Here is a 72,089-nt window from a genome sequence, read left to right on the forward strand (position 1 = left end):
GCACAAGCTCCAGATGCGCAGGCTCAGTAGTTGTGGCTCACAGGCCTAGTTGCTCCGCGGCATATGGGATCTTCCCAGACCAGGGCTCGAACCCGTGTCCCCTGCATTGGCAGGCAGATTCTCAACCACTGCGCCACCAGGGAAGCCCCGAACTATTTTTTGCAAAAACTGTATTCCTTGTCATTTGAGGTCACTGACATCTCTTTACTTTCTCTTATGTTTAGATAGTGTTTTGACAGAAATTTCCTTGAATATCAGCAGCTAAACAAAGAAAGAAACAAATTTCTAGTAGTCCTTATTGCCAATCTAGAGGGTGAAAAATATTATCTCATTGTTTTCGTTTTATTTCCCTGGTAATTTATGAGGTTGTATCTTCGTAAGTTTCTTAAGGCACTTTGCTAGGGATTTAGATTTTCTATTTTTATTCATTTATAGAATTTCTTCAGATGGCCTTCATATGAATTCTTTGTTACATATGTTGCAATTATTTTCTCAGACCTGCCAATTTTATCTTAATATTGTTTATGATGTCTGTATTGGAAAGAATTTTATGACTTTCATAAAATTAAACTTAAGAATATTTTCTCCTAAGACCTTGCTTAATAAGGCCTTTCCTATAAAGATTTTCTATAATAAATCTAATTTCTTATGCATTAGCTTATTAAATATTCATTATTAAATAAATATTACTTAAATAAATAAAATTTCATTAAATTATTTAATAAAATAAATATTATTTATTTACATTTTTATTCCCTTATGTCATACTCTTGATTTTATTCAAAATATGACACTTTTTAATATTTTTTCATCGTTTTTTTCTGGGATTCCACTTCTGTTTATACTGCAGCCTGCTTATAGTGATCATGGGGATGTTATGGGTTAAGCTTATCTGTATGATTCACCAGTGGCTTGTATTTGGAAAGAGCATGTTCTGTGTTCTTTCAGGATGTCACCACCCATCTTGGCACTTTTTGGCCTCTCTCACACAAGTATCTACATCACTGCCCAAAAGTTTCTGTCATGAAAGTAGGAAAGATCAACTGGTATAAATTTAGTTCCACAAAAAAATCACCTTGATAGTTGTTCTCAGCATACCTTCCTGCTTCTTATATCTTTTAAATCTGACTTAGAGAACCCCTAGAAATGCTCCTGCTTTTTACAGCTGTCCTTTCCTTTGTGTTCTTTGATCTGTGGTCTTCTTTGTCAAGCTGATTCTTCCTGCATTTTACTTTCAAGGATTCTTCAACAAGTTTGATTCACTGAAGAGACTGTTTTTTACTGCTAATGTTATAATTTTGTTTTCTCTAATACAATTTTTTTATGTCTCCTCCTGGGAAGTAAATGATATAGGCATGCGTTCTCAGACTAATATCTTAATCTAATTTCCTATGTATATTTTTATTCTTACCATATATTTTTGTAATAAAATTTGAGGTTATTTGAAAGATTGCATTTAGTAGAAGATGGTTAAAAAAAATACTTAAAGGATTGGAAATAGGGGTATGAGTAAGAAAAAGAAAAATCAAGAAATCAGTTTGATATCTGTAGGAATTCAGACCTTTGGCAGGCTTGGGGAACTGAATTTTTACTTACCCAGAAGTAAGTTTTCCAGGTTTGGTTTTTCGTAGTCATTAGAACCTAGTGGGTAGAAAGATACTTAGCCAGATTTTCCAGAAGATTATAAATCTCCCTTGAGAATGGGAAAGTGATGGTTCTCACTGTGGTCAGAACTTCATTCTACAAGGATGGAATCACTGGCAACTGGGCATCTCAGAGAGGACTTTAGGAATCACTTCTACCTGGGTATGTACAGCAAGGTCTCCTCACTGGTATGTTTCCATATCCTTTGCTGGTCAATATAATACACAACCTTAAGTGTGTCTGTGGGCATCTTTTGGTATTTCCACAACTGTCCCATGATAAGACTACCTAAACCACTTGGTGTAAAACACTCTCTTCTTTACAACAGAGGATATGAAAATATGAATCTTATGTCCCTATTATTCAGAAAATTCTATTTCATAATAGAAATATAAGCTAGAAATAAACTGATAATTCAGAGTTTGACTCTTACTGGAAAAAAAAAAAAACACTTGATGTTTTAGAGACAAATCCCAATCTTACAGATATTCTTTGTAACTACTATGGTAGACACCTTGACATCTTTTCCTGTTTTAGCTCTGAATCACACTCTGACATTTATAACATGTTTATACTCTTATTAGTCTATGTTGATAGTTCTCTCACTATATTCTCTGGGTACCATTTGTCTCCACACTAGATTAGAAGTTCTGTAAGAGAAGGCCATGTGCCAAACTTTCTTTCAAGTATTCTGGACAAGATTGTACCTATGTCAGGACTGGTGAAGTGATCAATAAGTAACCCATGAATTTTCTTGCCAGTAAATGAGCAATTGATTATGTCACCTTTTGTGAGTATCAAGGTGAGGTTCTCCAGCTGCTTATCTGTATTCTAGGGCTTTTGACTTGACCTCTTGTGAAGGTAACTAAACTCTGATGAGCAGCAGCTGCAGACACTGGATGATATAGAAAGAACAAAGAAAACGGCCATGATGAACCTCAGACTTCCAGCCCTCTTAATAAGGCATGATAAAATACAACCCTCAACCAATGAGTTAAAGACCCTTTGATCAGGAATTTTCCATTCTAATTAAAGGCCTTTAGTTATCCCCTGAATAACTCCTAGAAATTCAATTATCCTTTTATTAATTCATCTATAAAAGAGAGTGAAAGGACACACTAATGTTTCCTTTAATAGGGTTAAAAAGAGTTAAGAGAAAAATTAGAGGCTAAATAAAACTTCTGAAATGGGAAGTAACCCAGATATAGTTCTTCACATACTCATGTTCATTTAACAATAGCTCACCAGTTCAAATCTCTGTCTACTTTCAGGTATGGCTCATTGCTTTCAGGACTCAGTGGCTTTATGATTTATTATTTTTCCTAGGTTCTAATCCACATCATATCCCTGAGTCACTTCTGAGCAAATGTCTTTTCTGTTCTGTGCTTCAGTAAATCCCACCACAGAATTGGGTTTACAACAGAAACTGCTTGAAAGAAGAAATGAGTTCAAAACTTGAATTAAGTTTCCTCGGGTAAAAACAAGTTTTTTTTCCTCCCTAAAGAACCTTGTTGAGCATGGGCCCACTCTTAAGGCAAGTAAGCTTGGACTTGAAAATAATTGACCAAGCTAGAAAATGAGGAACTGCCGAGAACCCAGAGGGAAATCGATCAAGGGCTATTGTGAGGTTGTGATGTGCTTACTTCTCCTGGGAGCATGGAGGGTATTTTCTGAATCATGGAGGGAGATCAGTTTTTTTTGTTCATCCCTTTCCATGCCGATCCTTAACAGAGGCATTACTTCTTCACTCTCCCTAAACAGAATTGATCTCTTCTTGGTCCACATTTAACCAGAACTTTGAACATCCCGTGTTTCAGCCTTCTTGAGATGCAAGGACATGTAGGAGGAAGACTGTGGGCCTTGGAGAGAGAGACATGTGTCTTCAAATTCTGCTTCTGCTACTAATTAACCATATAACAAAGACAAGTTATTTTCTAGGCTTCATCAGTAGATTGGGGATAATAACAATGATTTCTTACGCTTGTTGTGATTGTTAAATGTGCCAGCGAAGTGTCTGACACCTGATAAGCATACAGTCGATACCGGGATGGCATTTCTGCCAGAGGATGAATGAGAAAGACCTTGGGTCACAGTCTCCATCCATGTAGCCTAAAATATCTAACAGAAATGGATACCCCACTGCTGCTTGGGCCACAGTCAAACACAGGGAGTGACACAGCTTCACACAACAGTCTTTGAAAAGTGTAAGCCAGAGAAAGAAGAGTGCAAAAATGCCCAAGTCTTGGAGATGTTCCTAATAATGTTTCCACCCCATAAGCACTGCAAAGGGAAAAGTAGGTGAGTGGGACAAATTCTGAAAAACCTTGCCCATATGCTCTAAGTAAAAAGTAAATTAAAGTCAGGTGGTTGTCAGGAGGTCAATATAATGGCTATCATAGCTCTGAAAGTGTTAACTAGTGCAGTTATATGGCAGGAAAAGAACTATAAACGTGAGAATGGTGGACATTTAGTTATTGTTATTTGCAGATGATATGATTGTATACTATTAGAACTCATGAGAATTGTCTGGAAAACTGTTAGAAATAAAAAGAGTTCAGAAAATTCCCTGGTTGCAAAATTTATATCAAAATTATTAGTTTTCTTATATACTAACTATAAACAGAGAATTTAATGAAGGAAATATCCCCTTTACAATACCAAGAAAAGCAGATTTAAAAAACCTAGGAACAAGAAATATTCAAGGTTTATGTGAAGAAAACTTTAAAACTCTTGTGAGGATTATTAAAAAAGACTTAGAAAAATAGTCATAACTTATTCTTAGATAAATAGTCTCAATATCATAAAGATATTACCTTTGAAAAGTAATCTGTAGAGCCTATGCCAACCAAATTAGAATACCAATGAAATGTTTTTTGTAAAACTTTTCAAAATGAAGTTTTTTGAGCAATACATGTAAAAATTGCTATGCTGATTCTGAAAAAAAATAAAAAAGAAAAAAATAGTTTCAGTGGAACAAAATCAGGAATCTAGAAAATATTCATCCATATATACATGAATATGATGTATATACTAAAGATATTTTATTCAGTGGGAAAAGATGGCTTAGCTAAAAACTGGTGTTGTAAAAATGGAATTGACATTTGTGGAAAAAATAAACCTGGGTGGCTGCTTCAGTGCTAATATGAATATGAGGTGTTTTAATTGTATAAATGTAAAAATTAAAACCTTACAAATATTATGGTGGTAAAAATATAATATTAAAAAATGTTAAGAGCAGACATGGGTGGTAAAAAAAAGTCACTGAAATTATAAAGGGAATATTGATAAAAATGATTACTTAAAATTAAAAGCTAGGAGAGGATTGGTTCAAGATGGCAGAGTAGAAGGACGTGTGCTCACTCTCTCTTGCAAGAATCACTAGAATCACAACTAACTGCTGAACAATCATTGACAGGAAGACACTGGAACTCACCAAAAAAGATACCCCACATCCAAAGACAAAGGAGAAACCACAATGAGATGGTAGGAGGGGCACAATCAGAGTAAAATCAAATCCCATAACTGGTGGGTGGGTGACTCACAGACTGGTGAACACTTATACCACAGAAGTCCACCCACTGGAGTGAAGGTTCTGAGCCCCACGTCAGGCTTCCCAACCTGGGGGTCCGGCAACGGGAGGAGGACTTCATAGAGAATCAGACTTTGAAGCCTAGTGGGAATTGATTGCAGGACTTCGACAGGACTGGGGGAAGCAGAGACCCAGTTCTGGAGGGTGCACACAAAATAGCGTGTGCATCGGGACCCAGGAGAAGGAGCAGTGACCCCAGGGGAGACTGAACCAGACCTACCTGCTAGTGTTGGAGGGTCTCCTGCAGAGACAGGGGGTGGCTGTGGCTCACCGTGGGGACAAAGACACTGCCAGTAGAAGTTCAGGGAAGTACTCCTTGGCGTGAGCCCTCCCAGAGTCAGCCATTAGCCCCACCAAAGAGCATGTAGGCTCCAGTGCTTGGTCGCCTCAGGCCAAACAACCAACAGGGAGGGAACTCAGCCCCAACCATCAGCAGACAAGTGGATTAAAGTTTTACTGAGCTCTGTCCACCAGAGCACACCCAGCTCTACCCACCACCAGTCCCTTCCCATTAGGAAACTTGCACAGGCCTCTTAGATAACGTCATCCACCAGTGGGCAGACAGCAGAAGCAAGAAGAACTACAATCCTGCAGGCTGTGGAATGAAAACCACATTCACAGGAAGACTGACAAAATGAAAAGGCAGAGGGCTATGTACCAGATGAAGGAACAAGATAAAACCCCAGAAAATCAACTAAATGAAGTGGAGATAGGCAACCTTCCAGAAAAAGAATTCAGAATAATGATAGTGAACATGATCCAGGACCTCGGAAAAAGAATGGAGGCAAAGATTGAGAAGATGCAAGAAATGTTTAATAAAGACCTAGAAGAATTAAAGAACAAACACCTAGAAGAATTAAAGAACAAACAAACAGAGATGAACAATACAATACTGAAATGAAAAATACACCAGAAAGTATCAATAGCAGAATAACTGAGGCAGAAGAATGGATAAGTGACCTGGAAGACAGAATGGTGGAATTCACTGCCACAAAACAGAATAAAGAAAAAAAAATGAAGAGAAATGAAGACAGCCTAAGAGACCTCTGGGACAACATTAAATACACCAACATTCGCATTATAGGGGTCCCAAGAGGAGAAGAGAGAGAGAAAGAACCGAAGAAAATATTTGAAGAGACGATAGTCGAAAACTTCCCTAACATGGGGAAGGAAATCGCCACCCAAGTTCAGGAAGCACAGAGAGTCCCAGGCAGGATAAACCCAAGGAGAAACACGTCAAGACACATAGTAATCAAATGGACAAAAATTAAAGACAAAGAAAAATTATTAAAAGCAACAAGGGGGAAACAACAAATAACATACAAGGGAACCTCCCATAAGGTTAACAGCTGATTTCTCAGCAGAAACTCTACAAGCCAGAAGGGAGTGGCACGATATATTTAAAGTGATGAAAGGGAAGAACCTACAACCAAGGTTACTCTACCTGGCAAGGATCTCATTCAGATTTGACGGAGAAATCAAAAGCTTTACAGACAAGCCAAAGCTAAGAGAATTCAGCACCACCAAACCAGCTCTACAATAAATGCTGAAGGAACTTCTCTAAGTGGGAAACACAAGAGAAGAAAAGAACCTACAAAAACAAACCCAAAACAATTAAGAAAACGGTAATAGGAACATACATATCGATAATTACCTTAAACGTGAATGGATTAAATGCTCCAACCAAAAGACGCGGGCTTGCTGAATGGATAAAGAAAAAAAAGACCCATGTATATGCTGTCTACAAGCGACCCACTTAAGACCTAGGGACACATATAGACTGAAAGTGAGGGGATGGAAAGAGATATTCCATGCAAATGGAAATCAAAAGAAAGCTGGAGTAGCAATACAAATATCAGATAAAATAGACTTTAAAATAAAGATTGTTACAAGAGACAAGGAAGGACACGATATAATGATCAAGGGATCAATCCAAGAAGAAGATATAAGAATTATAAATATTTATGTACCCAACAGAGGAGCACCTCAATACATAAGGCAAATACTAACAACCATAAAAGGGGAAATTGACAGTAACACAATAATAGTGGGGGACTTTAACACCTCACTTACAACAATGGACATATCCAGACAGAAAATTAATAAGGAAACACAAGCTTTAAGTGACACAATAGACCAGATAGATTTCATTGATATTTATAGGACATTCCATCTGAAAACAGCAGATTACACTTTCTTCTCAAGTGCACATGGAACATTCTCCAGGATAGAACACATCTTAGGTCACAAATCAAGGCTCAGTATATTTAAGAAAACTGAAATCATATCAAGCATCTTTTCCAACCACAACCCTATGAGATTAGAAATCAATTACAGGGAAAAAAATGTTAAAAACACAAAAACATGGAGGCTAAACAATACGTTACTAAATAACCAAGTGATCCTGAAGACATCAAAGAGGAAACAAAAGAATACCTAGAGACAAATGACAATGAAAACATGAAGATCCAAAACCTGTGGGATGCAGCAAAAGCAGTTGTAAGAGGAAAGTTTATAGCAATACAATCCTACCTCAGGAAACAAGAAAAGTCTCAAATAAACAATCTAACTTTACACCTAAAGGAACTAGAGAAAGAAGAACAAACAAAACCCACAGTTAATAGAAGGAAAGATATAATGAAGATCAGAGCAGAAATAAATGAAATAGAAAAAAAGAAAACAGTAGCAAAGATCAATAAAACTAAAAGCTGGTAATCTGAGAAGATAAACAAAATTGATAAACCTTTAGCCAGACTCATCAAGCAAAAGAGGGAGAGGACTCAAATCATAAAATTAGAAATGAAAAAGGAGACATTACAATGGATACCACAGAAATACAAAGCATCACAAGAGACTACGACAAGCAACTCTATGCCAATAAAACGGACAACCTGGATGAAATGAACAAATTCTTAGAAAGGTATAACCTTCCAAGACTGAACCAGGAAGAAATAGAAAATATGAACAGACCAATCACAAGTAATGAAATTGAAACTGTGATTAAAAATCTTCCAACAAACAAAAGTCCAGGACCAGATGGCTTCACAGGTAAATTCTATCAAACATTTAGAGAAAAGTTAGCACCCATCCTTCTCAAACTCTTCCAAAAAATTGCAGAGGAAGGAACACTACCAAGCTCATTCTGCGAGGCCACCATCACCCTGATACCAAAACCAGACAAAGAGACTTAAAAAAAAGAAAATTAGAGACCAGTATCACTGATGAATATGGATGCAACAATCCTCAACAAAATACTAGCAACCAGAATCCAACAACACATTAAAAGTATCATACACCATGATCAAGTGGGATTTATCCCAGGGAGGCAAGGATTCTTCAATATATGCAAATCAATCAATGTGATACACCATATTAACAAACTGAAGAATAAAAACCATATGATCATCTCAATAGATGCAGAAAAAGCTTTTGACACAATTCAATACCAATTTATGATAAAAATTTTCCAGAAAGGGGGCATAGAGGGAACCTACCTCAACATAATAAAGGCCATACACGACAAACCCACAGCAAACATTATTCTCCATGGTGAAAAACTGAAAGAACTTCCTCTAAGATCAGGAACAAGACAAGGATGTCCGCTCTCACCACTATTATTCAACATAGTTTTGGAAGTCGAAGCCATGTCAATCAGAGAAAAAAAAGATATAAAAGGAATACAAATGGGAAAAGAAGTAGTAAAACTGTCACTGTTTGCAGATGACATGATACTATATAGAGAGAGTCCTAAAGATGTTACCAGAAAACTACTAGAGCTAATCAATGAATTTGGTAAGGTAGCAGGATACAAAATTAATGCACAGAAATCTCTTGCATTCCTATACACTAACAATGAAAAATCAGAAAGAGAAATTAAGGAAACAATCCCATTCACCATTGCAACAAAAAGAATAAAATACCTAAGAATGAACCTACCTAAGGCGACAAAAGACCTGTGCTCAAAAAATTATAAGACACTGATGAAAGAAATCAAAGATGACACAAACAGATGGAGAGATATACCATGTTCTTGGATTAGAAGAATCAATATTGTGAAAATGACTATACTACCCAAAGCAATCTACAGATTCAGTGCAATCCCTATCAAATTACCTGTGGCATTTTTTACAGAACTAGAACAAAAAATCTTAAAATTTGTATGGAGACACAAAAGACCTCAAATAGCGAAAGTAATCTTGAGGGAAAAAAACAGAGCTGGAGGAATCAGACTCCCTGACTTCAGACTATACTACAAAGCTACAGTAAACAAGACAATATGGTACTAGCACAAAAACAGAAACATAGATCAATGGAACAGGATAGAAAGCCCAGAGATAATCCCATGCACCTATGGTCAACTAATCTATGGCAAAGGAGGCAAGGATATACAATGGAGAAAAGACAGTCTCTTCAATAAGTGGTGCTGGGAAAACTGGACAGCTACATGTAAAAGAATGAAACTAGAACACTCCCTAACACCATACATAAAAATAAACTCAAAATGGATTAGAGACCTAAATGTAAGATGGGACACTATAAAACTCTTAGAGGAAAACATAGGAAGAACACTCTTTGACATAAATCACAGCAAGATCTTTTTTGACCCACCTCCTAGAGTAATGGAAATAAAAACAAAAATAGACAATTGGGACCTAATGAAACTTAAAAGCTTTTGCACAGCAAAGGAAACCAGAAACAAGACGAAAAGACAGCCCTCAGAATGGGAGAAAATATTTGCAAACAAATCAACAGACAAAGGATTATTTCCAAAATATACAAACAGCTCATGCAGCTCAATATAAAAAAAACAAACAACCCAATCAAAAAATGGGCAGAAGACCTAAATAGACATTTCTCCAAAGAAGACTTACAGGTGGCCAAGAGGCACATGAAAAGCTGCTCAACATCACTAATTATTAGAGAAATGCAAATCAAAACTGCAATGAGGTATCACCTCACACTGGTTAGAATGAGCATCATCAGAAAATCTACAAAAAACAAATGCTGGACAGGGTATGGAGAAAAGGGGACCCTCTTGCACTGTTGGTGGGAATGTAAATTGATACAGCCACTCTGGAGAACCATATGGAGGTTCCTTAAAAAACTAAAAATAGAATTACCATATGATCCAGCAATCCCACTACTAGGCATATAGCCAAAGAAAACTATAATTCAAAAAGACACTTGCACCCCAATGTTCATTACAGTAGTATTTACAATAGCCAAGTCATGAAAGCAACCTAAGTGCCCATTGGCAGATGGATGGATAAAGATGCGGTACACATATACAATGGAATATTACTCAGCCATAAAAAGGAACAAAATTGGGTCATTTGTAGAGACGTGGATGGACTTAGAGACTGTCATACAGAGTGAAGTAAGTGAGAAAGAGAAAAATAAATATCGTATATTAATGCATATATGTGGAATCTAGAAAAATATACAGATGTATATGTACCAAGAACCAGTTTGCAAGGCAGAAATGGAGACACAGATGTAGAGAACAAATGTATGGACACCAAGGGAGGAAAGGGGGAGTGGTATGAATTGGGAGATTGGGATTGACATATATACACTAATATGTATAAAATGGATAACTAATAAAAACCTGCTCTATTAAAAAAAAAAGCAGTTTTAGACATAAAAAAATAAAAATAAAAATAAAATTCATGATGTTAGTTGATAATAGACATATTAATATGATGTTTTTGTGGTAACCAAATAAAAAATAATTCACAGATAAAAAAATTAAAATCTAGATCATGGCAAAACATAGTGATATTGGAAAATCAAAATAAAGTGCATAAAATGTTTGCAATATATACAATAGTCTTGTAAAAATGATTTAAATGATTAATAATATTTAATTATTAAATATTCCTCTCATATACTAAGTAATTATTTTGCAGAAAATAAGATAAGCTACTAATAAACATAAAAGTACTCAGCCTCACTTGTTTTAAGTGAATAAAAATAAAATTAGATAGCATTTACAGTTATCTAATTGGAAAAAGTGAATATCATTGATAATACAATTGATATAGGTAAAATAATTCCAACAAAGATCTTTGGAATATGGGCTCTCTCGTTTGATTGAAGTCCAAACTATACCATTTCGGGGAGTGATTTGGCAATATCTAAAACGATTTTAAATTTACATACCCTTTCACCCAACAATTCCATTACTAGAATTTGCCCCAGGGACATTCTTTCAGAACTACACCATGATATGGAATATAATTATTAACATTTAAAAAATCAACATAAATATAATCTATGGGGTATTGGTTAAATAAAATATAATACATCCAAACAACAAAATTCTATACAGATTTCAAAAGTGTGCTACATTTGTATCTAGTATTATTAATAGATTTTCAAAATATATTAATAAATGATTAAAGCAGGGTGCAGATCAGTTGCATTGACTGATCTCATTTGTGTAGATAAACTTTGTGTGGGTGTGTGTATTTTGTACTTGCATATTTAATTGGAAGAAGACTCAAGAAAATTTTGTAATTCCTTGTTTATGTTTCAAATGTTAGTGGGGACTGGAGGAACAAGAAACTGAGTTTCAAAAAATATTTAGACTTTATTTTTTACAGCAGTTTTAGGTTAACAGCAAAACTGAATGAAAAGTATAGAGATGTCCCATTTACCCTCTTACCGCAAGTACACACGATCTCCCCCACCTTCATGATTTCACATCAGAGTGATACATTTGTTACAACTGATGAACCAACACTGACACATTATTATCAACCAAAGTCCATAGTTTACATTAGGGTTCACGCACAGCGTTGGATGTTATGTGGATTTTATACAAGTATATAATGACATGTATCCATAATTACAGTGTCATAGAGCATAGTTTCACTGCCATATAGTCCCCCGTACTCCATCTATTCATCCCTCCCTGTCCCCAAACCCCTGGTAATCACAGATCGTTTTACTGTCTCCAAAGTTTTACCTTTTCCAGCATGTCTTATGGTTAGAATCCTACAGTATGTACTCTCCTGAGGTGGTTTTCTTTCTGTTTAAATCGTTTGTTCATTTTAAAATCATGTAGTTCATTTTCTTATTTTTGAGTTTTAAGAGTTCTTTGAATATTTTGGATCACAGTCCTTTATCAGTATGTCTTTTGCAAATATTTTCTCCCAGTCTGTGGCTGGTCTTCTTATTCTTTTGACAGTATCTTTCACAGAGCTTAAGTTTTAAGTTTTAATGAAGTTCAGCTTATCAATTCTTTTTTCATAGCTCAAGCCTTTGGTGCTATATCTAAAAAGTCATCACCAAACCCAAGGTCATCTAGATTCTCTCTTACATAATCTAGGAGTTTCATAGTTTTGCACTTTACACTTAAGTTCATTTTGAGTTAATTTTTGCGAAGAGTCTAAGGTCTGTGACAAATTCCTTCCTTTTCTTTTCTTTTATTGCATATGGGTATCAAGTTGTTCCAGTACCATTTGTTGGAGAGACTATCTTTTCTCCATTTAATTGCCTTTGCTCTTTTGTCAAAGATCAATTTACTATATCCATGTTTATTGATTTTGGGGCTCTCTGTTTTGTTGCATTGACTTATTTGTCCATTCTTTCACCAATACCACACTGTCTTTATTGCTGTAACTTTAGCGTATATCTTGAAGTCAGGTAGTCAGTCCTCTGATTTGTTTTATTTTTATAATTTAAAAATTTTTTTTAGTACTTTTTAAAATTTTTATTTATTTATTTTGTTGTTGAGGTATAGTTGTTTTACAATGTTGTGTTAGTTTCTACTGTACAGTGAAGTGGAGTTCCCTGTGCTATACAGCAGGTTATTACCTATTTATTTTATACATATTAGTGTATATATGTCAATCCCAATCTCCCAATTCATCCCACCACCGCCACCACCCCCCACCGCTTTCCCCCCTTGGTGTCCATACGTTTGTTCTCTATATCTGTGTCTCCATTTCTGCCTTGCAAACTGGTTCATCTGTACCATTTTTCTAGATTCCACATATATGCGTTAATATACAATATTTGTTTTTCTCTTTCTGACTTACTTCACTCTGTATGACGGTCTCTAAGTCCATCCACGTCTCTACAAATGACTCAGTTTTGTTCCTTTTTATGGCTAATATTCCATTCTATATATGTACCACATCTTCTTTATCCATTCGCCTGTCGATGGGCATTTAGGTTGCTTCCATGTCCTGCCTATTGTAAATAGTGCTGCAGTGCAGTCCTCTGACTTTGTTTTACTTCTTCAATATTGTGTTGGCTATTATGTTACTTCACTAGGGCTGCCATGGCAAAATACCACAGACTGGGTGGCTTAGAATACAGATATTTATTATCTCATAGTTCTGGACCCTGGAAATCCAAGATCAAGGCGCCAGCAGGGTTGCTTTCCTTTGAGACCTCTTGCCTTGGCTTGCAAATGGCCGCCATTTTGCTGCGTCTTCTTGTGGTCTTTCATCTGTAAATGCACAGCCCTGGTGTCTCTCCAGATGCCATAATCTCCTCTTGTAAGGACACCAGTCAGATTGGTTTAGGGCCAACTCTAAAGACTTCATTTTCACTTAATTACCTCTTTAATGGCGCTTAGAAGAAATTTGGACCCACTGAGAGACTCCAAGGATGTGTGTGCACAGAGGAGAGACCATGTGAGGATGCAGCAAACAGGTGGCCCTATGTAAGTTAAAGAGTGCAGTCTCAGAATAAACCAATCCTGCCGGCACCTTGATCTTGGACTTCCAGCCTCCAGAACTGTAGAAAATAAATATCTGTTGTTTAAGCCACCCAGTCTGTGGTATTTCGTTATGGCAGCCAGAGCAAACTAATGTACCTTATATCCTGCAAACTTGCTATAATTGCTTATTAGTTCTGGAGGATTTTTTTTCTTTTGGTCAATTCTTTTGAATTTTCTACTTTTGTTTTGAATGTTTTATGATTTACACAAATTAAAAATATATATATATATATATATATATATATATTTTTTAAAGTAAATAATAATAGACATCATTCTTCTTCCCTGAATGGGATGTGGATCTCCTCCATAGTATGTACATGTTAAGGGTAGCATATAGTTAGGTACTAGTACAGTTCATGGAATGACACATAACATGCCCCCAATATGTGTTTAATGAATAAATTAGAGTTCAGATAGACTGTTTGCTCCCAGTGTTCTGAGAAGTTTTTTGGAAAATGACCCTTATGGAGATAAGATAGAATTGCTGAAATATGCAGAAAACAAATGGTGAGAGAATGGAAGCTATTGCATAAAGGGCTGTCTTTTGCCAGCTGATCCTGGAGAGGAAACCCTCCCATGAGCTCTGTTCCACAGATGAAGACTACATTTTACAGAGCATAAAAAATGGAGATTGCACTTTATGACCTTTTCAAGTTTACTGTTCTAACCCTCTGCTTCTCCAGTCTTCCATTGTGTTCTTGGCAAGGAGACATAAGCCGAGGAGAGCCTGTGCCTAAGAGGTTTCCTCTGCTGTTAAAGATAAAAGGAAACACATCTAGCACATAGAGAGGGAAGGTAATGGTAGAGGTTTGACTCACTGTATGCATTTTCCTTTTTCCTATTTCGGTAAATTGTTTCTTCTAGAGCTAGATTGTTTGTATCCTTGTGCTCTCAAAGGTTAATGGTTAATTGGGAAGTAGTCCAGAGTTTGACACACAGTTGGTGCTTAAAATTATGAATCGGTGTGTGAATGAATCACCTAATGCAGGAACAATGCCTATTACGTTTGGGCTATTTTTGTTTTTAAGCTTTATTCTTTTAAAGACATCTATCTAGATTTGTCACCTCTAGGGCTGATGAAGCAGACATCTCATAGTTTGTCACAGATGACTAAAATAAATGTCTGCCTTAATAAAATGAGAAATTATTTATATGACTAAAAATAATCTGGAAGCCACAAAATCATTTCCTGGTGAAGAAAGATCTTATGAATTATTGTCAATGTGAAGCATCTTTACTGTATAATCCCTTCCCTGCTTTTTGAGAGAGTAAGAGAGTGAAAAGAATATGGCAGATTTAATGGCCTTTTTAATCTACTAGAATGAAAAATGGTGTTTTCTGAAATATAATTCCCTGGATTTTGAAGTTAAAGCACATTAAAAAGGAACTGTGGTTGAAAGTTTTCTGGGGAAAGCAAATTGTACCCACAGAAAGGCAATACACACTGCAGTGCTCTGAAAATAAAACCATTCACTCACCCAGCCTCAGGCATCTAAGTATGTCTTCTGTGTAAAAACCCAGCTCCAACCAAATACTTGAAGACTTTAAGACCTTTTCTTTACAATCCATCCTCTTGTCCATCAGTGCAAAGTAAGTCTATATGTGAAATCTCTTCTCAGAAGAACTGAGTACCAATGAGGCACAAGCATCTATGCTAGATATTTTTTATGGAGATGCAGAGAAAAATCAAGATAAGATGAGGCCTCATCACTCCACGAAACTTACAATGTAGTTGGAGAGTCAATGCTTCTAACTTCTTTCTAATAGCAGGTACCAGGGGAAGAACCCTCCTCCCCAGGGGTCTGTGAGATTCTCTGGTAGAACGCAGTGAGAAAATATTACATTTCTATTGGTATTTGTTTTTATGTAATTTTTAACATTTCTATTTTTGTGTTTATTTAAAAATTCATGTGTTATATTAATACACTAGCAAATGTTGGTAATTTGTAATAGGCATGAATTGGGGGTATGGACTTATTTTGTGGGGCTTTTGTCTTACTGATAGAGACACATGTTAAGGTCATTCTGGAGACCACTGGACATAACTGGCACTGTGCCTTATGAACTAGTCTTCTAAAAAGTCATCAGTCTATAGCAAAGGGCCTGGGACAGTGTAGCATTCTAGAAGGTGTATAGATAGAGGGCCCATATTTAGGGAAAGAGGTTGTCCAAGTTTGTTTCCAGGTGTCAGATAAACCGTGACAAAATGTGGTGCTAATAGAGTACTTGAAATCAAAATTCCATCTGGTAACAGCAGAATTACATGCAAAGCAAAACAGAGACATTATCTTTCTTGTTATATAACCTGGCAACCAGAAGTTTCTTTTCCCCTCTTATTTATTCAGTTGTTTTTTTTTTTTCAAAATTATAGAAAGCTACTGGTGGGTAAATGGTATTTTGCTTTGGACTTTTGTGACCTTTATGCCAATTATATGATTCTGAATGCAAAAGTTAATGAGATATATGCTTGCAAAAGAGAGTGGGAATTTTAGATACCAACATAAGTGCTCCACTGCTCATCCATGAAATATTGTCAAAGAAATAGCTTTAGCAGCAGCTTTTTTGCTGGGAATACCATACAACATTTACAAAACTGTTATCAGCAATGCAAAGGGAATAAAAAAGCAAAAATCACCTTGATCTAATTTAAAATAATTTATGAAAGTGTATTTTTCTACTTCTCCATGTGGCTTAATTCCTGCACCTCTTATTTATTCTCTCTGGGTGTTAGTGTCCTCTTCTGTAAAACAAAATTTGGTTGAGCCGAACTCTAAGTTCCTTTGCTCTGAAGTGCTATGGTTTTATGACAACATGTTTAGATATTTGTTTCAGATATGTAGGGAATATTCTTGGCAGTATTTCAACTTATATCTACTAAAATTTTCATTAAACGTGTCTCTTTACCAAGTTTTTAATATCTCCAAATATTTGTAGGGTTGCACCATCATCCTCCAGCTCCTGGCACCATTTGGCTAACAACATTTTTACTTCCTTTCATATTTTTCATAAGTCATTTATGCCTCAATAAATCTTTTTATTCATTCAACCAAAGCTTAATCAATTTATATCTCAATAAATGTATGTTGACAACCAACCTTGAGGCTGATCCATGCCTTCTGCAACATACACACAGAGAAGGCTCAATCATTCCCTTCTTCAGGCTCTCTTACTATTTTCTTCATATAACTTATATAGCAAATGCTTATCACTTAATTTTATTGTTAAATGTATGGGTGTTTCTCTCCTTAAAAGGGAAGGTCTGCTTCATTTATCTTGTAGCAGTGGCTAGCATAGTGTCATAGCAGGTACTAGATGGATATTTGTTAAATTGAATCTTCGTCTTCCATAACCACACAACAATGATGACATAACTCTTATTGACTCATAACATTGCTGTTAATTATCAGAGATCAATGCAATTATCTTCAGAATACAAACCTGACAAATGCAGGGAAATGAGATAAGTTTATGATTACTTTCAGTGGTAAATATTAGACATACTCTCTAATCCCCCCAAGTTATTGCTATTTTTCAAGGGTTAAATTTAAATTAATAAAGACAACCACAAATAATCTACCTCTGATGATTATAGTTCAGTAAGTTTTATTATTTAGAAAGGTTACCACTTGGAAATGGATCATTTGACATTTCTCAGGGACTAAGTCAGCTGCTGACTATGTCTTAGAAGGAGTCCCTTAAATAGAGTAACAAAAACTGAAGTGGGGAAAAACCAAATATATGTTAATGAATCAACTCTGTCAATTCTTACTGAGGATCTCCAACTTTAACCCTACATGAGGTAAAGAAAGTTGAGAAGAAAAAGAAAGGTGGGGGACTTCCTTGGTGGTCCAGTGGGTAGGACTCTGCGCTCCCAATGCGGTGGGCCCAGGTTCGATCTCTGGTCGGGGAACTAGATCCCACAAGCATGCTGCGACGAAGATCCCACATGCTGCAATGAATACCCAGCACAGCCAAACAAACAAACAAATAAATAAATAAATAAATATTTTTTTAAAAAAAGAAAAAGAAGAAAAGTGACGATAGGGAAGGAAAAGTGGTGGTAGGAAGAAGCCAGGACTGTGAAAGGTCATAAAGTTATAAAGAAGAGAACTTGGGGAACATCTGGTCTACCCCCACAATTTATACATATTAAAGATGGCCAGTCCTGTTTCAGTTCCCCTTCTCCCAATCCCAAGCTCGGGGTCCATCAATGTGTACTGTCCATCTGCAGAGTTCAGAACTCAAGTCTCCATCCAGAACAGCCAAGAGAACTGGCAAAAGGCCGTTCTGAAATTTGGAATGAATGAGGCTCCCTCTCAGAGAGTGGCCCAGATGACCAGCCAAAGGGGTGGTGGAACACAGATAACAGATTGGCCAAGGCAGGCTGCACCTGGATGATGCTGGCTGCATCTTCTATTCCAGGAGCTGGAATAAAGCACAGCACCCATTCTGGCAGCAGACATTTTTTTCCCCCAGGCTGGTTCCATCTAACCTAGAGACAGGGTGGTGATGGGTTCTAGCATTATTCCTTTCTAGAAGCAAAATCAAGCCTGGCTTCCTTTCTTCCAAGTTCCCCCTTTAAGGTCCTGTCACCTCTACTTTTAAGTCCTTTGACCTGGTAATGGTCAAAACCATTTTCTTTCTCAGAAAAGAAAGAAAAATGCAAACAAAATTACCTTTTAAAGGACTCAATATTCATGACACAAAAAGTCTGGAGGAGGAAGATTGTTTGGAAGCTCACTTCGCATCTTCTTATTTTCTCAGCTTAACATAAAAGGCAAATTATTCCCCATTCTCTCTCCCATGGAACTCAGCTGCTTTAAAGGAGTTTTGGACTAATGAAATACCAAAGATATTTTTAAAATATTTAAGATAGAGCATATATAGAAAAAAATGCATAACCTGTAAACAAACAGATTAATGATTTATTATGTCTCAAACACCCATGTATCATGACTCAGGTCAAGATGTGGGACATATCTGTAGCCCAGAAGCCCTCTCAATGCCCTTTATAATCACAAATTTATTCTCTAAATTGCCTCTTTCAAAATTGGCAAATGCCCCCAGAAGAAAGGCAGACTCCACAATTGAAACTGTAATTCCCCACTATCATATGAAAGTATTTTTAAGTTGATGTTTTTGGTCCAGGTCTTAAGTTGTCTGCAATGGGAAAGTCATTCCAAATGATCTATCTAACGTTCCATTATTGAAATGGAACCTGCACAAGTCTCTCCTTTTGGTATTTATTCTTTTGGTGTCTCACAGTGATTCTTCCTCTCAAAGATAATCAAGGTGTGTCTCTGACAGCTTTTCTGCTCAATCAGTATCAATAATGCACATTTTTATTTATGATAGGGCTTTCTATTACCTGGAGAAAAGAAAATGAATGTCCAAAGAGATGTGGTAAAATGTCTATTTTTAGAGGAACTCGTATTTCGTGATTACTATGGACCTCCTGACACTGTAAAATTCAGTCAGAATTTGAAAAATGAGATTAAAGTTACTGAGATAATTTAATGGTTATTTTCCTTCTAGCCCCAACTCCAGTTCTGTGGAAAAGTCTGAAAGTACAGTTAGTTAGGCATATCCAGATTTTTTTGTATTCCAATTCCTATTTGAGATAGAAATTCACAGAGGGGTTAGGGCAGAATGAAAGATAAAAGGATTTAGGTTATGTGGGGTTCTCCTGAATAAGGCTCTTATGAGTGACTCTCTGTTTATTTCATGAAAGATATAAAAATGAATGCTTCTTATTGGAATTGCCTCCATTATTAAACTCAGGCGGTTTGCAAAACTGGAAATTTTTTCTGAGAAGGCTGCTGAAGCTCTGTGGAGCCTCTATAGGAAAAGCTTCCCTAAAAATTTAATAATGAGCCTCAGATAATTGTTGACACCCCTCTAGCTTCTTCCTGAAATCTTCCTGAAAGGAGAAGAGAAAATGAGTTCCAATCCTACTAAGGAATTTTCCTTTGCAATTTTGAGGAGAAGAGACATGGACAAGAGAAGGTATTAAAAAGTGCCTTTACAATTTCAGTACACACAGTATTTGTCCATTTTGGCATCGGGCATCTTTTTTTGTGTGTGAGGTGGGGCATTTCCACCTGACCTAGAGGCAGGGTGGTGATGGACTCCAGCATCACCCCTTTGTAGATGCAAAATCAAGCCTCACTTTCTTTCTTCCAAATTTCTCCCTTAGCGTCCCACCACCTCTGCTTTTAGGTCTTTGACCCTAAAAGAGAATGTCACCTTCTTTCTCAGAATAAAAATGTGAGCAAAATTACCTTTTAATGGTAATATACACAATATAAGAAGTCTGGAGAAAGAGGGGTGGTAGAGGGGACGACAACATGGAGATTCAGTGACTGGTTCACTCCCAACGGCCCAAGACACTGTGGTGACGGGGGACAACCAGAGATTGCGTTGAGGAAGGGCATGGAAGAGGGTCTGGGGATGGACATGGCCACCAGTCCAGAAAACCATGTGCCCACAAACCAGCTGAATCATATGCACAACTTAAAGCTAAAAGACCCTGGGACTTCCCTGGTGGTCCAGTGGTTAAGACTCTGAGCTTTCACTGCAGGGGGCCCGGGTTCGATCCCTCGTCAGGGAACTAAGATCCTACATGCCGTGCAGCAACAGTCCATGAGAGTCCATTACTATTTTCTTCACCAACAGTGTCTACATTTAAACATTTACCTTTTACCAACCTAACCTTGATGAAAGTCATAAAGATTTGAAAAGCATCTTTAGGATGGGACGGGATATAATCAGGGACGTGTAAATAAATCACTACCTGATTACAGGGCAGAACTGTTTAATGGCCACTCTCTTCATGCTTATGATATTTTGTTCACTACAACCTAAAAATTGAATTAGAAGAGAGGGCTATTGGACTGATCCAAGATGAGGGCCCTTTGAGTATATGTAAGAAAAGAAAAAGAGAGGGAGAGGTTGAGAGAGAAAGAACTAGTGAGGGAGAACAGGGATGTCAATAATAATACCATAGATTAAAAGATTTATTCTGAAGTACATGCTGCAGAGGAAACAAAACTGCTCCGACCCCAGTTTAACTTACTGTCTCCCCGGGGAAAGATGATGTGACTGCAATATAAAATGGGATGTGATAAGTGTTGCAAGAGGTACATATGTGGTATTTTGAGAACATGATCGAGGGAGAATTAATGTTGTGCTTATGAGGTAACAAGAGAGGGGCAGGCAATAGTGGATAGAATTTAAAGTGATCTTTGGGGTTTTGATGGTAGTCCCAGGACCACTCTCAAGTTGAAGTCAGCCACAAATGTGTTCACTTAATCATTCCTTCTCCAAATACTTACTGAGCATCTACTGAGCCAGATGCTATTCTCTGGGCAGATTATAATAGACAAAAAAGCCCATTTCCATGGAGCTTACATTATAGTAGGGAAAAACAGACAATAAACAAGGCAAAAAAATTAAAATATATTGGTGGTGTGAAGTGCTAAGGAGAAAAAAGGATAAAGCCAGGAAAGAGGATTGGGTGTTGGTGGTGGGTGGTGTGGGTACGTCACTGAATAGATCATGTGGGTCCTTACGTGTCAGGTGAACAGAGCCTGCACCTCAGAAACGTTGGTTCTCAGACCAGAGCAGTTGCCTGGTCTTGATCACAGCACCGACCTGAAGGAGAGTCGTTTAATCATAGAGAATGCCACCAGGTGCTCTATGAGTTAACAGACACTATTTTGAAAGGTTGTCAAATATTCTCTGAATCTCTAACCAATTGAAATGGGGGACCCCTAAGTGCAGCCGTGAGATTCTTTTAACAGAGCTATAGACTATTAAAGATGAAAGAAGTGCTACCCATGAACTGACGCAACCTTCTCATTTCAGAGTAGTGTGTGGGGTTAAGTGGCTTGCTCAAGGGCACACAGAGCCTTGGTGGCAGGCCTGATGCTCGAGTCTAGATCGGCTGCTCCTGGTCCCCTTCTGCTTCCATTTAACCAACTTTTCACTTCGCTTCAGGCAGACCACAGGCCTCAGAGAGAGGGAGCATGACCTTGAAGAAATAGGACTGGATGGAAAATCAGAGGAAGAACATTTAGTAAGGGGCCACTTTGTGTTAGGCGCAATTCCAGGATTTCCACTTTTATTGTCTTACTTACAACCACTTAAGCAAGGTTTTATGACTCTATGCCTTCTGATTTTTTTGTAAGAATGAAATATGACATATATTAATTGCAGACTCCTGGGTGCCCATCCTTAATTCCATATCCCTCTTATTTTTCTGGAAAAATCCACCATCTTGTACCTGATATTTCTTTAGCCCTTGCATGACTTCATATTATTACACTTCATAAGTATACTTTAAAGCAATAATGTTATTTCTCAATTTTCAAAAATTTTAAATAATTTTACTCTAAATGTAGGATTCTGCAATATATTTTGCACTCGCAAAACATTTTGGACATTTATCCAAATCAATACATGAATTCTATTTCATTTATTTTTCCCTTTTAAATAGACCTTTATTATTTAAAGCCCTCTCAGGTTCACAGAAAAATTGAGCAGAAAGTACAGAGGGTTCCTCTACACCCCCTGCCCCCACACGTGCACAGCCTCCCAGAATATCAATTCCAGTACCAGGGTGGTACATTTCTTACAACTGATGAACCAATATAAGTATATTATTGTTATATGAAGTCTATAGTGTACTTTAGATTCGCCCTTTGGGTTGTTGGTTCTGTGGGTTTTGACAAATGCATAATGTCATGTATCTACCATGACAATATCATACAGATAGTTTCACTGCTATAAAAATCCTATTCATCCCTCCTTCTCTCCCCACCAAACTCCTAGCAACCACTGATCTTTTCACTATCTCCATAGTTTTGCCTTTTCCAGAATGTCATCTAGTTGGAATCAAACAGTATATAGCTTTTTCAGATTGGCTTCTTTCACTTAGTAATATGAATTTAAGGTGTCTCTGTGTCTTTTCATGGCTTGACAGCTCATTTCTTTTTAGCACTGAATAATATTCCATTGTCTGGATGTACTACAGTTTATTTATCCATTCACTTACTGAAGGACATCTTGGTTGTTTACAAGTTTTGGCAATTATGAATAAAGCTGCGATAAACATCCATGTGCAGATTTTTGTGTAGACATAAGTTTTCAACATCTTTGGGTAAATACCAAGGAGCATGATTGCTGGATTGTATTGTAAGAGTATGTTTAGTTTCGTAAGAAACTGCCAAATTGTCTTCCAAAGTGGCTGCACTATATTTCATTTATTTTAATCATGGTTTGAAATTCTATTATTTGAATATTTCAAAATCTATTTCTATATCTATATATCTATCTATAGATATATCTATCTATATAGATATCTATCTATATCTATTTCCCATTGATAGACAATTAGGTGGTCTCTAGTCTAATTTTGTGTTCTTGTGTATATTTTCTTTAGCACATTGTGAAATTTTCTACGTTATGAACCTAGATGTGGGGTTTCTGGGTTACGAATAATATACATCTCCAACTACTTAACTGTGTATTTTCAAAGTCATTTCCAAAGATATTTTGTCAATTTACGTGTCCTCTATCAATATATATCTCTATCATAATATACTGGGCCAGCACTTGGTATTGTCAGACCTAAAAAGTTTTTCATTCAACCTGAGAGCTATGAACTAGAAATTCAGTGTTCTTTCAACTTGTATTTGTCTGATTATGGAGGCTTGAGGATATTCTTATGTATATTGGCCATTTGATTTTTGTCTTCCGTGAATTGCATATTCATATGCTTTGACCATGTTAAGGCTGAGATTCTTTATATTTTTCTTACTCATCTGTAGGAATTCTTTATATATTCTGGATAATAACAATAATGACTAACCTCTATTGAGCTTTGTTTCTGGTGTTTCTGAGTATTTTGGATATATTAATACAGTAATTGTCTCAATAACCTTATGAGGTAGGTAGTATCTGCATTTTGCAGATGAGGAAATTCAGGTATTGAAGAATTAAGTTACTTGCTTAAGATCACACAGCTCGCAGTTATAAATCTGTAATTTTTAACCAGTTTGGCTGGCTCCAGAAAAGCTTATACTAGAATACACCTTTGTCTTTTATGTGAATAGCCAGAGTGGATGACTTTCCATTTCACTTGCTTACTGGTGTTTTATATAATTAAAATATTTTAATTTAATTGAGATTAATTGCAATACCCTATAAAATTTATGATTATTTTCTATGTTTTGTTAAATGAATCTTACAGGATGTCAAGATCATAAAGATATTGTCCTATATTGCCTTCTAAAATAGGTTTTACATTTCAAATTATGGAATTTGGTGTCCCTGGAATTTGCTTCTGTGTACCATGTGAAGTAGCTATTTTATTTTACTTTTTTTTCCCATGTGGATATGGAAATATGTTAGCAAAGTATACCAAGGAGTTTATTCTTTCTTCACATTTTTTAAAGTCAACTCTCGTTTATCTAGTCACCTCGGGTCTGCTTCTGGACTTCCTTTTTTATATATAAATTTATTTATTTTATTTATTTTTATTTTTGGCTGTGTTGGATCTTCATTGCTGTGCATGGGCTTTCTCTAGTTGCAGTGAGCGGGGGCTACTCTTCATTGCAGTGCGTGGGCTCCTCATTGCGGGGCTCTAGGCGCGTGGGCTTCAATAGATGTGGCACGCAGGCTCAGTAGTTGTGGCGCACGGGCTTAGTTGCTCCGTGGCATCTTCCGGACCAGGGCTCAAACCCGTGTCCCGTGCATTGGCAGGTGGATTCTTAACCACTGTGCCACCAGGGAAGCCCTTCTGAACTTTCTATCCTATTTACTGATCAGTTCATTTATTCTTTTGCCTTTCTCTTTCTCGCTGAGATAATAAATTGTCTCCCCTCCCCCGTTTTCCTTCTTCTAAAATATCTTTGTTATTCTTGGTCCTTTTTTCTGTATGAACTTTAGGTTGAGCTTATTAAATTTCATGAAGACCCCTGTGTGATTCTGAATGGAATTATACTGGGATTATATCAATATATTAAGGTTTGAAAATTTTATGTTTTCAGCCTATTATGTCTTTCCATCCATGAGAATAGTACATTTACTCTTTTATTCAGGTTTGCTCTTACGATATGTAATTATCTCTGAATTTCTATGTGTTCACACAAAGAAATATATTCAACCTTTGATTTTATGCATCTTCTCTAATTTCTAAAAAATTTTTCGGAAAGATCTGCTCTTTATTATTATTCTTGTTCCTCTATTCTATAGAAGTACCTCATTTCTTTTTAAAGCTTTTGAATTAAAATATTAACTCATTTGTTTTCACTGTCTTTTGCTTTTGAGTAAACACATTAAAAGCTAAATACCTACCCCAGTATAAGCAACCCTATTATACATCCTACAGATTTTGTTATGTAATAACTTCAGTGCTATTTAGTTCTAAATATTTTGTAGTTTTTATTATTATTTCCTGTTTAACCCAGGGCTTACTTAGATGGGTTATTTTAAAATTTCCAACATATTATTTCCTAATTTTTGTCAGCTATTTTTGGTTATTTTTTCTATTTTAGCTTTATTATGATTAGAAAATGTGGCCAGCATGCTGTCAGTTTTTCACAAGTTTTTGACACTCCTTTTGTGGCTTAGTACATGGTTAATATTTATAATTGTTGCTTATATACTTGAAAACTATGTGTGTGTTACTTCCTGGGGGGAGAGGGAAGGCTGATGTTGAACAATGTTACTTTTGTTTGAATTCCCTATATTTTTCCTAATATTTTGTTTGTTTAAGCTATCAGTTTCTCAGAGATGTATGTTAAAATATCCTAATACGATTGTTGAATAGTGCATTGATCATTATAAACCTCTCAGTTTATGCTTTCTATACTTTTTGAAGCATGAAGCGATTAGGAATCCATGACTCTTTTTCTCCGTGGGTTGTTTCTGTATTACGTAGTGTCTTTCTTCTTGTACGCTAGCCTTTGTGCTTAATACTGATATTTCAGAAGGTTTACTTAGTATTAGTATGATGTATCTTCTCTATTATTGTACTTGAACTCTTGTCTGTGGATTTCTTATAAATGTTTCTCCAGAACCTAGTGTATCCCTTGCTTTAGTACTCCCCCGTCTATTGGTTTATTGTTTCTAAAGTTTATTTGGCTTTATTTATTTTGCAATTTGAGAATCTCTGATTTATTAGATGATTGTGATTCATCTATATTGATTATAATCACAGATATATTGGGGCTTATATTTTTATACCAGACATTTGCTTCTTTAATTCTCTAGCTCCAGATTCTTTTGTATTAATTTTTTTTGTTTGTTTAAATTTTTCTCCACCAATGTGGAATATATATGTGTGTGTGTATGTGTGTGCATTTTTAGTTGTTAACTTTAACTTAAAAATTTTAAATACATAACTTCATTTTTTCTAACAAGTATTAGTTCTTTTTTTGAACCTCGGAGGACTTTTAACATGCTTCAATTATCTATTATAACACCACCCTCATGTTTTTAAAGCTATAGAATTTTTTCTTTTTTTAATTGTAGTATAGTTGATTTACAAAGTTGTGTTAATTTCTGCTATCCAGCAAAGTTATACATATATATTCTTTTTCATATTCTTTTCCATACAGTTTATCACAGGATATTGAATATAGTTCCCTGTTAAAGCTATAGGATTTTTAATTTACACTCTCTTAAGCACAAAACCTTATTAATTTTAAGCAGTCAATATTTAGTGACTATACCTATTTTATCAGTTTTGGGGATGATATTTTTAATAACATATTTATTGATATATAATTCACAAAACATATATTTACTCAAAGTGCACACACAGCTCGATGGTTTTCATACATTCACAGAGTTGTGCAATCATCATCACAATCAACTTTAGAATACTTTCATCAATTATCCCAAATAAATTTTGCACCAGTTAGCAGTCACTCCTCATTTATCTTGTCCTTCGGCCACCAGTAATCTATGTGTGTTGTATTTCTATAGATTTGCCTTTTCTGACATTTCCTATAAATGGAATCATACAATATTTGGTCCTTTGTGACTGGCTTCTTTCACTTAGCATAATGTTTTCAGGGATCATTCATGCTGTCATGGTATCAGTACTTTATTCCTTTCTATTGCCAAATAATATTCCATTGTATGGGTATACCATATTTAATTTATAGGTTTATCAGCTGATGGACATTTGGGTTGTTTCCACTTTTAGGCCATTATAAACAATGCTGCTATGAATGTTCATCTAGAAGTTTTTGTGTGAACATGTTTTATTTCTCTTAAGTATATACTTAGGAGTGGAATTGACGGATCATATAGTGGCTGTGTTTAACATTTTGAGGAATTGCCACTGTTTCCGAAAGCACCTGCAACATGTTACATTCACACAAGCAATGTATCAGTGTTCCAATTTCTCCACATCCTTGCCAGCATTCATTATTATCTGTATGCTTGTCAGGTGAAGTGGTATTTTATAGCAGTCATGATTTGCATTTCCTGATGGTTATTGATGTTGATCATCTTTTCATGTGCCTATTGGCCATTTTTATATCTTCCTTGTAGAAATGTCTGTTTAGCTCCTTTCTCATTTTTTAATTTGTCTTTTTATTTTGCGGTTGTAATTTTTCTTTATATATTCTAGTTACAAATCTTGTATCACATGTAATTTGAAAATATTTTCCCCCATTCTATAGTCTTTTCACTTTTTTGATGGTATCCTTTGAAACAAAAATATTTTTAACTTTGATGAAATCCAGTTTATCCATTTTTTCCTTTTTTGCTTGAGTTTTTGGTTTCATATATCATATGCTTTTGCATTGTTGCCTTCCAACAATGACCCCAATTGTTTACTTCATATATCCATGCCATTTGCAATAAGACTTGCTGTTCCTACCTTCAAGAGGTAAAGCTTCTTTTGTCATGTCACGAATCTGGTCTTGCACTATAACTTGCATTGAACAGAAGAATGGAGTAGAAGCGATGATGTGCCATTCCCAGCCTAGGCTTGACTCTCTTGGGGCCCTTGCAATCACCATATGAGTAATCCTAGGCTATCTTGCTGGAGGATGACAGACTGGTGACCTGTCACCCGACCAATAGCCAGCCACTCACCAGGCATGTGAGCGAGGCCACTCTAGACCAACTGCCCCCTGATAAACACGGACACATGAGTGAGCCCAGCCGAGATCAACTCAATTTGGCCCAGACCAAAAGAACCACCCAGCTTACCCAGAGATTCATGAGCTAAAAATGTCCCTATTGTTTTAAATCACTAAGCTTGGAGTGGTTTATTACGCAGAAACAGCTAAATGACACAGAATTTAAACTACTGTGTTATGAACAAGGATAGTTAAAACACTTGCTCTGAGTAGTAGCCCATGTAAGTCACATTTTCAAAGAAAAATACAGCATTGTTGTTATGCAATTCAAGGTAAATGTGCTGGCCTGAATTTTCATTCCCTTTTGCTCAAGAGGAACTGCAGTCTGCTTTTCAAGGTCATCCTGGTCAAATTATCAAAGCCAAGAATGCCTTAATGATATTTGCAAGTACTAATATAGTTTTATTTAATTCTGTGAATTCATATCAGGAACAATGAAACACTTGCAAATGTCACCATTCTTAAGCTAATTATTTGCACTTTAAAATAAGTAACTTCCTGGTTTTAAAAATATTCCTTGTATTAAAAAAGAAGATGCAAAAAAAAAGTGTAAAGAAGAAACTTTAACAAAAGAGCCTATAATCCCATCAATCCAGAAAGAACTGTATGACATTTAAGCTAACTTAGAGTTTCCCTAAATGGTTTTCCAAATTCAGACAGGGTCCAACTGGCCTCCTGCAGATAGAAATATACTCTATATGTAAATGAGAAAACTTCTGAATATGGTCTGAAAATATAGATATGTGTTACACACACACACAATTAGCTTATCACAGGGGTTTCTTGCAGACTATTTTTTTCTTTTTGAGGGAGAGGGGTGTTTGTATAGGAAATCAGAATGGAAAGCATCGGCAGTAAAAATAAGAGTTATATTGTCTTCTGATTGTCTGTGATTTGAGTGCCAAGTATAATTTTCTAAGTTATTCTTAGAGTAATCAAAATGTTTGGAATTTTTGTCAAAAGCAGATCCACACATTCTAGAATCAAATAACACCAAAAACAATGTTATTTTTTGAGTGCTTAGTATATGTTAGTTCTCTACATTTGTTATTTCCTTTTTCCTTCCAAATAACACTCTTGAGATGGCTATTATTATTACCTTTGTCTTAAAGGAAATAGAGCTTTGGGAGGTTGAAACACCTGTCAAAGTCCTATCATTGGTTAATATTGGAGTTGGGATTTGATCCATCACTAGCCTTATTCTGGCAGGTGCTCTGCTACAGAGAGCATCCAAGGTTCTAAGATCCTGCAGGGGTGTCATTGTTGAACTTTGTGTGACACTTTTATAACAAAGAATATGGGGCTGATGCATAATATTCCTTATCAATATTAGTATGGAAGGACTTCTGCTTCTGTGCCTAATACATCAATTAAATACATTTAATCATAACCATAGACCTAAAATTTGGTATTCCTGTAAAATATGTTTTGATGCCTCTTTTTAATAATAGTAGGAGAATCATATTTCTATAGCCTAAGACACAGGCTGTGGTAGTGAAAATGATACTGAATATGCCGTTTCCCAAACCTAGTTTTAACTAATTCCTAGCAGTGCAATGAGATATGGGCACACATGTTTATCAACTTTCATGGAGGTTAGATCAAACGTATAGATGTACCTCTTAGAAACCCAAAAGTCGATTTTCAGGCGTGGTGTCGTCTGAACCAGAAGTCAAACCAGTTGACCAAAACTTGCAAAATCACTTGGTTTAGCATTTAACATGGAACCATTTGGTGTTAAACCAAAAAAAAAAGGAAGGAAGGATGAAAGAAAGAAATAAAAGAACAGAAATTAATTGAGTTACTTGAACACACTTGAAAATCCAGGCGATTTCATTTAAATATCTGTATGTTCAGGTTCTCTTGGAAAGCAGAATATCAAGCAACATAGAAACCCACAATCCACTTGGCAGAAATAGGCTTGGAAAGAGGCCAGCCCCCTAGACTGGGCATATGATCTCTATTTTGCCACATCTTCTCTATCATTTCCTTTTATCTCCCAGGCCCTAAGACTAAGTGTGGAATGTCATGTATTGCTATGTGTGTGTGTTTGTGTGTGTGTGTGTGTGTGTGTGCGTGCATGTGTAACACCTCTCTTTTCATTGCACACCTCATGATTTGAGGCCTAAATCCTCAAGTAAATTCATAATGAAGAAGGAAGGAGCTATTTCACTGTCTCAGAGTTCCTACTTTCTCCTTTCCTTGGAATTATTAATTCCCATTATTATTCAGAGAGGTGATTAGTCTTTTTTTCTGCCCACCACCAACGCAGACCTGCTAGAATAAGAATTACAAATGTTGCTTTCAGGACTACTTCTAGGCTTCATAAGAGAAGCACTGTCCTTTCTAATAAAAATCCTCATTCAAAATACAATTTTTTTTCCTAATTGATCTGATCTGTGTTACAAACCCACATCCCACTGGAGCATAGGGAGTACTCTATTTTTAATCTAATCCAGTGAGTTTAATCTGATGCAATGGTTTAAATATGTGAATGTTCGTACTTTCAGAATTAAAATTCTTTCCACCTCTCTCCTCTAAGGGGTGGCCTTTGGGCAGGTAAGTGAGGGATATGGACGGAAAAGATCTGCACTTTTTATTCTAGCTCTTCTGATCTCGTCATCAGTTTTCCTTGTCTTCCTGCTCCTCTAGGTTTTGGTCCCACTAAGTACCTTCCCAGTTTAGGTTTCCAGATGGTGTTGTGCTTGAACCAGCTTGTACCAGCTTATGAGAGCCGATTGTGTACATCTCTTCCCAACTCCATGTTTTGTCATTTTGGTTTATCACTTTGGTAGCTTTCATGGGCCATAGTAGGAGTATTTATACCCTGGAAATTGGAAAATGTTACAAGTCAGAGCTGTTTCTCTCAGAGAGCTGGTTGTTAAATACTTACCAACATACCACTATCTCCAGATGAGTCCCCCTTCCATCTTGTATGGTCCCTTCCCACCTTGATTGGGTTGTGTAACTTGGTTACACGGACTGGTTGTATAACTTAGTTCATGCAATTTGACAATAGCAAGTGTGATGCTAGCAAATTCTTAATAAGCCCTGCACCATGGGGCTAGTCCTCTTGATATACTTCTTTTTAGAATCTTGTGAGCACCATGAAGTGAAAAAGTCAAAATTGTATGGAGAAGCCACTTGGAAGAGAACTGAGGAACACGCTGGGCTAGAATGAGCCTCAGACACATATGACCCCATTCAGTAATCCCAGCCAGCCCCCATCTATTTAGGCCATTTCTGCAGAGGTCCTAGACACCATACATTAGAGATGAGATGTCCCCAGGGCACACTTCCTGAATTCCTAACCCACAGAAATTGTGAGCAAATAAGCCATTAAGTTTTGGTGTGGTTTCTTATATAGCAATACAGCCCTTGAAATAGTTATTTTCTTCTAGTTTCTCAGCTTGTTGTCTTGTATCTCTTCCTAGCTGATTCAATCTCGACACCTATTTTACTCATACTATCATACATAATGTCTCTGGGAGTCTTCCATGACTTTCATTCGGTAGCCTTTGTAGGCAGTTTACCCCATTTCTCCTTATCTGGCTTACTGACACTCAGTTTTGGGGTCAACCCATGTTCAACAGAACCAAGAGCATCTCAGAGAAGCCAACCTCTGAGATTTTGAGATCTGATCACTCTTACCTCCAGGCTTCCTTGGTTGCCTACATCCAGGTTGATGTGGGACAGACTATCAGGTAACCTCATTCTAAGATCCCCAAAGTGATTTGGGTCAAAGTTTCCTGTCTGTACTTCCCTTAACTTTCCCAAGGCACTATTTAATTTCTGGGCTGAGGTTTGAAGAATACCATTTAATGACAAAATGTGTGGGAAAAGATTAGGAAAGCTATTCTTTTCCAAATTAAAATGTTATCACAGTACCTTCCCCCCTTTTTAAGAATCTAACTGAGGCTGATCACCTAAATTGTCAGGCTAGTTATACTAAGGGGTGTGTTCTACAGTATCTTGCGTTTGACATGTAGCTGATCTTCTGCTGACTTGTTGAATAACTTAGTAACCAGACATTTGGATCCATTAACTCACTTTGATGTTAAGAAGAAGATTTTAACTAATTCCATGGATAAAAATCAGTTTAGACATGGATTTTATGGTGCTATATTAAATGTAACATTATGAATTTAAAATATTAGACATAATTCCTTTGTTGTGAATATTCAAATATAACCAATCTTTTCCCATTCTTTGGGTTCATAATTTATAAGTATACTAAGAAGAGAAAAGTTTGAAAAGAAATACAAGGAAGTCAATTTTTAACAAAACTTGAGAGTCTTAGAAACCTTTGAAACAATTATTTTTTTAAATTTTAGCCCTTTAGGTGGAGTTTTAGTGATATCTCACTGTGGTTTTCATAATAAAGTGCGTATTTTCATATGTTTACTGGCAATTTAGATATCCTTCTTTGTGAAGTTTCTATTTACGTCTTTGGCTCATTTTTTTCTACTTAACTGCCTTTTTGAACTGATTTATAAAATTCTTTATACATTTTAGATGAGTCTTTTGTGAGACAGATGCACTCAAATATTTTCTCTCCATCTGCAGCCTACCTTTTTCCTTCCTTAATGGTACCTGGTGATGAAATTGAAGTACATTAATCTTAATAAAATCTGATGTATCAATTTTTATAATTTGCAGATCTTTGCTCTCTTCAAAAAATCTTTGCCTATTCCAAAGACACAAAGATATTCTCCTTTGGTTTCTTCTAAAATTATTTTATTTCTTGACCTTTCATTTAAATCTGCAATCCATCTGGAGTAGCCTTTGTTTGTGGAATGAAGTAAGGATGAAAACACATTTTTTTTTTCAACGAGAATATCCAGGTCATGCAATACCATATATTGGAAAAGACCATACTTATCCCACTTCATCTCAGTGTCCCCTTTGTCATAAATCAGTTGATGGTAGAAGTAAGGTTTTCTGGATTCTGTTCTTTTCCAGAGCCCATTTATATACCCTTAAGCTGATACCACATTGTCATAATTACTATAACTATATAATGGGTCTTGATAGTGTGCTTCATTATTTTTGAAATTTATGTATTTTTTAACTAACAGAGCTGAACAGTATTTCAGATATGGGCAATTGACTCTTTCCTTAATGAATTGCTTATTTATTTATTTTAAAAATTTTCTATTATGGTATTTATATTTCTTACTATTTTGTAAAAGCTTTTGATTTAATAACCATATTATTCTTTTGGTTACCAAATATGTTACAAATTATGCACAGTTTGTGGTTTTTCTTTTATTGTGGCTTATTGTATTTTTGACATATGATGGTCTCCAATTTTTTAAAAAATTTTTATTTATTTATTTATTTATTTTTGGCTGTGTTGGGTCTTCACTTCTGTGCGAGGGCTTTCTTTAGTTGCGGCAAACAGGGGCCACTCTTCATCGCAGTGCGCGGGCCTCTCACTATCGCGGCCTCTCTTGTTGAGGAGCACAGGCTCCAGACGCGCAGGCTCAGTAGTCGTGGCTCACGGGCCTAGTTGCTCCGCGGCATGTGGGATCTTCCCAAACCAGGGCTCGAACCCGTGTCCCCTGCATTGGCAGGCAGATTCTCAACCACTGCGCCACCAAGGAAGCCCCAATTTTTTTTTAAATTAATTTATTTATTTTTGGCTGTGTTGGGTCTTCATTTCTGTGCAAGGGCTTTCTCCAGCTGCGGCGAGCAGGGGCCACTCTTCATCGCGGTGCGCAGGCCTCTCACTGTCGCGGCGTCTCCCGTTGCAGAGCACAGGCTCCAGACGCGCAGGCTCAGTAGTTGTGGCTCACGGGCCTAGCCGCTCCGCAGCATGTGGGATCTTCCTGGACCGGGGCACGAACCCGTGTCCCCTGCATTGGCAGGCGGATTCCTAACCACTGCGCCACCAGGGAAGCCCTCCAATTTTTATGTTGTAAGATCAATATATATTTTCCTTTTGCTTGTGTGTAGAAATATATTTTATATTTGGAAAAGCCTTTTCTCCTATGAAATAAGGTAACACATCTTGTCTAGTTTTTATGGCTTTTTTGATCACATTTAACTTTTAATCTATCTGGAAATTGTTTTATATACCATGTAAGGTGGAGAGAGAAATTCAGTATCTTTTTTCAAATAAGGAAATATTTAATCTCATAGTTATTAATAAATAATAATTTCCTTCACTTATCATTTGACCAAACTTAGATGCCAAATTCAGAAATATACATCTGTGTGTTTTAAGTTTTAAATAAGAATTTTAATATACTTTTTAAGAGAAGAAGGAAAATGTCTCATTAAAGAGTAAAGGTGGAAAAGACCTTCAAGATGGCAGAGGAGTAAGACGCGGAGATCACCTTCTTCCCCACAAATACATCAGAAATACATCTACATGTAGAAGAACACCTACAGAACACCTACTGGACGCTGACAGAAGACCTCAGACTTCCCAAAAGGCAAGAAACTCCCCACGTACCTGGGCAGGGCAAAAGTTAAAAGGAAAAACAGAGACAAAAGAATAGGGATGGGACCTGCACCTCTGGGAGGAAGCTGTGAAGGAGGAAAGGTTTCCACACACTAGGAAGGCCCTTCGTGGGCGGAGACTGCGAGTGGCAGAGGGGGGGAAGCTTCGGAGCCACGGAGGAGAGCGCAGCAACAGGGGTGCAGAGGGCAAAGTGGAGAGATTCCCGCACAGAGGATAGGTGCCGACCAGCACTCACTAGCCCGAGAGGCTTGTCTGCTCACCCGCCGGGACGGATGGGGGCTGGGAGCTGACGCTCGGGCTTCGGAAGTCCAATCCCAGGGAAAGGACTGGGGTTGGCTGTGTGAACACAGCCTAAAGGGGGCTAGTGCACCACAGCTAGCTGTGAGGGAGTCTGGGAAAAAGTCTGGAACTACCTAAGAGGCAAGAGACCATTGTTTCGGGGTGTGTGAGGAGAGGGGATTCAGAGCACCATGTAAATGAGCTCCAGAGACAGGTGCGAGCCGCTGCTATCAGCGCAGACGCCAGGGAGGGGCATGAAACTCTAAGTCTGCTGCTGCCGCCACCAAGAAGCCTGTGTGCAAGCACAGGTCACCATCCACACCTCCCCTCCTGGGAGCCTGTGCAGCCCACCACTGCCAAGGTCCCATGATCCAGGGACAACTTCCCTGGGAGAACACATGGCACACCTCAGGCTGGTGCAATGTCACGCCGGCCTCTGCCACCACGGGGTCGCCCCCCATTCCATACCTCTCCCTCCCCCCGGCCTGAGTGAGCCAGAGCCCCCGAATCAGCTGCTCCTTCAACCCTGTCCTGTCTGGGCGGGAACAGATGCCCTCAGGTGACCTACATGCAGAGGTGGGGCCAAAGCCAAAGCTGAACCCCAGGAGATGTGCGAACAAAGAACAGAAAGGGAAATATCTCCCAGCAGCCTCAGGAGCAGCGGATTAAATCTCCACAATCAACTTGATGTACCCTGCATCTGTGGAATACCTGAATAGACAACGAATCATCCCAAAATTAAGGTGGTGGACTTTGGGAGCAACTGTAGACTTGGGGTTTGCTTTCTGCATCTAATTTGTTTCTGGTTTTATGTTTATCTTAGTTCAGTATTTAGAGTTTATTATCATTAGTGGATTTGTTTATTGATTTGGTTGCTCTTTTCCTTCTTTTATTTTATATACACACATATTTTTTTTTTCCTTTTTCTCTTTTTGTGAGTGTGTATGTGTATGCTTCCTTGTGTGATTCTGTCTGTATAGCTTTGCTTTTACCATTTGTCCTAGGGTTCTGTCTGTCCATTTTTTTTTGGTTTTTGTTTATTTATTTTTTTTAGTATAGTTTTTAGCACTTGTTATCATTGGTGGATCTGTTTATTTGTTTGGTTGCTCTCATCTTTCTTTTTTTTTTTAATGACTTTTAAATTTTTTATTTTTAATAATTTTTTTTTTATTTTACTAACTTTCATTATTTTTTTCTTTATTTATTTTATTTTTCCTAACTTTTCTTCTGAGCCGTGTGGCGGACAGGGTCTTGGTGCTCCCACCGGGTGTCAGGCCTGTGCCTCCGAGGTGGGAGAGCTGAGTTCAGGGCACTGGTCCAACAGAGATCTCCCGTCTCCATGTAATATCAAATGGTAAGAGCTCTCCCAGAGATCTCCATCTCAATGCTAAGACACAGCTCCACTCAACGACCAGCAAGCTACTGTGTTGGACACCCTATGCCAAACAACTAGCAAGACAGGAACACAACCCCACCCACTAGCAGAGAGTCTGCCTAAAATCATAATAAGTTCACAGACACCCCAAAACACACCACTGGACGCAGTCCTGCCCACCAGAAAGACAAGATCCAGCCTCATCCACCTTAACACAGGCAACAGTCCCCACCACCAGGAAGCCTACACAACCCACTGAACCAACCTTACCTACTGAGAGCAGACACCAAAAACAACGGGAACTACGAACCTGCAGCCTGCGAAAAGGAGACCCCAAGCACAGTAAGTGAACCAAAATAAGAAGGCAGAGAAACACACAGCAGATGAAGGAGCAAGGTAGAAACCCACCAGACCAAACAAATGAAGAGGAAATAGGCAGTCTACCTGAAAAAGAATTAAGAGTAATGATAATAAAGATGATGCAAAATCTTGGAAATAAAATGGAGAAAATACAGAAACGTTTAACAAGGACCAAGAAGAACTAAAGAGCAAACAAACAGTGACGAACAACACAATAAATGAAATTAAAAATTCTCTAGAAGGAATCCATAGCAGAATAACTGAGGCAGAAGAACAGATAAGTGACTTGGAAGATAAATTAGTGGAAATAACTACCGCAGAGCAGAATAAAGAAAAAAGAATGAAAACAATTGAGGACAGTCTCACAGACCTCTGGGACAACATTAAACACACCAACATTCAAATTTTAGGAGTCGCAAAAGAAGAAGAGAAAAGGAAAGGAACTGAGAAAATATTTGAAGAGATTATAGTTGAAAACTTCCCTAATATGGAAAAGGAAATAGTCAATCAAGTCCAGGAAGCACAGAGAGTCCCATACAGGAAATATCCAATGAGAAACACACCAAGACACATATTAATCAAACTATCAAAAATTAAATAAAAGAAAAAATATTAAAAGCAGCAAGGGAAAAACAACAAATAACATACAAGGGGATCCCCATAAGGTTAACAGCTGATCTTTCAGCAGAAACTCTGCAAGCCAGAAGGGAGTGACAGGACATATTTAAAGGGATGAAAGGGAAAAACCTACAACCAAGATTACTCTACCCAGCAGTGATCTCATTCAGATTTGACGGAGAAATTGAAACCTTAACAGACAAGCAAAAGCTAAGAGAATTCAGCAACACCAAACCAGCTCTACAACAAATGCTAAAGGAACTTCTCTAGGTAGGAAACACAAGAGAAGGAAAAGACCTACAATAACAAACCCAAAACAATTAAGAGAATGGTAATAGGAACATACATATTGATAACTACCTTAAATGTAATGGATTAAATGCTCCAACCAAAAGACATAGACTGGCTGAATGTATACAAAAACAAGACCCATATATATGCTGTCTACAAGAGACCGACTTCAGACCTAGGGATACATACAGACTGAAAGTGAGGGGATGGAGAAAGATATTCAATGCAAATGGAAATCAAAAGAAAGCTGGCGTAGCAATTCTAATATCAGACAAAATAGACTTTCAAATAAAGACTATTACAAGAGACAAAGAAGGACACTACATAATGATCAAGGGGTCAATCCAAGAAGAAGATATAACAACTGTAAATCTTTATGCACCCTCATAGGAGCACCTCAGTACATAAGGCAAATGCTAACAGCCATAAAAGTGGAAATCGACAGTAACACAATCATAGTAGGGGGCTTTAACACCCCACTTTCACCAGTGGACAGATCATCCAAAATGAAAATAAATAAGGAAACACAAGTTTTAAATGATACATTAAACAAGATGGACTTAATTGATATTTATAGGACATTCCATCCAAAAACAACAACATACACTTTCTTCTCAAGTTCTCATGGAACATTGTCCAGGATAGATCATATCTTGGGTCACAATTCAAGCATTGGTAAATTTAAGAAAATTGAAATCATATAAAGTATCTTTTCCGACCACAATGCTTTGAGACTAGATATCAATTACAGGAAAAATCTGTAAAAAATGCAAACACATGGAGGTTAAACAATACACTACTAAATAACCGAGAGATCACTGAAGAAATCAAAGAGGAAATATAAAAATACCTAGACAAAAATGACAATGAAAACACGACGACCCAAAACCCATGGGATGCAGGAAAAGCAGTTCTAAGAGGGAACTTTATAGCAATACAATCCTACCTCAAGAAAGAAGAAACATCTCAAATAACCTAACCTTACACCTAAAGCAATTCGAGAAAGAAGAACAAAAAAACCCCAAAGTTAACTGGAGGAAAGATATCATAAAGATCAGATCAGAAATAAAACGAAATGAAGGAAACAATAGATCAATGAAACTAAAAGCTGGTTTGTTGAGAAGATAAACAAAATTCATAAACAATTAGCGAGATAATCAAGAAAAAAAGGGAGAAGCCTCAAATCAACTGAATTAGAAATGAAAAAGGAGAAGTAACAACTGACACTGCAGAAATACAAAGATCCATGAGAAATTACTACAAGCAACTATATGCCAATAAAATGGACAACCTGGAAGAAATGGACAAATTCTTAGAAAAGCACAACCTTCCGAGACTGAACCAGGAAGAAATAGAAAATATAAACAGACCAATCACAAGCACTGAAATTGAGACTGTGACTAAAAACCTTCCAACAAACAAAAGCCCAGGACCAGATGGCTTCACAGGCGAATTCTATCAAACATTCAGAGAGGAGCTAACACCTATCATTCTCAAACTCTTCCAAAATACAGCAGAGGGAGGAACACTCCCTAACTCATTCTACAAGGCCACAATCAACCTGATACCAAAACCAGACAAAGATGTCACAAAAAAAGAAAACTACAGGCCAATATCACTGATGAACATAGATACAAAAATCCTCAACAAAATACTAGCAAACGAATCCAACAGCACATTAACAGGATGATACACCATGATCAAGTGGGATTTTTCCCGGAATGCAAGGATTCTTCAGTATACGCAAATCAGTCAATGTGATAAACCATATTAACAAATTGAAGGAGAAAAACCATATGATCATCTCAATAGATGCAGAAAAAGCTTTCAACAAAATTCAACACCCATTTATGGTAATAACCCTCCAGAAAGTAGGCATAGAGGGAACTTACCTCAAAATAATAAAGGTTGTATATGACAAACCCACAGCGAACATCATTCTCAATGGTGAAAAACTGAAACCATTTCCTCTACAATCAGGAACAAGATAAGGTTGTCCACTCTCACCACTGTTATTCAACATAGTTTTGGAAGTTTTAGCCACAGCAATCAGAGAAAAAAAGAGAAATAAAAGGAATACAAATCAGAAAAGGAAAAGTAAAGCTGTCACTGTTTGTAGATGAAATGATACTATACATAGAGAATCCTAAAGACTCTACCAGAAAACTACTAGAGCTAATCAATGAATTTGGTAAAGTAGCTGGATACAAAATTAATGCACAGAAATCTCTTGCATTCCTATACACTAATGATCAAAAATCTGAAAGTGAAATTAATGAAACACTCCCATTTACCTTTGCAACAAAAAGAATAAAATACCTAGAAATAAACGTACCTAAGGAGACAAAAGACCTGTATGCAGAAAACCATAAGACACTGATGTAACAGATGGAGAGATATACCATGTTCTTTGATTGGAAGAATCAACATTGTGAAAATGACTATACTACCCTAAGCAATCTACAGATTTAATGCAATCCCTATCAAATGGCATTTTTCACAGAACTAGGACCAAAAATTTCACACTTTGTATGGGAACAAAAAGACCCTGAATAGCCAAAGCAATCTTGAGAATTAAAAACAGAGCTGGAGTAATCAGGCTCCTGGACTTCAGACTATACTACAAAGCTACAGTAATCAAGACAGTATGGTACTGGCACAAAAACAGAAATATAGATCAATGGAACAGGATAGAAAGCCCAGAGATAAACCCACACACATATGGTCACCTTATCTTTGATAAAGGAGGCAAGCATATACAGTGGAGAAAAGACAGCCTCTTCAACAAGTGGTGCTGGGAAAACTGGACAGCTACATGTAAAAGAATGAAATTAGAACACTCCCTAACACCATACACAAAAATAAACTCAAAATGAATTAAAGACCTAAATGTAAGGCCAGACACTATAAAACTCTTAGAGGAAAACATAGGGGGAACACTTTATGACATAAATCGCAGCAAGATCCTTTTTGACTCACCTCCTAGAGAAATGGAAATAAAAACAAAAATAAACAAATGGGACCTAATGAATCTTACAAGCTTTTGCACAGTAAAGGAAACCATAAACAAGACAAAAAGACAACCCTCAGAATGGGAGAAAATATTTGCAAACGAAGCAACTGACAAAGGATTACTCTCCAAAATATACAAGCAGCTCATGCAGCTCAATATTCAAAAAACAAACAACCCAATCCAAAAATGGGCAGAAGACCTAAATAGACATTTCTCCAAAGAAGATATACAGATTTCCAAGAAACACGTGGAAGGATGCTCAACATCACTAATCATTAGAGAAATGCAAATCCAAACTACAGTGAGGTATCACTTCACACCAATCAGAATGGCCATCATCAAAAATTCTGTAAACAATAAATGTTGGAGGGGGTGTGGAGAAAAGGGAACTCTCTTGCACTGTTGGTGGGAATGTAAATTGATACAGTCACTGTGGAGAACAGTATGGAGATTCCTTAAAAAACTAAAAATAGAACTACCATACGACCCAGCAATCCCTCTACTGGGCATATATCCTGAGAAGACCATAATTCAAAAAGAGTCCTGTACCACAATGTTCATTGCAGCACTATTTACAATAGCCAGGACATGGAAGCAACCTAAATATCCATCGACAGATGAATGGATACTGAAGATGTGGGACAGATATACAATGGAATATTACTCAGCCATAAAAAGAAACGAAATTGAGTTATTTTTAGCAAGGTGAGTGGACCTACTGTGTGTCATGCAGAGTGAAGTAAGTCAGAAAGAGAAAAACAAGTACCATATGCTAACACATATGTATGGAATGTGAAAAAAGAAAAATTGTTCTGCAGAACCTAGGGGCAGGACACGAATAAAGACGCAGAGGTTGAGAATGGACTTGAGGACACAGGGATGGGGAATGGTAAGCGGGAGTGAAGTGAGAGAGTGACATGTATATATATACACTACCAAATGTAAAATAGATAGCTAGTAGGAAGCAGCCGCATAGCACAGAGATCAGCTTGATGCTTTGTGACCACCTAGAGGGGTGAGATAAGGAGTGTGGGAGGGAGATTCAAGAGGGAGGAGATATGGGAATATATGTGTATGTATAGCTGATTCACTTTTTTATAAAGCAGAAACTAACACATCATTGTAAAGCAATTATACTCCAATAAAGATGTTAAAAATAATAAGAGTATAGGTGAAAAAAAAAGTAGTTTTGGGAGAGTAGACAAAAGACCGTGTGTCCAAGGTCATGAATACTGTAATAGCAGAGAGCAGAAGCAGCTTCTTAAAAGCCTGGATAGGAACCAAACAACTAGAGAAGTGCTTCTTAAACCTTCAAGTGCATATGCATCTTTTGGGAGCATGGTTAAATGTAGATTCTGATTCAGTAGCTGTTTAGAGGGGCCGACGTTTCTGCATCTCAAACATGTCCCAGGTGAGAAGGAATCTGTAGACTGACTTTGTTTTTTTTAACATCTTTATTGGAGTATAATTGCTTTACAATGGTGTGTTAGTTTCTGCTGTATAACAAAGTGAATCAGCTATACGTATACATATATCCCCATATCCCCTCCCTCATGTGTCTCTCTCCCACCCTCCCTATCCCACCCCTCTAGGTGGACACAAAGCACCCAGCTGATCTCCCTGTGCTATGCGGCTGCTTCCCACTAGCTATTTATTTTACATTTGGTAGTGTATATATGTCAATGTCACTCTCTCCCTTCGTCCCAGTTTACCCTTCCCTCTCCCCGTGTCCTCAAGTCCATTCTCTACATCTGCGTCTCTATTTCTGTGTAGACTGACTTTTGAGTTGTATGAGAGACTACATATCTGGGTCTTCCTGCTTTCTCCCACTTCCTTCTGTTCTTTGGTGAGATCTGTTTCTGGAACCTGGCTTATGCTCATGAATTCAATTCATTACATCCTCCTGGTAGACTTTCCCTGTTTACTTGTAATTATTCTGCATTTGCCTTCATCTTATTTGCTTTGCCCATAAACGATAGACACTTGTGTCTTTCCTGACCCAAGTGGAACTATTTTGTCCTCCTGAGCAGGTTTTGTACCGTACCCTGGCCCTTTCACCTGCTCCATTCCATGTTGCCAGTACTTTTCAATGAAGCCAGACATCACTTTCTTACTGTTTCCAATAACATTGCGTTGCACTTAGTGGAAAGCCTGACATCTAATTCTGCATTTTTTAAAAGTTACAGTTTTCTTCCCTTTCAGTGAAAACCTGTATATTATGTTGAATTAGAGAATGCCAAGTTTCTTGGAAAATTTTTTAAAAGTTAGATACTCTCGTAGAAATAAACAACATCCTGTTTCTTTAGAAACTAGCTTCCTAGCCTTTATAATATAGTTAAGGTTGTTACTGTACAAGCTTTTCCTAACAGTTTAGTAATCTGTCAGTAAAACTTGCTTAAAAAAATTCAGTGTGCTAATATGCTGTTTAGCAAAGAAATATGGATTTCATTGCATTTAAATAAGAATGTCTTTTGAAATTAATAGAGGTATTGATATGCATCCTCAACTCTTTTGACATTTGTGTTTTGTTCTTTATTGAAGAACAAAATGAAAATAATAACTGTCTGATATTTTAACTCATTAGTAATTATTGTTTTTATTTTTTGCATGAAACAGAGAACTAGTTTTGGCACAAAATTGCTTTCTCAGAGAGAATATTTGACTGTTAAATAATTCAGGCTAGATACCCAGCCATTTAGCCAAAAATAAAATATCTGGTTCAATCTGGTAACCTTCGTTTCAACTTGGGCAAGGATGGATTTTGTTTAGGAGACCCAGTGAGGGAGTGGCTGAATAGAATAAACCAGGTATTTTTTTCCTGATTCCGATCACTACCTCTGATTGGAATTGGAGTTGAGACCTGAAGAGTGAAATGCCACCAGCCTACTGATATGAGTTGGAAGATGCAGGGTAATCACTGTTAGGACCAGTTAAAAAGTAACTAACGAAAGGACATGGCAATTGTCCCAGTTAGTCTCTTCTGAATCATTTCATGAACATGATGAATTACATAGATATTGAATACATAAGCAAGGTTGAATGAATGGGCATTTTTTTTTCTGACTATGAAGTCCTCCCTGAGCTAGAGTCAGAAGTCCAGCTGAATGCATCCTTTGGGTAGTGTTGGAGCTGCTGATAATGGTTTCATATTAAATGCAAGTCTGCCACTGCTGTCGTCCAGCCCACTTCCTCAGCAGAAGTTCTGCTGGGTAGTCAATTCCTCCTTCATGAGTAAGCCAGCTACATAACTTTGTGGGGCCAGTGCAAAATGAAATCACAGGGCTCCTCCTTTAAAAACCATTAAGAATCACAAGACAGTGATAGCAGAGCATTAAACCATTAAACCACTAATTATTAGAGAAATGCAAATCAAAACTACAATGAGGTTCCACCTCACACTGGTCAGAATGGCCATGATTAACATGTATACAATTAACAAATGCTGGAGAGGGTGTGGAGAAAAGGGAACCCTCCTACACTGTTGGTGGGAATGTAAGTTGGTACAAGCGTTATGGAGAACAGTATGGAGGTTCCTCAGAAAACTAAAAATAGAATTACCATATGATTCAGCAATCCCACTTCTGGGAATATGCCCGGACAAAACTATAATTCAAAAAGATACATGCACCCCTATGTTCATAGCTGCACTGTTCACAATAGCCAAAACATGGAAACAACCTAAATGTCCATCGACAGATGAATGGATAAAGAAGATGTGGTACATATATATATAATGGAATACTACTCAGCCATAAAAAAGAATGAAATAATGCTATTTGCAGCAACATGGAGGCAACTAGAAATTATCATAGTAAGTGGAGTGTCACAAAGAGAAAGACAAATACCATATGATATCACTTATACGTGGAATCTAAAATATGGCACAAATGAACCCATTTACAAAACCAAAACTGACTCAACCACATAGACTTGTGGTTGCCGAGGGGGAGGGGGGAGGGAGAGGGTTGGACTGGGAGTTTGGGGTTGGTAGATGCAAACTATTACATTTAGAATGGATAAACAACAAGGTTCTAATGTATAGCACAGGGAACTATATTCAATGTCTTATGATAAACCATAGTGGAAAAGAATATAAAAATATATATATACATGTGTATAACTGAGTCACTTTGCGGTACAGCAGAGGTGGGCACAACATTGTAAATCAACTATACTTCAATAAAAAATTTTTTTTGCCTAAAAAAACCAAAACAAAATAAAACAAGACAGTGATAACAGAGCATTAAACCATGTGTGGGGCTCTTCTGACCAGGGCACGGGTTGCAAGTCCATGAAGCCATCAGTCCTATTATGGATCCTGTTTTTAGTATAAACTATATGAAACTGATTTAAATTTTCTAATAATCAGCAAAGGAGCCTCAAGATGGATGGCTTAGTTTATACAGCTTTTTTTTTTTTTTTTTGGTTGAGATTTGATAATTCCTGGTTTCTCTAATGGGACTGGAGATGACTTTTCTCAAGACTGTACTTGAATCTCTAATTAGGTACTTCTCTTGAAGCAAACACTTTCCAAAAGATTGCAAAACTTCAAGCCTTTTTGGTTCTATCTGTGAGGATATTTTGGCCTTTTCATAACACTTTTTACATAAATTTTTGCATTTTTCTGGGTCCTGAGATACCGTGGGGGCTCTGAGATAGCTTGACCTTGGGAATCTCATAAATACACACTGATTAGAAAAGATTTCCAGTAATTCTTCTCTTCCTACTTTCAAAAAGAATTCCTCCTCTTTGACATAGAGACTAAAGTTTCTCCAGTCTTTTTCTGAAATACACACATTGAGCTCAGTGCGATATTTGCTTCTAACTGGTACCATTCAGTGTTACATGGCAGTACCCCTCCAATTATTACTGTACATTAATTTTGATTAGACAGGAGGTTGCTCTGTGAGTCTTGACTTTCTGCCAGTGCAATCAAATGTGAGCTGTGAGAATGGTAAACAAATGTTACTTTCAAAACCCTAGTGAGGAATGTATTACTTATACCTTATTTTAAAAGTGAGTTGTTTCAGTTAAGTGATTACAAATGTCTTTAGTGGATATAGGTTCTGTAATGGGCATCTAGTTAAGATTCTGCTCCTTCCTGGTCCATGAACAATGCAATTTCAAAATTTCATCTTTCGACAGCTCCATTGTTATGAACTGAATTATGTTCCCCTCAAAATTCCTATGTTGAAGCCTAACCCTCAGTGTGACTGTATTTGGAGACAGGGCCTTTAAGGAGGTAATTAAGGTAAATGAGGTCATGAGGCTGAGACCCTAATTCAGTAGCCCACAGGACCAGTGTCCTTATAAGAAGAGGAAAATAGACCAGAGATCGCTGTCTCTCCTCAGGCACACCCAGAGGAAAAGGCAAGTGAGTACACAGTGAGAAGGCAACTGTCCTCAAGCCAGGAGGAGAGCCCTCACCAGAAACCAACCCTGAGGGCACCTTGATCTTGGACTTCTCCCCTCTAGAACTGTGAAAAAATTAATTTATATTGTTTAAGTCACCTAGTCTGTGGAATTTCGTTGTGGCAGTCCTAGCAGATGAGTACTCATTTTCCACATTTTATTAATTTTACAATGATTCTTCTTTTTAGAATCAACTGTTATAAAAACTTAGGTGCAAGAGCAAATGCAAATGGAAAAAAAAAAGACTGAGCGTATTGGTTTGTTCTAAGATTCGGCTTGCACTAATGTACAGCATGCTGGATTGAGGATTGCCGCCCCACCATGTATACTGAGTTAGCTGTGATTTATAGTCAGGATGTATATAGTATAGTCAGGCTGAATTCCCCTAATATTTACTAACACCATTCTTTAACTGATTTTCAAACTGGAATAATAGTTTTTTTTACTTATTTGTTCATATAACCAGCTGTCCTCTCAAGAGGAAACATACCTGAATACACTTAAAGCCCTTTTAAAACCAGAAGTATATTCTGTTTGTTTTAGTATCTGCAATACTTTGTCTAACACCTGGCATACAGGAGCTTTCTAATATATATTTGAATAATGAAGTGAGTAAATGAATAAATGATTCTCCAATTAAATCTTCTGGAGACATTTCAATGTTACCTCTTTGAAACAGATTGCAACAGTGCAATGAGGTATGTTGAGTTTCAATAATTTGGTGAAACCACTGTGACATACATTATAGCTCTTGCTATGGATCCTACTATACTCAATGCCTATGCTGAAACAGCCATGACTATAAAAGCCCTGAAAATTAGCTTTCCAAAAACTGGGTAATTTATATATTTCATTCATGTTCAAATAATACATTTTTGTTATTTGATTAATACCGACCTCATGTCAAACTATTCACTTTACCAAACAAAGTCCCCCTCAGTCAAGTTCCCCTGCTCCCCCCAAAAGATTTATAGGATTCTAGTGGTTCCTGACATAAATATCAGTTCTAAGGTCTTCTCTCTCTTTCTCTCTGTCTCTGTCTTTCTGTCTCTCCCTTCATTTTACACAGAAAACTCTCAAGATGTTGTCAAAGGGAACAGTTAAGTTTCATGCAGCCAGAGCAGTATTGCTATTTACCTGCAAATTATTTTAGTACTATGGCATCAACATGAATCAGACTCCCTTTTCTTTTTATTATGTTATTGTAATGTACAGTTAAACTTTTCATTTTTTCTTTGCTCCAGTGGAATAAATGCTTAGGCTTCTGTAGGGCTTCCCTCCATACTATTAAGATGTACTCTTTTTAGTTTTATTTCAAAATGAGAGATACGGTCTTCAATCCTTGACAAGGGAGAAGTTGACTGTAGGATTGGAGGGTGTTAAATGTTTTTGTCTATCTGGAATCTCTTTCTCTGAATACTGAACGTTGCAGATGTAGAATACTTCCATCATCATTGAAAGTTTCATTGGGCAGCTCTGTTTTAGAGCTTTGATTTTCTAGAGAAGATATCCTTGAATGAATGTTATTGTAGATAATATTAATTTTCATGGTATTCCTTGCCCCTCCATTGTATGTCTCTTGATGGAGTACCCTGCATATAGTGATACTCCTTACAAGAGGATTATATATACCTTTGCTCCATAGCCAGCAAGTTTGGCCATATGACTTGCTTTGCCCAATGAACTATGAACATAAGCAATGTGTGTAACGTCTAACAGGAAACTTTAATAGCCAGTGTGTACTTCACCATGAGGTCTTTTCCTTCAGTCATTAGCCAAGCAGTGTTTGAAAATGGGGCTGCTTCTGGGTCCTTGAGTGAAGGTTACATAGAGCAGAGCTGAACACATTCATAATCAATATATAATATGGAGGGAAAATAACCTTTTAATGTCTCAACTCACTATTTTTAGTATCATTTATTATTATACCCAGTTGACTTAAGCTGACTGATAGGAATATGGACTCTTCTTTCAATACTTTAAAGATGAAACCAGGGATACCAAGTGATTTTCATCAGTGATATTCTGTGTAGGACAGGGCTGGAAGCCATTGTAACAGGAACAGACCATACAGACGATGCAGTTGACAACAGGTTCACATATTATACAAAGAACAAAAGTTTTGTGCCTGGGTGAATTGGTTAAGACATGTGACAGGACAAGAGCTGATATTTTTGGAGTTTATTCTATTATCAAGTGCCCAAAACCTAAGTGATTTTTATCCCTAGGGTGTGAATAGCCCTCAGATGAAGAGCCCTCTGTGTCAAAAGACGTGCTTTCTGCAGTCAAGTGACTCTTTTCATTTATTGTAATAGCCTCTCTGGTGTCTGCATGGGGGAGGTTTTCCTTTTATTCTAGAGTATTTTTTTCCATTTCAATACTATCTTTACACTTTGCAGTTAGATCAGTGGAGTAATAATAAATATGAGTCACAGTTAGGAGTTGAGGAGTTGGAGGTAAAATAGGCAATAAGTTAACAACTTGCCCAGCCTAAGGAAGAGATGTAGGAGGAAAAGGAAGCTCAGGTTCTCAACTTGATAATTTATTTTACTATTTTACTTTTATCCTTGGATTCTTTTTTTTTTTTTTAGCCTTCTGTAAATTTTATTTTTTTTAATTTTTAAATTAATTTTTATTGGACTTAGTTGATTTAAAATGTTGTGTTACTTTCAGGTGTACAGCAAAGTGAATCAGTTATACATATACATATATCCACTCTTTTTTACATTCTATTCCCATATAGGTCATTACAGAGTATTGAGTAGAGTTCCCTGTGCTATACAGTAGGTTCTTATTAGTTATTGATTTTATGTATAGTAGTGTGAATATGTCAGTCCCAATCTCACAATTTATTCCTCCCCCCCTTTCCCCCTTGGTAACCATAAATTTGTTTTCTACATCTGTGACTCTATTTCTCTTTTGTAATTAAGTTCATTTGTACCATTTTTTTAGATTCCACATATAAGTGATATATGATATTTGCCTTTCTCTGTCTGACTTACTTCACTCAGTATGACAATCTCTAGATCCATCCATGTCGCTGCAAACACCATTATTTTGTTCTTTTTTATGGCTGAGAAATATTTCATTGTATATATGTAACACATCTTCTTTATCCATTCATCTGTTGATGGACATTTAGGTTGCTTCCATGTCCTGGCTATTGTAAGTAGTGTTGCAATGAACATTGGGGTGCATGTATCTTTTCAAATTATGGTTTTCTCCAGATATATGCCCAGGAGTGGGATTGCTGGGTCACATGGTAGCTCTATTTTTAGTTTTCTAAGGAACCTCAATACTGTTCTCCATATATGCACCTAAAAACGGAGCCCCAAGTACATGAAGCAAACCCTGAGAGAACTGAAGAAAGAAAAAGTGAATTCAACAATAGTAGTTGGAGATTTCAACACTCCACTTTCAATAATAGAACATCTAGGCAGAAGACCAACAGGGAAATAGAAGACTTGAACAACACTATAAACAAACTAGACCTAACAGACATCTGTACAACACTCCACACAGCAACAGTAGAATACACATGCTTCTGTGTAAGAGAAGATGAAGTCAGTGGCTCATTCATTCTAATGCATATGAAACTTTATGCAGGCTAGTCCATATCCTAGGCCATAAAAGAAAAAGAAGCCTAAAGAAATTTAAAACATTGTTAAATAAAAGAATTATATAAAGTATTGTCTCTGACCACAATGAAATTAAATTAGAAATCAATAATAGGCACATTTGAGATTTGAACCCAGATGACCTAGTGAGAAAAACACTGCATATGTTATTTTCATGGTCAACAGGCCTAATTCATGTCTAGTATTGTGCTCTGGGGCCGAACAATATTGATGGAAGAGAAATACCCACTGACATTTGAATACCTCTTCAAGTGTATATATACATATATTACAGTTTTTGATTGGCTTGACTGATCAGCTCAGATCGTCATAAGGTGTGCATTTAAGACATGGAGAAGAATTTCCTCAGTTTTGGGTTTTCACTAGTTTTAAATGGCTTCTGGCTACTTCTACTTAATGTAGATCATTAGCTGTAAGAGCTGGATGCCAGATACTCTTCTAATAGAGGCAGAAGGTACAAAACTCATTCAAGACAGCTGGTTAGAGTTAGCAAAGTTGTAAGCTAAGGGAAAGAGAGAGAGAGAGGAGAGAGAAAGAGAAATAAAGCTCTTATCATGATTAAAACAGTATTAGAGTAATCATGACTAAAGTAAATTATTTTGGATTAGGGTCATAAATATAATGGAGTTAAACACCTTTGGAGGTGGAGATTTCCTTTTTTCCCAAAGGAAAGTAATGAGACTCAGTGACTGTCATATTGTGCAGCAGATTTGTTTTATCTACATGAGTGATAACTGAACTGGATTAATCAGTTTACAGCACTTTTCAGTACACTTTTCTCATTACCATTAATGAGAGAGCACACAGAGTTTGAGGGAAGATTTGTTCGTCAGCTTGTACTTCTGGTCTTATCCTCTTGATCCTCTTAATATTACCTTGTACAGTTAAAAGAATTCAAATTAGAGGTAAAGGAAATTGAATTTCTTGAGTGACCTTTTAAATAATGAAGTGTCCCTAAGTTTTGTGGCTCAATCTTTTTAGTCTAAGAAAAATCCCATATCCTCTCTTAGCGTTCATTCATCTGTGATGTTTCCCCAGAATATCATTAGAGTAGATTTTCACTGGTTTCTCCAAACTAAAGAATCCAATTCCACCTTGTCATATTTCTTGGCACACTGAAGCCAAGTAATTAAGTAATGTCTTTCAAGTTTGTGAAGTAAACATTTCTCCTTCCTCTCCTACATTCTTGATGCTATTAAAAATTATATAAAATAAAATTTCACGTTAAGATAGAAATGGGAAATATAGCTAGTAAAGAATAATAGATCTTGAGGCAGTTTATTCATATATTTTTATTGTTTTATTTATAGCACATGGAATCTGATCCAGCTAACTTTGTCTCTTCATCATTCCCTAGATTTCCCCCCTTTTTTTCATTCCCACTCCGTAAATAATTATGATAGTTAATACTAACTGAATGGCAGTCATGTGTCTGACATTTTTTTACATATTATTTCGAATCATTTCTAGATCCTGCCATTTGTGTAGTATGGTGTCCACCCAACAGATGAAAGAGCAGTGTTTCAGAAATGTCAGCTGTATGTTGGTTCAGGAAGCAAGAACATTCTTCAGTTGCTCAAGAGTCACCTCCATGTTGGGAAATATTGGTATATATGGATAGCAAAGATAGGGTCAAATTTTGTGTGCCTTCAAGCGTCTAGTCTAGAGGAGAGGAGTTTTTTCTTCCAGGCAATAGGTCTTTCAGGTAAACAGTAATGATATCTGATTGGGGTAGGATGATAGTGATAAGATTCAAGTGATGCCTTGGAGAGTTTTGCGCTGCAGCAATATGCATATTGGACTCATTTAGGACAAAAAAGAAAGCAGGGAGGCCAGTTAACAGAATAAAGCCAGGAAATAGGTAATGAGAACTTAGATAAGCATGGTGGCAAAGAAAACTTAAAGATACATACAGGGAGGATATTTAGAGAGAAGATTTGGTTATAGAGGAATCAGAAAGAACTTTGAATCAAAAGATACTAAGCTAACACTAGAAAGATTATTTTATCTATTTTATCACTCAGTGATTTAATTTAATTATTTAAAAAGTTCACTGGTTCTTTGTGTTCTCTTCTTATAGATAATCTAGATCCTGCATTTGGTAATTTGTCTGTTTTCTGGTTATTGGATTTTAGCGGGGGCAGAGAAGAGTTGAATCAATATCTATTGAGATAGAATGGTCAAAGGTTCAACTGTTCTTCTTTCTTAATGATTAATTCATTCATCCAACTCTTATGTAGTGTTTCTTTTACACTCTGTATTCTAGATCAGGAACAAATAAACAATTATGAACAACTATAAATGCATGGGATAGCATAATTTATACAGAAGCATGAATTTGTGTAGAAAGAGTGGCATCTGGGGAAGTCTAACCCAGGAGTTGATGGGGAGAAATCAGGGATGCCTTCCTTCAGAAAGTGACTTTGGACACAGAATGGATGAATAGTGACTAAACATTTCAAGAGATGGGGAAAGATTAAGATGTTCAAAGTCACAGAGTTAAGGTCTTACAGGAATTTTGAACTGGCTTGAGTACTTTTGTGCAGCACGTTATGAGATATATGATGAGATACATAAAGATAGTTTTACCCCAGACTGAGGAGTTGGAGCTTTATTGTGAGACTCAGGATTCCAACCAGGATAATGATAGGATCAATTCAAACTTTGAAAGATCAGCATTGTACCAGTGAAGAGCAAAGCGTGGGCAACTGCAGAATCATGGTAAGAATTTTGAGGATCTTAACTAAAGAATTGGCAATGTAGAATAGAAAATAGCAGTATCTCTAAGGTGTTACAGAGGAATAATGCACAGGACCACATAAATGATTAGATATGAGGTGAAGAAAGAGGGGGAGAGCAAGACAGTGTGGTAGACACTGGTTAGATGCTCGCCAAGCCTGTTCCTCTTCCTTTCCACAGAGTTAATTGATGTTTTTAATTATCTTGCAGCAGGATGGAGCCTCATGAAAAATTCTTGCCAGTGGACTATAAACCAAAGTGATGTGTGGGTAAGGGAGTTAAAGAGGGCATGCTTTTTCCATGCTGTCTTTGATTTCCCAGTTAGTGGGCTGGATGATGTCAGGATGACCTTGGAGCCACATTTAGAAAACAGTAGACCCAACAGATCAAAGTAGCCTGCATTCCCAAATGAATGAATGGAGCAGAGACCCCACTGCTCTATATTGACTCTAATATCAATGAGAAATGGCATAGGAGGGTGCATGTGTGTGTTTGTGTGTGTGTGTGTTGAACCTTAGAATTTTGACTTGTATTATTTTTATAGCAGCATAATGTAATTACCCTGACTAATACAGCTGTCATTCAGATTTATGGGTTGAGAATATAAGTGGTTCAATAATATCTTTCACCAAACTCTGGAACACAGTAGGATGAGTTTTTTGGGGTGGGAGATGACTTAAGATTTTTTAAAACTTTTATTGAAGTATAGTTGATTTGCAGTGTTGTGTTAATTTCTGCTGTACAGCAAAGTGATTCAGTTATACATATATATATATTCTTTTTCATATTCTTTTCCATTATGGTTTATCACAGGATATTGAATATAGTTCCCTGTACTATACAGTAGGACCTTGTTGTTTGTCCATCCTGTATATACTAGTTTGCATCTGCTAATCCCAAACTCCCCATCCTTCCCTCACCACCCCCCTTCCCCTTGACAACCACAAGTCTGTTCTCTATGGAGATGACTTTAGATTTAATCAACTAATTTTGATATGACTGTGGTTCATTAAAAAGTAGATGCCAATTGGGAATGTGGGTATGATTCTGGAACTCAAAGAAAAAGATAAACCTGGAAACAGTTATAGGAGTTATTGGCATACATTAAAATTGAAGCTATGAGAGTGAATGATAATACCCAAGAGTTCGTGTGCTAAGAGCTCGAGAAATTGTCCAGCACCAATACCTTAGGGACATGAACACTGAAGAAATGGAAAGAAGAAAAAGAACCTGTAACGACACTGGGGGGAGGCAACAAAATAGTTGGGGGAAAATCCAGGAAAATGGATTGTCTCATACGGTAAAGGAGGATAGAGCTGCATACAGCCAATAAAATCAGTATTTGCAGAAAGGTCAAGGACTAATCAGTCTATCAGATTTTACTGCCAGGAGGTCATGTGTGTGTGTTGTGACCTTATGCCCTATTTGTTCAGGGCAGTCCAAGTTGATGATTAATTTTTAATAATTTCCTTTTTTATTCTCATCCTGGGTTGAATGATAAGATATAGTCACATTAGTCATAAACACAGTTGATAAGAATAGTTTCAGTGGTGATCAAATCTTTGCTGTAGGTCGAGAAGTTCATGGGTCAGAGAGTGAAGAGGAAGGGTTTCTTTTCATAAGTTTAACTGTGAAGGGAAAGACAGAACTGAGGTAGTTGGGTGAGGAATCAGTAGAGGGATTTTTGTTGTTTTGTTTTCAAGTTAGGAGAAGCCTGAGCATCTTTTGTGCTGAGGGGAAAGAAAACTGTAAATAGGGAGAAATTTTAGCTTTCTTGGTAATAAAGGAGAGTTCCTAGAATAGGTTCTAAATGAGGCAAGATGGACTAAAATGTCAGTTCTTCATCTGCTTTATTAGCCTTCGGTTCTTTCTTTTGTGACTCAGCATCACCACTTGCCTATTTCAGGCCTGCATTGTGAGTGACATCTCCTGAAAAATGGGGCCGGTATTTTAGCAAAGGCAGCTGCATTTGTGGTCCTGCAAGTAAGTCACATCTTCTTTAGCTTCAACATGTGTTCAGATGCTTTGTCAGTGTTTTTACCTGATAATCGCTATAATCAAATCATGGACTATAAAGCTAACACATTTTATTTAATATCTGAGGTATAAACAGGAGCCTGCTTATTAACCAATACATCTTTTCTCTTCTCCCTTGGGAATCATCATCACTATTCAGTCTTTCACTATATATTAATGCCCATTAGAAGTCCACCATCCACAATATAGAAGTAAATATTCATTTATCTGTATTATGCTACTAAATAATCAGTATTAACTATACACATATGAGGAAGATGTAAGATTTAAAACTGGTAAGATAAAGTCAGACTAACCATTATTAGGCTTCTTATCCACTTAGGAGAATGAGGAGATGCAGCCTTCAGTATCATTGAATCATGCATTTCCAATAGGATATGTTGTTTAGCAGAGAACTTCATTGCAACAAGAACCATCTTTTTAATAACAGAAATCCTTCTGTTATGGAAAAAAAATGAAACTACTTTAAAACAAATTAGATTTTTTTTTTAAGTTTAAAAAAGTAATGCTGCTTGCATTGATGACAGGCTTAAAGGCCAGCAGGCACTAACTCAATGGTTCATGTATAATAGCGAGCCAGTAGACTTGGCTGGAATGTGGAAGTTGGGATCTCATTATAAGAAGGAACTTACTGCTGTTGAAGATCTGTTCCACTAGAGTTAATATTTGGCCCAAGAGAAGCCATTTTTCAGAGGGATGTCAGTCGTAATTGTGATTTTTCCCAAAGTATTAACATTGTATATAAATGATCATGTCTCATTCCCACTGTGAAACTACTGTATTAAAAATATTTTCATTTAAGAACAGTGTGACTCATCTACTTCAACAGTCAAACAATACTTGCATTAGACATTGCTGACACTTTTTTCCCCAGGTCTCTGGAAATTTAGACCTGTTGGAGAGTATTTATGTATTTCCTCATGAAGATGACTGAAACCTGGAGAAAGGAGAGATAGCCTTAGCAAAACTAACGTTACATAGTGTCGATGAAAAAATTAATCAGTCAATCTAAGAAAGAATTGGAAAGTTTTATTCAAGCCAAATTTGAGGATTATAACCTGGAAAGAGCATCTCAGAAAGCTCTGAGAACTCTTCTGCCGGTTAGAAATCAAGGCACAGTTATGAAAGGTTTCTGAGACACAGGGCTATACATCAAATGATGTATTATTGACAGTTGACATAATCCAGATCTAAGCATCATCCTGGTGGGTCATGTGACCCCTTACAAGCTCTAGAAGGAATGTTATCTCTTAAGGAGTTGTCTTGTTGATGCTGGGAGAATGTTGTTCTTTATGGTTGAGCAGGTATTCCTGTTGATGGGGGAGGTTTGGTCCATGCGTAATGCAGATACACAATGCACGGTTGGGGGAGAGGGGAGGCCAAAGGGGAGAGAAGAATTTTTATGTTTAAATTTGTCCTGTCTTGCCATAAAACATGAATTTTATTTCATAGTAGTATTGAATGGGGAGGAAAAGATTAACTTAAGTGGACAGAAATATGCAAGTTAACATATGGGAGGCGGGCAGTCTTGACTGCGCTGAAATGAGGGAAGTCTAGAGAAAGAAGACGAGAAGCATGCAGGTCAGCCTACACAGGAGGAGCTGCGGACGGGTCCCCAGGATGTGGGTGTGGAGCGCCATATGCAAGGAGAGGAGAGTGGGTCACTGTGTTTAGTATCAGGCTTTATTGTCGGTGGATTGGTGGGTAACAACCTTATGAATCCTTTGTTTCTATAATCTGCACTTAAGCTAGATTTGATATGTTTCTGGTCCTAAGAGCCAGATTACTATTCACATTAAATTTGTCTTCTTCCAGTCTTGTCCATCTCATTGAATGAATCTACCGAATTCCAAGAAATCTGGAAATCATTCCTAATTTCTCTCTTCCATTTTCTTTTATAGCCAGTCAATACCCAAGTCAGGTAAATCCCATTTCCTAGAGGTATTTAAATCCATAAACTTCTTTTTTTGTTTTTTTTAAAGATATTTTCTTTTTTAAAAAATAATTATTTATTATTTGTTTGTTTTTGGCTGCATTGGATCCTCGTTGCTGCGCGCAGGTTTTCTCTAGTTGTGGCGAGCTGGGGCTACTCTTCGTTGCAGTGCAGGGCTTCTCATTGTGGTGGCGTCTCTTGTTGCGGAGCACGGTCTCTAGGCATGCGGGCTTCAGTAGTTGTGGCTCGTAGGCTCTAGAGCGCAGGCTCAGTAGTTGTGGCGCACGGGCTTAGTTGTTCCGTGGCATGTGAGATCTCCCTGGACCAGGGCTCGAACCCATGTCCCCTGCATTGGCAGGCAGATTCTTAACCACTGCACCACCAGGGAAGTCCCAATCCATAAACTTCTTACCTTCTCCATTGCTACCGCTCTAATCTATACCCTGGTATCTCTAAATTGGACTTCTGTAACTACCTCTTCATGTTTATTTTTTCTTCTACAAAACACTCTGTAGATAGCATTTACTCTCCACACAGCAGCCAGAGAATATTTGAACAATGCATATCTAATCAAGTCAGCTCCCTTCTTATAGTCCTTTAATTGTTTCCCATTTTCTTTACAATGTTTTCTAACACTCTTAACTACATGACCTTTTCCTTTCTGTCTGATGTCTCTCTTTGGAACATTTCCCCCTTTTCTATGCAATCCTTTCAGCCAGCCAATTTATAATCCCCCTTTTGGCCTCAGCTTAAATGCCTCTCTCACAAGGGAAGTTTTCCCTGATGTCACTCAACTAGGTAAGAACCTGATCTTTTATATTCTTACAACACCCCCTCCATAGCATGCATCACAGTATAGTTAACTATGTTTGTTACTTGTGTAAAATTGTGTTACTATTTCTCTTCCAGTTGGACTGTAAAATCCACAAGGGCAGGGTCTGTACAATGTTGAATTCCCCAGTACCTACAACTGTGCCTGGCTCTTGGTAGACTTTTGTTATTGAATGAGTAAATCAATGAATGTTTGGCTAAAGAAATTAATACCAACAAATCTTTTTGTGATCTTGAAATTATTTTATTTGACAAGAGTCACTTTGACAAGGATTCAAGATTAATCTGATTTATATTTTAAAAATTCCATTCTGTCATTCTCTTATGCTGGATTTTTTTAACTTCTTAGGATGAAATCCTGTATGTTTTCATATCCTAAACAGCATTTTTTTAAAATTAATTAATTAATTAATTTTTGGCTGCCTTGGGTCTTTGTTGCTGTGCACGGGCTTTCTCTAGTTGCGGCGAGTGGGAGCTACTCTTCGTTGTGGTGAGCAGGCTTCTCATTGTGGTGGGTTCTCTTGTTGCAGAACACGGGCTCTAGGGTGCGCGGGCTTCAGTAGTTGTGGTGCATGGGCTTAGTTGCTCCACGGCATGTGAGATCTTCCCGGACCAGGGTTCGAACCCACGTCCCATGCGTTGGCAGGCAGATTCTTAACCACTGCGCCACCAGGGAAGCCCCTAAATAGCATTTTGATTCTTGGTAAAACTGAGGGTTTATGTGTTAGTATGTGTGTGTGAATGTTAAGAATGGTTTTGCTGACAGAAATATAGATCAATGGAACAGGATAGAAAGCCCAGAGATAATCCCATGCACCTATGGTCAACTAATCTATGACAGAGGAGGCAAGGATACACAATGGAGAAAAGACAGTCTCTTCAATAAGTGGTGCTGGGAAAACTGGACAGCTACATGTAAAAGAATGATAGTAGAACACTTCCTAACACCATACACAAAAATAAACTCAAAATGGATTAAAGACCTAAATGTAAGACTGTATACTATAAAACTCTTAGAGGAAAAAATAAGCAGAACACTCTATGACATAAGTCACAGCAAGATCTTTTATGATCCACCTAGAGAAATGGAAATAAAAACAAAAATAAACAAACAGGACCTAATGAAACTTAAAGCTTTTGCATAGCAAAGGAAGCCATAAACAAGACAAAAAGACATCCTTCAGAATGGGAGAAAATATTTGCAAATGAATCAATGGACAAAGGATTAATCTCCAAAATATACAAACAGCTCATGCAGCTCAATATCAAAAAGACAAACAACCCAATCAAAAAATGCATGAAGACCTAAATAGACATTTTTCCAAAGAAGACATACAGATGGCCAAGGGGCACATGAAAAGATGCTCAACATCACTAATTATTAGAGAAATACAAATCAAAACTACAATGAGGTATCATCTCACACTGGTCAGAATGGCCATCATCAAAAAATCTACAAACAATAAATGCTGGAGACGGTGTGGAGAAAAGGGAACCCTCTTGCACTGTTGGTGGGAATGTAAATTGATACAGCCACTATGGAGAACAGTATGGAGGTTCCTTAAAAAGCTAAAAACAGAATTACCATATGACCCAGCAATCCCACTACTGGGCATATACCCAAAGAAAACCATAATTCAAAAAGGCACTTACACCCCAATGTTCATTGCAACACTATTTACAATAGCCAGGTCACGGAAGCAACCTAAGTGCCCATTGGCAGACGAATGGATAAAGATGATGTGGTACATATACACAATGGAATATTACTCAGCCATAAAAAGGAACGAAATTGGGTCATTTGTAGAGATGTGGATCGACCTAGAGACTGTCATACAGAGTAAGTCAGAAAGAGAAAAACAAATATCATATACTGACATATATATATATATATATATATGAAATCTAGAAAAATGGTACCGATGAACTGGTATGTGTGGCAGAAATAGAGTCACATTTGGACTTCTGACCTCCAGAAATGTATGATAATAAATTTGTGTTGTTTGAAGTCACAAAAAAAAAAAAAAAAGAGAAAAGAAATAGAGTCACAGACGTAGAGAACAAATGTATGGACACCAAGGGAGGAAAGGGGGAGTGGGATGAATTGGGAGATTGGGATTGACACATATACACTAATATGCATAAAATAGATAACTAATGAGAACCTGCTGTAGAGCACAGGGAACTCCACTTTGCTATACAGTAGAAACTAACACAACATTGTAAAACAACCATACCTCAATTAAAAAGAAAAAAAGACACATTTCCTATAAGTATCAATTCCATTAATAAATCCAGAAATAAAACATGGAAAAAAAAAAGAATGGTTTTTCTGGATTTTCCCAGGGTTTTTTCTCTGGATATAAAGATATTTTACAAGAGAAAGTTGCTTTAAAGGCAGCAACTTTCCAGATGTTAGAGGACTTTCTCAATGCCATAAAAGATGGTTGGTTATAGGCAGGGCTTCCTACTCCTAGCTCAGTGATTTTTTTCCTATGGCAGCATCCTGACTCTGTTGGTTCTGTCGTATAAAATACAGCCACACAAAGACATTGTAGATAAATGGGATACTAATTCTCTAAGCCAAACGGGTGACGGTTTTAAGAACCATGATACAGTGTAAAGTATTTTAGCAAATTGGCCTATTAAAATGGAAAAGATCATGGGCTTGAAGTCTAGGACAAATTGGGCTCACATCTTGCATTGGCCGTGATCCTTCCTGTTATATTTCTCTGTTTTGGGAACTGGGGTACAAGGGGTGTTTCTCATTCTTCTTAGTTCATAGCACATAATTATTACTTGCCTAGTCAAGTTTACTCTCTTATTTTATTTTATTTACTTTTTTTCCCTTCATTCCTGATCCCCAGTCTGACTATGAGCATCAACTCTTATGTGTCTGACACGTGTCTGTTAATATGCATTCATGTCTTGAGTAAGAAGAGTATTATTTTGTGTTTGTTTCAAAAGTATGTATTGGTCTTTCTCTTTCTGACTTACTTCACTCTGTTTGACAGACTCTAGGTCCATCCACCTCACTACAAATAACTCAATTTCGTTTCTTTTTATGGCTGGGTAATATTCCATTGTATATATGTGCCACATCTTCTTTATCCATTCATCTGTCGATGGACACTTAGGTTGCTTCCATGTCCTGGCTATTGTAAATAGAGCTGCAGCACAGGGAGATCAGCTCGGTGCTGTGTGACCACCTAGAGGGGTGTGATAGGGAGGGTGGGAGGGAGATGCAAGAGGGAGGAGATATAGAGATACATGTATATGTATAGCTGATTCACTTTGCTATAAAGCAGAAACTAACACACCATTGTAAAGCAATTTTACTCCAATAAAGATGTTTAAAAAAAAGTATGTATTGGTATTATGCTATAAATCACCTCTGTTTCTTTGTAAAAACTTCAACTATATTTAAGATCTATTCATCTTACTGTTTGTCTAGTCTTTATTTCCAACTACTGGTTTTCTGTAACATAAAATTACCACATTTTATTTTTCCATTCCTTAACTGACGGCAACTAGGGGGCTTCCAGTGTTCTGCTATGAAAAATTAAGACTGTTATATTAAACATCCATCTAAATGCATTCTTACAAAATTGAGTTATTTGTAGTGAGGCGGATGGACCTAGAGACTGTCATATAGAATGAAGTAAGTCAGAAAGAGAAAGACAAATACCATATGCTAACACATATATTTGGAATCTAAAAAACAATTGGTTCTGAAGAACCTAGGGGCAGGACAGGAATAAAGACGCAGAAGTAGAGAATGGACTTGAGGACACGGAGAGGGGAAAGGGTAAGCTGGGACAAAGTGAGAGAGTGGCATGGACATATACACACTACCAAATGTAAAATAGATAGCTAGTGGGAAGCAGCCCCATAGCACAGGGAGATCAGAGCTCGATGCTGTGTCCATCTAGAGGGGTGGGGTATGGAGGGTGGGAGGGAGACGCAAGAGGGAGGAGATATGGGGATATATGTATACATATAACTGATTCAATTTGTTATACAGCAGTAACTAACACAACATTGTAAAGCAATTATACTCCAGTAAAGATGTTAAAACAAATAAATAAATGCATTCTTATAGATCTCTGAGAGTATTTATTTAGAATATATGTCCAGGTGAGAAATATCTGGGTTAGTACATATGCACACTTAAAGTCATTTGATTCTTCCAGAATTATTTTCAGAACAGCTATGCTACTTCACATTACTGCCAATAAATAGTACACAAGAGTTCTTGTTTACATGTTTGCTATGTCTGAATATTAGCTACCTTTTTCATCTTTCATAAACTCACAGGTTTAATATCATATCTGGGTTTTTTTTCTCATTTTTTATCGAGGTGTAATTTGCCGACAATGTGAAGTGCAGATTTCAAATGTGCATTCAAAGAGTTTGACAAATGAATTAACCTGTGTAACCACCAACCCAATCAAGACATCCAGCATTTCCATCACTGCAGTTTTCTTGATTCTCTCTTATTTGTGTTTTTATGTGAATTCTCATTGTTTTTAATGAATTTCTGTATCTTTTCACACATTATTATAATATTTCTTGATGGTTACAGTTTCTATGTTAAATAATATTGTATTTTCTATCTTGTTTTCCGGTTGAGTTTTGTTGGAGTAGAGAATATTTATTCTATGCTGATTACATCTGGCAGTAGTAATGAATTCTTCTATTAGATACTGTGTTTATTCTATTGAGATTTTTATGTAGGAGATCAAATTATCTGCTAATAATGAGAGTTTTATCCCTTCCTTTCCAAATTTGACACTTCTGCCATGTTTTCAGATTTGTAGCACTGACTCAGACATCTAATATTATGTTAAACAACAGCAGTGTGTAAGGTCGCTTTTGTTTTGTTATCTTAAATGGGAACGTATGCAGAATTTCTCTACTAAGTATTTTGCTTGAGGTAGGGTGGGCTTTTTAATCACTATTAAGTTAAAGATGTTCATTTATACTACTAGCTCTCTGATAGTTCGTTTATACGTGTTTAGATTGTTAGGTCCTGTAATTATCTCATTTGTTCTGGGTCTCGATTTAGGATACGAATGGGTGAACAAGGAATCGGTGTTATGAAAACTCACTGAATCATTGAAAGTGTGTGGAATATGGGAAAGATGGGAATAGGGTAGCCCATTTGGGGTAAGGTTAAAGGAGTGGCATCAGTTTCGGACAAAGAAGCCTCCAGTGGTACGTTCTGAAGAAGAGGCATGTGATTCTGGTCAGGAGCACATGTGGGTTCAGGATTGGCTTGGATAAGGTGGATAGAGTTTGGTAGTCTGTACACAGAGTGCGTTATTTTCTCTATCAGAACAACGGATTGAATTGATAACAGAGGGCCCTTACTGTGTTATATAAGATGATAGAAAATCCCTTACATTTTAAGGATGTTATATATAGTTGTTGGGTGTGCAAATAATAACATAAAGAACATGACTGAATGACATAAATCACATTTGAAACAGAAAATGGAAGAAGAGGTGATTTTTATTTACCTAGTATAGAGTATGATCATGCACCAAATTTAGTAGAAGACATGAACTGATTGATTTCTCAAGTTTTGGGAGTCAACATCAGAGTGATATTCATGAAGTTAGGAGGACTTGCATCCCGTATGTCATTGGTCCCAGGTAGTTGCACGGGAGCAGGGGGAGGATGTAAGAATCAATTTAATAAAATATACTCACTTTTTATGATAACCTGCTAATATGTTCCCCTCCCCATAACAGCCTCAGTTTTGGCTGATCACGGGAAAAAGAACACATAACAATGGAGCGTTAGGGACTTGCTCCAAATTCCATGATGAGCACAAAATTCCTCCATCCCCTTAGCCTACACATAGTAGAGGAGACTTGTTGGTAAAGATCAAGGCCACAGGTGAAGTCGATCCATGCTTCATGGGTGTGTGACCCGTGAACACTTGGTTTAATGCTCTGCTGTCACCATCTTGACATTCTTAATGATTTTTGAACAAGGGGCTTTGCACTGTCACTTTGCACTGGGTGCTGAAAATTGTGTAGCTGGTCCTGGCCATAGCATAACAGATGCACATCCCTTTGTGTCTAGGGGTGTTAGAAGCTCTGGGGACTTCTTTGATCATTCTTTTTTGCATACTTTTCATTGAAGATCAGGCTTTTGGGTTCTTCCTATTCTCATGATTTCGGGTGATAATATTAGAGGCCAGGGACCCTCCCCCATGACAGAGGAATTTGATAGGAAGGGAAGAGAAGCTCAGGAAGAGGGATAGGGCAACCTAGGCTTACAATTTATCAGGAAATGAGAACCTATTGGAAATAATAAGGTGAGACCATATGGCCCAGCCAAGATAGTCTCTGAGCATTCATAAGAAAACAAGGAAACTCATCTAAATGTTTAATATTACTAAGTCTTTAGACCCAAACTCCAGTATAGATCTCCAGTGATCTGGAAGAGCACAAGTGGAAGCTCTTTTCAACCACTCCCCTCGCTAAATTCAGACACTTTGCAGAACCTACACATTTCTCAGCAACAAGAGAAAATTTGCAATATAGTTTTTTTTTTTTTGAATTTGATCATTATATTTTATTTTCTTATACAAGGTGTTTAATTGTGTCTTGGTAACATTTTATATCATGGATTAAAATTCAAGCACATTACATTTATTGTGCACTTTATTTCTATTATTATTACAGATGCAGCTTAATTGTCACTTGCCACTCACTGATAGGTTAGTTTTTTTTTTTTAACATCTTTATTGTAGTATAATTACTTTACAATGGTGTGTTAGTTTCTGCTTTATAACAAAGTGAATCAGTTATACATATACATATATTCCCATATCTCTTCCCTCTTGCATCTCCCTCCCTCCCACCCTCCCCATCCCACACCTCTCGGTGATCACAAAGCACAGAGCTGATCTCCCTGTGCTATGCAGTTGCTTCCCACTAGCTATTTTACATTTGGTAGTGTATATATGTCCATGACACTCTCTCACCCTGTCACATCTCACCCCTCCCCCTCCCCATATCCTCAAGTCCATTCTCTAGTAGGTCTGTGTCTTTATTCCCGTCTTGCCACTAGGTTCTTCATGACCTTTTTTTTTTTTTTCCTTAGATTCCATATATATGTGTTAGCATACTGTATTTGTTTTTCTCTTTCTGACTTACTTCACTCTGTATGACAGACTCTAACTCCATCCACCTCACTACAAATAACTCCATTTCGTTTCTTTTTATGGCCGAGTAATATTCCATTGTATATATGTGCCACATATAGTTTTATTTATAACTCATTCAAGAAGGTAGCCCAATCAGTGTTTTGCAGTCTGAACAAAGAGAGGAACACTCCGGGAGGTAACTTAATTAGGCATCTTGAGGGAAGAAAGAAAGCATGTTCTAGAATCTTTCCTCCAGAGGCAGAAATATCCTATTCAAATATACATAATTTTTAAAAGCTTCAGTTGTCATCAATAATACAAATTTGATAGGTGACTGCATTTCTTGCCTCTCCCCAGTCTAATAGCTATAGTCCAAAAATTGGAGCAAGTTTCCCCAAGGGCTAAAACTGTTAGGATCACCAAACAAGAATGTCCGCTGTGAAATGCAGTGAACTCAGGCAGTTTACAGCTTTCATTTTCCCTTTCCAGAAACGGCACTTCATTGCTCCTCCATAGGCTGGGGGGAAATGGGTTTATTGCATTCATTTCAAGAAATATTCCTACACCTCTTTTGTGGGCCTCCCTACAAGTTCAGTTATATTTCATCTTCTAAGAAGTTTGCTAAATGCAGCTTCAAGCAGCTCACTCCGGTAGGTGTGCTTGAACCATTATCATCCATTTTTCAATAAAGCTGTGGGTGAAAGTGTCATTGATTCTTTTTCATCAGGAGAGAATATTAACTTTTTATCCTCATCATATTATCTCTCTGCTTGACTGATAAAACTGCCATGCTGAAGGAAAGGTCAGGAATTATCGAGTGGGTGTTCATTTCATTCATCTCTCACCCCCCTCTTTCAACAAATGTATTGGGAATGTAACAGAAAATTTGTGTTTATGAAATGAGACTAGAGGAGAGAGATAAATGGGTGAAGTCCTCATGGATTAATGACTTCATTTTGTTGCCTAGAAATATGTGAGCTTTAAAGGGTCTTCATTTATAACTTATACTCACCCCTTATTTCATTTTCTTATTTTGATAGAAAGAATTCTCAAATGACATTTTGCTGAGCAGTAAGGCTTCTTTGATGGGTTAACCATTCCTGGACGTGGGGGTGGGGGGACAGGAGAGGACAGATGGTTCTCGTGGCAGGAAAAAGATGACAGCACTCTCATTATTCAATGTAGCCAAAGAAGTTATAATTAGTGTGAGTTACTTCTAATTATATTTCATTTTCCATGTCGCTGTGATGAGAGTCAAAGGATGAAGAGAATCAAAACAGAAAAGATTTGTGAGGCCACTGGTGGGTAATTCCAAGGAAACCAAACTGTAAACATAGGTAGTAAAATGAATGGGCCAGCTCGGGGGGCCTCTTCCCTTCCCTTCCCTTAGGTTTTTTTCCTTCACTCTGTTGCTACTCGCTAACTCTAGAACAGCAGTCTCACTGAACCCCTAGGGGAAAGCGTGATTTTAGTCAGTGAGATCTAGCTTGGGTTTTTTTGTTTTGTTTTTTTGGTTTTTTTGCCCGCACCGCATGGCATGCAGATCTTCCCCGACCAGGAATTGAACCCTCACCCCCTGCACTGGAAGCACGGAGTCTTAACCACTGGACCGCCAGGGAAGTCCAGTGAGATCTAGTTTGAATCCCAAATTGGCCATTTAATAATGGCACGACATCAGGCAAACAATCCTCTTCATCTTGTTGTTCTTGAAAAGAAAAAAGGAGTGGGGGTGAGAGGTGATTATACTATGAAGTTTCACTTTGTCTCTGTTTTCTATCCCTCCCACCCAATTGGTCAGTAAGACTTTTCCAGTTATATCCAGTCAATATCTTCTGAGTCTACGATCTGCTCATTTTTTCATGCCATTACTTTACACCAGACCCTCACCATATCTTACTTGGACTATTGAAATGGCCTTTGAGTTGGTTTCCCCTCCTCTAATCTCACACTCCTTTCCCACTTATTTTTCACCTGTTCAAGACTATATTCTTCCCAGTTGCATATTTGATTCAATTCCTAGCCCCTCAATATGCTATCAAAGTTATAGTAAAGTCTACGTGGCTTTTCATGACATGTAAACTTTTTCACAATCTGGCTATTGCCTACAACTCTAACTTTTCCTCCCTGTCTCTCCATTTAATGAACCTTATTGAGCTAACTATTTAATTTCTTTGTCCATGCATATCCCGAGGCCTAAAAAGTCTCTCCACATGCCATCTCCTTACTCCTCGTGGGGACTTGCTATTTATCTTTGAAACTCAGCTTAAATATATTCTTCCTCTCCCTCATTCCTTTGAGTAATCTTTATACTTTAAACATATTTCTATTGTTATTTATGCCTATTATACTAAGTCAAATTGGTTTTATATGTGCTAGGTTGTTAGGACATGAATTAATGTGTTAATGAAGTCACAAGCATTTATAATTATTTAAACTTTCAGGGTCACAGTTCACGTTAGATGCCCAATAAATGTTAGCCTCCCTTTTTCTTTCCCCTTTTCTTCTTTCTTAATGTCAGTGTTTTACTTACACACACACACACACACACACACACACACACACACACACGATGTTGTGGAAAAGCCTAAAAGACATCCTTGAGAAATGCTGGCTTTAGGGAAACCAAGTGAATAATAATTTCCCTAGGAAATAGCAGCACACTAGGTGCAAGAAAGCCCCCAAAGGTGCAGTGAATGATATGGAGCAATTCATTTAGATTACCTTCTCATTGGTATGAATCTTGGGAGGAAAAAAAATCTGTCTCCTATTTTCCAGCCCTGAGTTTTACTAAGCTCCTGGAGGTTCACTGAAAGTGCCTTTCTGTAAGCTACTGTCTCTCTCTGGGATAGTTTCTCCCTTTCTTCAGCCAACTGTCTCCAATTTGAACCATAAATTAAGGCTCCCTTCCTCTGGGAAGCAGCCCTAACTTGCTGAGGCTGGTTTCATTACCTCTTCTCCGTTTTGTCCTATCCCCTGAGCTTTCTACCTTCCACTCTGTCTTATAATCATCTGTTTATACATTATTCTTCCCCATCTGGTTGTGAGCTTCCTGAAGACAGGGTTGGTGGTTCATTGGTCCCTATGTTCCCGTGACCTGTACAATGCAGACATTCAATAAATATTTGAATGAATTATTGAGTCACAGAAGGAGGTCTTTGCCTGTCATTGTTTTTTCTATGTTCCCCTTTCCAGAGTGTATCCCTCTAGGTGGCAGTGACTGTTCTTTGTATTCTGTGTATGCAACAGCACTTTGCATGTTATTCAGACTGAGTGGAGGCAAAAACCCTAAAAGCCAGGAGTACCTACCCTACCTCTTCCCATCCAAGAGAAGTGGGGGTTGTAAAAAAATCAATTTGGAAAGACTCAGAGATACAAGCCTACACTTTTTTTAAAAAATTTTTTAAATTTATTTATTTATGGCTGCATTGGGCCTTCATTGCTGTGCACAGGCTTTCTCTAGTTGCGGCGAGCAGGGGCTACTCACGGGCTTCTCATTGCGGTGGCTTCTCTTGTTGCGGAGCACAGGCTCTAGGAGCGCAGGCTCAGTAGTTGTGGCGCACGGGCTTAGTTGCTCTACGGCATGTGGGATCTTCCTGGACCAGGACTCGAACCCGTGTCCCCTGCATTGGCAGGCGGATTCTTAACCACTGTGCCACCAGGGAAGCCCCAAGCCTACACTTGATCTTGACATCCACTTGCAAACATTTGCAATGTCTTTCTCTTTTTGGCCTCTCATTAAACCTGCAGAAATTATGGGAAAGTTAAACAGCTCTTGGCTGGCACTTAACTTTTTCCTCTTTGAAATCTGCAAGTTCTCGTTATTTCTTGCCCTCAGGTGGGTCAGAGTTCCCTTCTCTGCTGGAAACAGCCTGCCCACTGATGCCCCAGCCCACCCCCACTCCTGCCTTTCTGCTTGCATTTTTAGAATGCTCTAACACTTAGGGAAACTTCTTCTGATTAAAAAGGTTTAAAATGAGTCAAGATGGCAGGTTAAAAATAACGGAAATGCTCCTGCTGTCCCAGTTATTAAACGATGTCCTGGCAGTTAAAACCTCCAGGCAGTGCCTCCAGCATACTGAGTCCAGCACCTCATCATTTTCCTCCAGAAATCCTTGGGTCGATTGAATCTGCAGCCATTAGCTAGAATGGAAAGGTTTTGACCTGTCATTTAAACAAGAAAAGTCAACCAAGCCAAGTTCTTAATTACAGGGAAGATTTTTAGCGTTATAAGACTAAATGGCCTCTCTAATTTGTAAAGGAATAATAGGGGAGCATCTTACAGCTTCCCTGACTATCCACCTTTCATTTGCATCACTGACAGTCTGGATTAGGTGTCCTTCCCATGCATTCTGAAAACACTTCCATGATCTGTGTATCACAGCTCTCACTGATGTGACATGTACCTCAGAGTGGTAGCTGGGAAGGCAGCGTCTGGAGTTGAATTGCTCAAGAGTGGATGTCAGCCCTGCCACTTATTAGCTGTGCCATCTTGGGCAAGTTACTTTACCACTCTGTGCTGCAGTTCAGTTGGAACAGGGGGATGTTTAGCTATTTTTGTGGTTGTAGAGTAACCTTGACTCTGCCTTGTTTTAGACATGGTCCCAGCATGGCCTTGTCTTATTACTGTTTATATGGCATGACCACAGTTTATGCCTGGTTGGGGAATTATGGCCCAGGGTTCTTTTGAACTGCTGATTCCATAGGAAGTTAAAAGTCCCCTCTCTCTACTTCTCCAGTGATTTCATTCACATGGTCACCTCAGGGAGCCTCCAGTACTCTCATTCCTATCCACCCCAACCAACCAATAGCAATTCATGTGCCCCACCTCCTCATTCTGACCACTATTGTGTCAGTTTAGAAATTTAACACTTCTTTTCTCTGTTATGAAAATATATTTTAAACAGTTTCTATATCTTCCTGTTTGTCACTACAACATCCTTAATTTATCTGAACATTGAGAACATAATAAAACTTCTAAATATAAATCTGATTATGACACCAGCTTGTTTAACAATGTTCCCTCCAGCACTGAGGAAATTCAACTATTCTTGGATTGGCTTATGAGACCTTCCTGATAGGGTCCTTGCCAGTCTGCATTGGAAATACAGCTCAACCCATGCCCTCAGGCAGCTACCGTTTGTAGGACACGGAGATCGATCCTCTCCCCATGTGTGAGCTTCTTCAAGTTATATCCATTAGACCAGAAACATCTCATTGGCTGAAAGTGAAACTAAGCAGGACCCTGCAGGGCCTTCACAGGGACAGAAGTCCCCCCGGTCCAAGTCCCCCACACCTTGTTTGTAAAAGAGCTTTAGCCTCCTAGGCCTTCCTCGAGTTCCAAAGAGCAAAGTTAATCAGAGAAATGAAAAAAAAATGCAGAAACTAAGGAAAACAGTCAAGCAAGACAAAATAGTTTAGCCATGAAACAAAGTCAGAGACCTTTAGTTACTTATCAAGTGGTACAGATAATACCCTGAGCCGTTGAGTTGTTTGCAGATACTAAAACCCCTACCAGGTGGAAGAAGTTAACTACATGCTGACCACCAGCACGTAGACCCCAGACAGGTTGGAACCAGAAGGTTGATGATTGAGATTCTGCAAATATCACCCTGTTACATCACCACCAATCAATCAGAGAATTGTGCACGAGCTGATCACGCACCCTGTGACCCTCTCCCTCACACTATCTTTAAAAACTCTTCCCTGAAAGCCATCAAGGAATTGGGTCTTTTGAGCATGAGCTTCCCGGTTTCCTTGCTTGGTGTCTTGCCATAAACTCTGTACTTTTCTTCACAACAACCAGGTGTCAGTAGATGGGCTTTGCTGCACATTGGGAGAGCAGACCCAAGTTCGGTTCTGTTAAGAAAGCTTTGATGAAAACATAGATGGATGGAAAGATTAATGATGAAATTTACACTTGGGGACAGAGTATGAGGGGGAAGGAAATAGGAAATGGGAAAATTCGGTCGAGAATTGGAAGATGGAGAAGAAAAACAAAAAAAGAGGATTTGTGAAAGGAAGAAAGATAAAAAGCCCAGGGAAAGTAAGAAAAAAAAAAAAACCCTGTATTGTGTCCCAGGTGTGAGTTCTTTGACTCTGACCATCCTATTGTTTCAGGTGGGCATCTTTATATTCCCACCAGATGATGCAAAGACTTGGCAGCAGGCAGACTTTGGGAATGACGGCTGTGTCTGCTACAGGGTTTGGGGCATGCTTTCTTGACAACCAAACTTTTTAATATAATTGGATTGATCTTTCTTATCACTTGCCGTGTAAATTACTTGTAGTAATTTACACTGAAAAATTTAAAAGAAGGTAGTTTTGTACTATGCTGTGAAATTCAACCAGAGGGTATTTTCTGTTGGGTGGCTGGCTTACAAAAATTATCCCCAAATGATTCAAACACAGTGTTGCACTGCAGGTCCAAAAGAGGCTTTGAACAGAGCAATATTTTTCCTTACCATCGCAAAAATCTTTTGGTCCACTAAAAAAAAAGTGAAAGCAGTGACATAGATTGGGTCATAACTGCTAAACACGTGTTAATCCCTTGACCATTTTGACACTCTATCAGATTCTATGAAACGTGTTCAAAACACAGTTCTGGGAAAGAGGAACATAATACCATCCAGATTTCCAAACCTGTGATGTGTTACTGGCTAGAGAAATAATTGAACTCTCTAAAAAATGTGTTTCTGATAGTTAGTTTTGCATTCACACTGGAAATAACAAGTGTGATATAACTAAACGTGTAGGATTTGATGCATGTTTCAGTTATAATTACCATCAGTAATCCAATTAACATTGCGAACTAGAAAAATTCATTAAAATTCGTGCAGTACAATCTTCTCTCACTGAAAATTATACTTCTTGGGAAGATGCTTTTATCTTGATTATCAAATATTGGTGGAATAAATAAAATTGGTGAATAGATGTTGCCATACCTGCAAGAGTCTGCTGTGGAAAAGTTCCATTCCATTAATTTCATCACTTATTGTCTGAACACTTGTATATGCAAGATGTAGTCAGGTTTTGAGGGGGGAGTACAGATCTCTTATGAGGAATTTATTAACCGTCAGAGAGATAAGAAAACTTATAAATAGCCATGGTTGGGTAAACAACAGGACACAAGAGATACACAGATGACACTGTGGAGCTTCAGGAGATGTAGATTAAGACAGTCTCTTCAATAAGTGGTGCTGGGAAAACTAGACAGCTACATGTAAAAGAATGAAATTAGAACACTCCCTAACACCATACACAAAAATAAACTCAAAATGGATTAAAGACCTAAATGTAAGACTGGCACTATAAAACTCTTAGAGGAAAACATAGGAAAAACACTCTTTAACATAAATCACAGCAAGATCTTTTTTGACCCACCTCCTAGAGTAATGGAAATAAAAACAAAAATAAACAAATGGGACCTAATAAAATTTAAAAGCTTTTGCACAGCAAAGGAAACCATAAACGAGATGAAAAGACAACCCTCAAATGGGAGAAAATGTTTGCAAACGAAGCAACGACAAGGGATTAATCTCCAGAATATACAAACGGGTCATGCAGCTCAATATTAAAAAGACAAACAATCCAATCAAAAAATGGGTGAAGGCCTAAGTAGACATTTCTCCACAGAAGACATACAGATGGCCGAGAGACATGTGAAAAGATGTTCAACATCACTAATCATTAGAGAAATACAAATCAAAACTACAATGAGGTATCACCTCACACCGGTCAGAATGGCCAGCATCAAAATATGTACAAACAATAAATGCTGGAGAGGGTGTGGTGAAAAGGGAA

The sequence above is a fragment of the Balaenoptera ricei genome, chromosome 11, assembly GCF_028023285.1.
Source record: "Balaenoptera ricei isolate mBalRic1 chromosome 11, mBalRic1.hap2, whole genome shotgun sequence".
NCBI classification, from domain to species: Eukaryota; Metazoa; Chordata; class Mammalia; order Artiodactyla; family Balaenopteridae; genus Balaenoptera; species Balaenoptera ricei.